At 47.2% G+C, this 72,089-nt stretch overlaps 1 protein-coding gene across 3 annotated transcripts; it reads right to left on the reverse strand.

The window, feature by feature from the left end:
- Positions 1–16,376: 16,376 nt before the first annotated feature.
- LOC148135981 (uncharacterized) lies at positions 16,377–40,760 on the reverse strand. 3 transcript variants are annotated; one of them, XM_087984141.1, is made up of 5 exons: positions 40,590–40,760; positions 40,399–40,464; positions 35,545–35,776; positions 27,673–27,845; positions 16,377–19,028 (listed from the first exon to the last, which is right to left on the reverse strand). In XM_087984141.1, exons 3-5 carry the CDS (start codon positions 35,762–35,764, stop codon positions 18,927–18,929), a joined length of 495 nt encoding a protein of 164 aa, XP_087840267.1. In that variant the 5' UTR covers positions 35,765–35,776; positions 40,399–40,464; positions 40,590–40,760; the 3' UTR covers positions 16,377–18,926. The 3 variants fall into 3 exon arrangements, with proteins under 3 accessions (XP_087840267.1, XP_087840266.1, XP_087840268.1); XM_087984140.1 differs by having other exon boundaries at positions 35,545–35,779; XM_087984142.1 differs by lacking the exons at positions 40,399–40,464; positions 40,590–40,760 and adding an exon at positions 39,155–39,269.
- Positions 40,761–72,089: the final 31,329 nt, after the last annotated feature.

The following is a 72,089-nucleotide window of genomic DNA, read 5'->3' on the forward strand; positions in this document are numbered from 1 at the left end:
CCCCAAATCCACCCTCCAGCCTGCTCCCCAATTATCTTTCAGCCACTTGCTTAACAAGAATCTCTCCAGCTCGGCCTTCAAAAATACCCAAGCATGCTGCTTCCTCCTCTTTTTTTCAGGGACAGAGTTCCACTGCCTCATGGCCCTGTGTTTGTGAGAAAAAAAGGACTTCTCTTCTCTGTCTTAAAATGGGAAAGTTATTTTAAGACACGGTGACGCTTGGTTAGTCATAGTCATAGTCATAGAGATGTACAGCACAGAAACAGACCCTTCAGTCCAACACGTCCATGCTGACCAGATATCCCAACCTAATAGTTCTAGATTGTCTCCCTCTGTATTCCATCAGGATCCCTTGGCAGAGAGTTTGAAAACCTGGGCTGACAGATTCAAGCTCAGTGGTGAAGATTCTAGAGGACATAAAGAAAGTCTTTTTTCCAGAGGGTGGTGAGTGTTTGGAATTTTCTGCCTGAACTGATGGTGGAGACAGAGACCTTAAACTCTGTTAGAAAGTATCTGAATCTACATCTAAGCTGCTGTAAGATGCCGGGCTTTGGGCTACATGCAGGACGATGAGATTAGAAACGGCTTCTGGCTGTCTTTGGATTGGCATGGACAAGGTGGACTGAATGGATCCCTTCTGTGCTGTGTCATTTCTACAGTTTCTAAATTGCTCCTTCATTTAATTCAGAAACAGGGTATTGAGTAATTTGTGGGATCCTTCTGTGTGCAAATAGGTTTGTCAGCACAAGGGGCAGTTCCAGCTCTTTGAAAATTCATCAGTCATGGAAGAACATGTGCTGGTTCCAGGGATGTGCTGAGCAGCTACATCAGTGCAAACCTTGTGCCAGGACATGAACACACAGGGAGTAAATGGTATGATGTAATGATCTCAAAGCAGAGGATAACGGGTTGGGATCACATCAAGGATTTACCTGATTCCATATCCAGTCCTGTTAATTAACGTGAGACCCCATGAGTGACATGACTCAAACTAACTGAATCTGACAGACATTCCCATCTCAACAACAATTCTTCTATTTATAGGATGCCTTTAACAGGGCAAAAGATGGTCAACAGAACTTTACACTGTGTCAAGGAGATATTAAGATAGTCCATAGACAGCATCTTCCAAACCCATGACCATCCCTTCTAAAAGGACAAGGACAACCCCACCCCCTGCAAGTTCCCCTCCAAGCCCCTCACCCTCCTGACTTGGAAATGTATCACCGTTCCTTCAGTGTGGCTGGACCAGAATCCTGGAATTCCCTCTCTAAGGGCATTGTGGGTCAACCTACAGCAAATGGACTACAGTGGTTCAAGAAGGCAGCTCACCCCCACCTTCTCAAGGGGCAGCTACGGACAGGCAATAAATGCTGATCCATCCATGGAAACCCACATCCCATGAATAAGTGAAAAATGGTGACTGTGAGTTTTGTCTGAGTCGTGGAATTTAAAGAGCGTGTTAAGAACATAAGAACTCAGAGCAGGAGTAGACCATCTGTCTCCTCAAGACTGCTCTGCTATTCAATAAAATCATGGCTGATCTTTATCATGGACCCAGCTCCAGTTACCCACCCCCTCACCATGACCCTTCATTCCTTTACTGTTCAAAAATCTCTCTTGGCCTTAAAAACGTTCAGTGAGGAAACCTCAGCTGCTTCCCTGGGCGGGAAAATTCCACAGATTCACAACCCTCTGGGTGAAGAGGTTCCTCCCCAGCTCAGTCTGAAACCCACTCCCCCTTATTTTGAGGCTATGCCCCTCGTTCTAGTTTCACTCACCAGTGGAAACACCCTCCCTGGTGCTATTTTATCTATGCCCTTCCTCATTTTAAGTGTTTTTATAAGATCCACCCCACCCACCCACCCTTCTAAAAGGAAGGACAGGAAGACTTGTATGTTCTACATAGCCATTCACAACCTCAGTCATAGAGTCACAGAGACGTACAGCAGAGAAACAGACTCTTCGGTCCAACTCGTCCATGCGGACCAGATATCCTAAATTAATCTAATCCCATTTGCTAGCACTCGGCCCATGTCCCTCCAAACCCTTCCTATTCATATACCCATCCAGATGCCTTTTAAATGTTGCAATTGTACCAGCCTCCACCACGTCCTCCAGCAGCTCATTCCATACGCACACCACCCTCTGTGTGGAAAAAGACTGAGGGTCCTTTTTATACCTTTCCCCTCTCACCCTAAAACTACATCCTCTAGATCTGGACTCCCCGACCACAGGGAAAAGACTTTGCCTATTTATCCTATCCATGCCCCTCATGATTTATAAACCTCTATAAGGTCACCCCTCAGCCTCTAAGGGGAAAACAGCCCCAGCCTGTTCAGCCTCTCCCTACAGGTCAAACCCTCCAACCCTGGCAGCGTCCTTGTAAATTTTTTCTGAACCCTTTCAAGTTTCACAACATCCTTCCGTTAGGAAGGAGACCAGAATTGCACACAGTATTCCCAAGTCATCTCAAAGACAGTGAGGAATTCAGTGAATTTAATCTTAGCAAGGGTTAGAGTCAGTCTTAAAGTTCCCTGGATGAGACAGGGAAAGTCATTCAGTCCATGTATTCCATTTGGAATGTGAACGAGGTAGCCTCAATGGCTTCACTGGGCAGGGAATTCCACAGATTCACTGATAGTTACCTCATGAAAACGCACGCACTCTCTCAGATTAACGTATTGTTACAGATTACAGAAATTCAAGAGGATATAATGAAAACCCACAAACAAGGCAGTCAGAAAGAGACCAGTAGTGTCTGCAGTCTTGCCCCAGATCTGTGGAACAGTCTGACTGGGAGGTGAGTCAACAGGAGAGCTGCTGGGTGAAGGGGACAGTACTGGAGAGGCTAAAGTGGGAACAGATTTCTGGGTGAACTAAAATTAATTTGCAAGTGATCCTGACTCCACCCATCGTCTGTGTTTCGCAGTGGGAACCTGATGCCCCTTGTAGTCAACTTGCAGCAACAAAGTCACCGCTAAAACCTGTAGGTTGTGGACAAATCATTGGAGGGTGCACCCAATCAACATTTAATACCTTCGGCAGAGAGAGGGGTAAATAATCACTTTAGATTAATTTATTCTTTCATTGCCTGTCCTTAACTCTCTGGAGATGGTGGTGGTGAACTGCTGCAGTTCTTGGAATAAATACCAGACTCATGCCATTTGCAAGTTCGTTGATGACACCACCAATAGTTGGTTGAATCTCAGATGGCGACGAAACAGACTACAGACAGGAGGTGGAAGACCTGGAAAAATGGTGCACTGAGAACAACCTAGCTCTCAATGCTGGCAAAACGAAGGAACTCATTATTGACTTTCAGCAGGATGTTACTCATGCCCCCCCCTACACATTAACAGCACTGGGGTGGAATGTGTGGAGAGTGTCAAGCTCCTGGGAGTGGTCACCCACAACAAGCTTTCTTGGACTCCTCATGTGGACGCACTGGTTACAAAGGCCCAACAATTTCCCAGGCAGCTGAGGAAATTTGGCATGATGGCCAATACCCTTGCCAACTTTTATAGGTGCGCCATCGACAGCATTCTGTCTGGATGTATCACTACCTGGTATGGCAACTGTACCATTCAAGAACGGAGACGGTTACAGAGAGTGGTGAAGTCGGCCCGGACAATCACAAAGGCCAACCTCCCATCTATAGAATCCAACTACCAGGCCCACTGTCAAGGAAAGGCCGCCAGCATTCTCAAAGATCCATCCCACCCTGGCAATGTTTTTCTACAACCTCTACCATCGGGGAGAAGGTACAGAAGCCTGAACACACGCACCAACTGGTTTCAAAACAGTTTCTACCCGACTGTTGTTAGAATACTGAATGGACTCACAAACTCTTAACATTCGCCTGTACCTGTGTTTTTGTTTTTGCTGCTGTTTACCTATTATTTACTATCGATGCTCCTTAACTCTGTGATCTGCCTGTATTGCTCACAAGACAAAGCTTTTCACTGTGTCTCAGTACACGTGACAATAAATTCAATTCAATGGGGACATCGCCAGTGCTCTTAGAGAGTTTTCTGGATGGTTGAGGTCACAGGTTTGGAAGGCGCTGTCTGAGGATCTTTGGTGAGTTTCTGCAGGACATCTTGTAGATAGGATAAAGAACAAAGAAAATTTACAACCCAGGAACAGACCGTTCGGCCCTCCAAGCCTGTGCTGATCCAAAAACATTAGATGGTACACACTGCTGCTACTGAGCATTGATGGAGGAGGGAGTGGGTGTTTGTGGATGTGGTGCCAATCAAGTGGGGGGGGGCTGCTTTGTCCTGGATGGTGTTGAGCTTCTTGAGTGTTGTTGGAGCTGCCCCCATCCAGGCAAGAGGGGAGTATTCCCTCACACTCCTGACTTGTGCCTTGTAGTTGTGGACAGGCTTTGGGGAGTCAGGAGGGGGGGTTACTCGCTGCAGGATTCCCAGCCTCTGACCTGACATTTTCTGACAATATTGTCACAAATGAATGATTGGGCTATAGAGTGTGAAATGACGATGGAACAGGGTTCCCAGTAGAGACTAAGAAAGGATTTATTCAATTGAGGAATCAGTGGTCCTGACCTCATGGTTCAAGGCTAAAGAGCATGAACTGGAAAGCGGGGTTTAGCTGGATAGACTCAATGGGCTGAATGGCCTCCTTCTGTGTTGTAAATTTCTATAAGATATGACAAGAGTGGAAGAAGATTCAGTAAGTCAGGCCAGGAGTAGTTTGAAAACTCCAGCACTTCCATTAATTATATGCTCAGTGTGGCACAACACAGAGACTGGGGAGTTCATTTAAGGTGTTCCTTGTGTGTTTAGAAGGACAGGGAGTGAACGAGAGATTGCAATCGGACACAGTCCGGAAGGCACCCACCGTGCTACTGAGGTTACTCTGGATGTTCCAGGTGACAGAAGATGCACTAAACCTTTTCTCCCAGCCTGCCTGTCTGCCTCTCGAATCAGAGCTGTGAGGGGGAGAGGTCTCAACACACAGCGAGAGAGGCTTTAAGTGTCAGGGAAGAGGTCACTGTGCTCTGTGACTGTTGTCGATATGTCCGCCTGACTGGTTCCAAAGCAGAGCTGCCTACAACTGGCTGCACCCGAGAGCTTCTTACCCACCCTCCTCCGGTTTGTAGCGTCCCCCTCCCTGTCAGGTCTGGCCGGGGCTCGGTATTTCACCCCCACCCCACAGGGCTCATTCCACACAGTGCATGCCCTGTCAGCAAGTGTCATCCAGTGATCTGAGCGGGAGACACGGCTGAAAAATCCAAAACCCAGCACTCAGGGCAAGTCTTTCACAGTTAGGGTAGGACCCTCATCTGGGACAGAAGACCTTGAGCAGAGGGAGGCCATTCAGGCCATCAGGTCTGCTAGAATCATAGAATCCCTACAGTGTGCAAGCAGGTCTTTCAGCCCATTAAGTCCATACCAACCTTCTGAAGGGCATCCCACCCAGACCCACTCCCCTACCCTATCCCTGAAACCCTGCATTCAATGTGGCTAATTCACCCAGCCTGCACATCCCTGAACACTATGGGCAATTTCCCACAGCCAATCCACCCTGAACAGCACATCTTCGGACTGTGGGAGGAAACTGGAGCAACCGGAGGAAATCCACGTAGACATGGGGAGAATGTGCAAACTCCACACAGACAGTCACCCAAGGGATGGAATCAGACCTGGCTCCCTGGCGCTGTGAGGTAGCAGTGCTAACCACTGAGCCACTCTGCCGTCATAATTACTGCACCATTCAGTGAGATCTGATCATCAGGAGTGGGGCTGATTCTCTCTAGCTCTCCTGCCAGTCCAGGGCCGCAGATGGTTAACTCTACACAGCCTGGGAATCAAACCCGAAAATTCCTTTCCTGTGTACAAGCCTTAGGGAGAGCACTGACAGTCAATGCAGATTGACACGGCAGCCCTCTTTGTCGCACGTTGGGCAGCCTCTCGGAGCTGCATTCAGCAGCAGCAGTCACGCACTGTTAACTCACCCACCTTAGGCAGAGAGTGCTGTTTGACTGTAGAAGCATCACAGCTAAATTGAACCATTCTTTCCTTCAGGGAGTTGAACATAGAATGGTTCTGGTCAGCTTGACCCAGAACCATTCCATTTCGAACAGCGTGACTAGGGAATCTTTCATTATTGCTGATACACTATGACCTAACAGCAAACACAAATTAACACCGGACTGTGATAAACATAAATAAATATTTACAATTACAATTGTAATCTGAATTATGTGTAACATTTCTGAGTCCTGTGCACACTCAAGCCCACATGTGTCAGCAGTGATCCTAGTTTCTCTATTCAAATCCCACTCAAGTTACGAGTTAGCTAGGAAAGACCGAAAGAGAGAGCTAAGAAGAGCCAGAAGGGGACATGAGAAGTTGTTGGCAGATAGGATCAAGGAAAACCCGAAAGCTTTCTCTAGGGGGTATATCAGGAATAGAGGAATGACGAGGGCCGATCAAGGACAGTAGTGGGAAGTTGTGCGTGGAGTCTAGGAGATATTGGAAGTGTTAAGTGAATATTTTTTGCCAGTATTCACACTGGAAAAAGACAATGTTATTGAGGCTACTCGACTAGACAGAATTGAGTTTCTCAAGGAGGAGGTTTTAGCAATTCTTGAAAATGTGAAAATAGATAAGCCCCCTGGGCCAGATGGGATTTATCCTCGGATTCTCTGGGAAGCCAGGGAGGAGATTGACAAGTCTTTGGCTTTGATCTTTACGTCATCATTGTCTACAGGAATAGGGCCAGAAGACTGAAGGATAGCAAATGTTGTTCCCTTGTTCAAGAAGGGGAGTAGAGACAACTCTGGTAATTATGAACCAGTGAGCCTTACTTCGTTTATGGGTAAAGTGTTGGAAAAGTTTATAAGAGAGAGGATTTATAATCATCTAGAGAGGAAGAAGTTGATTAGGGATAGTCAACACAGTTTTGTGAAGGTTAGATCATGCAACACAAACCTTTTTGAGTTCTTTGAGATTGTGACCAAACAGGTGGATGAGGGTAAAGTAGTTGATGTGGTGTATGTGGATTTCAGTATGACATTTGATAAGGTTCCCTATGGTAGGTTATTGCACAAAACATGGAGGCATGGGATTGAGGGTGATTAGCAGTTTGATCAGAAATTGGCTAGCTGAAAGAAGACAGAGGGTGGTGGTTGATGGGAAATATTTATCCTGGAGTTCAGTTACTAGTGCTGTACTGCAAGGATTTGTTTTGGGGCCACTGCTGTTTGTCATTTTTATAAATGACCTAAATGAAGGTGTAGAAGGATGGGTTAGTAAATTTGCAGATGACACTAAGGTTGAGTTATAGGTAGTGCAGAAGGATGTTGTAGGTTACAGAACTGGGCTGAGAGGTGGCAAATGGAGTTTAATGTGGACAATTGTGAGGTGATTCACTTTGGAAGGAGCAACATGAATAAAGAGTAGTGGGCTAATGGTAAGATTCTTGGTAGTGTAGATGAGCAGAGAGATCTTGGTGTCCATGTGCATAGACCCCTGAAAGTTGCCAACCAAGTTAATAGGGTTGTTAAGGAGGCATACAGTGTGTTAGCTTTATTTGGTAGAGGGATTGAGTTTTGGAGCCATGAGATCATGTTGCAGCTGTACAAAACTCTGGTGTGGCCGCACTTGGAGTATTGCGTACAGTACTGGAAGGATGTGGAAGTGTTGGAAAGGGTTCAGAAGAGATTTACAAGGAAGTTGCCTGGTATGGTGGAAGGTCTTATGAGGAAAGGCTGAGGGATTTTAGGCTGTTTTCGTTAGAGAGAAGGTTGAGAGGTAACTTAATTGAGACGTATAAGATAATCAGAGAGTTAGATAGGATGGACGGTGAGAGCCTTTTTCCTCAGATGGTGATGGCTAGCACGAGGGGAAATAGCTCTAAATTGAGGGGTGATAGATATAGGACAGATGTCAGAGGTAGTTTGTTACTCAGAGAGTAGTAGGGGTGTGGAATGCACTGCCCTGCAACAGTAGTAGACTCGCCAACTTTAGAGGCATTTAATTGGCCATTGGATAAACATATGAACGTACATGGAGTAGTGTAGGTTAGATGGGCTTCAGATTGGTTTCATAGGTCGGCGCAATATTGCGGGCCGAGGGGCCTGTACTGCGCTGTGCTATCATGCCCTATGCTCTATGTTCCACAGTCTTGAGTGGAATGTCCAGGCTCACACTCCCATTGTTGGGATAAATCAATGATCAGTCGGGGATCAAGGGTTGCGGGATCAAAACAGGAAAGTGGACGTGAGAAATATGGGGTCGGCGATGATCCTATTGAATGGCGGAGGAGACTCAAGCAGCCGAATGGCCTACTCCAGTTCCTAATTCTGGTGGTCATACCCTTTTAAGTACTGAGGGTAAGCTGCACTGGCAAAGATGTTGCCTTTTCTTTAACAAGGCATTAAGCCGTTTGGTCTTTCATGTAGATGCAAGATATTCTGTGTCATTAATTTTAAAAGATAAGGGCATTATCACAGGGTCCTGGACAATATTTATCTCTCAATCAATATCAGAAAGATGTTTCAATGTTATATCCCTTTGCTGTTTGTGGGAGCTCACTGTGCAGAAACTGGCTGCTGGTTTCCCTGTATATTACAACAGGGACTACACTTGGAAAGCACTTCAATAGCTGTAATCTGCTTTTGAACAACTCCAGTTGTGAAAGGCACTATAGCAATGCAAGTCCATCTCTGTCTCTCCTTTACGATCAGGCTTTCTATGATTTTGGCAATGGCAAAAGTTTTGTTGCATTTCCAGTGACTGGGCATTCCGAATATGTACAGTGTAGATGGCCTGGCCCTTTAAGATTGCAAAGTGTCTTTTTAAAGTAATATTCTTCAATTACAGGTTCATTGACAATTATAGGTTCGGAGAAGTTTTGTGATTGGTAGAATAATTTTAAAAATTTTGGCTTAAGTTTAAAAGAAACCAATTAGAGAGTCATAGAGTTATAAAGCATGGAAAGAGATCCTTCAGTCCAACCAGTTCATGCTGACCATGTTCCCAAACTGAATGAGTCCCATCTGCCTGCACTTGCCCCATATTCCTCCAATTCTTTCCTTTTCATGAACTTATCCAAATATCTTTTAAACATTGTCACTGTACTTGCATCTGCTCTTCAGCCTACCCTGAGGTTTGGGAGTGTTGTGGTCATACCCTAGAAGTAGCATTTGTAATTGTACCTGTGATGTCAAGCATTAGATGTGGTTCTACTATTGAATAGCATTTAGTAAATAATTCCAACTACACCAATAATTACAATGGATTATGAATGTAGGTTCACTTTCAGACACTTCGTCACCATACTAGGCAACATCTTCAGTGAGCCTCTGGTGATGTAGCCAGCTTTCTATTATATGTTTGGGTTTCCTTGGGTTGGTGATGTCATTTCCTGTGGTGATTCATTTCATATGGTGATGTCATTTCCTGTTCTTTTTCTCAGGAGGTGGTAAATGGGATTCAAGTGAACATGTTTGCTGATAGAGTTCTGGTTGGAATGCCATGCTTCTCGGAATTAGAATTCCTAGAAGCATTGCATTTAAACCAGAACTCTATTAATAAACACATTGACTTCGATCCCATTTACCACCCCCTGACAAAAAGAACAGGAAATGAGTCAACACAGGAAATGACATCACCAACCCAAAGAAACCCAGATATATAAATAGAAAGCGGGCTACACCACCAATGCTTCATCCAGAGGTTCACTGAACATGTTACCCTAGTATGGGTGACGAAACGTCTGAAACTGAACCTCCCAGCACAGCAAGCAAACCTACATCCAAAACTTCAACCTGAGCTACAAATCTTCTCAAAACTCGCTCTCACTAGAATCTGATTTAAGATTATCAGAGTTGTAGGGGGATTCATTTTGGTGTGCTAGAAACCATAGTTATCCACATGTTACACAACTGTAACTGAGTAAATGTTGTTGCAATCTCTATCACTTGTCCATCACTTGTTTAAAAGCGACCTTCTGATTTAAATTAGTCAGTTCATGAAAACCGTCAATGGTTCCTATTATGTTTCAATGCCAACCACAGACATAGAGTCATAGAGGTGTACAGCATGGTAACAGACCCTTCGGTCCAACCCGTCCATGCTGACCAGATATCCCAACCCAATCTAGTCCCACCTTCCAGCACCCAGTCCATATCCCTCCAAACCCTTCCTATTCATATCCCCATCCAAATGCCTCTTAAATGTTGCAATTGTACCAGCCTCCATCACTTCCTCTGGCAGCTCATTCCACACACGTACTACCCTCTGCGTGAAAACGTTGCCCCTTAGGACTCTTTTATATCTTTCTCAACCAACCAATCAGCAACAACAACAACAAAAAATGCTGGTAAAACTCAGCAGGTTTGTGCAGAGAAATCAGAGTTAATGACCCTTTCTCAGAACTCGTGGTAGCTAGGAAAATGTCAGATTATGTACAGGAGATCGGGTGGGGGGTAGGAGGATGGAGTGAACAATAGGTGCCCAAAGAGAGAGAAGAACAGTTGGACAGATGGAGTGGGTAATGATCTGGCTAGGAGGGCGAATAGCTAATAATGAGGACAGTTAGTGGCTAACTAGGGTAACATGTTCAGTGAACCTCTGGATGAAGCATTGGTGGTGTAGCCCGCTTTCTATTTATATATCTGGGTTTCTTTGGGTTGGTGATGTCATTTCCTGTGTTGACTCATTTCCTGTTCTTTTTGTGTGTAATAGGAGACTATATGATAACAAGAACATAAATTATTGGAAAAGCTCAGCAGGTCTAGCAGCATCACTGGAGAGAAATTAGAGTTAATGTTTTGAGCTCAGTGACCCTTCCTTGGGTTCTGAGGGTCACACAACCTGCAATGTTAACTCTGATTTCTCTTCAAAGATGCTGCCAGACCTGCTGAGCTTTTCTGGCAATTTCTGTTTTTGTTTCTGATTTACAGCATCCACAGTCCTTTCGGTTTTTATGTCAGAACAAGACCTGGCATGTGGGGCTTGGAGTAAGGACATGGGAGAGCCCAAGCCCTCAACTAATTGAACTCGATATTGAGTCTGGGATTAGCATCCTGTCCACAAGTTGTTTAAATTGTTGTTTCCCATCTAAGTTTGATTTCTTGCCTTGCCATCCTGATGATTGTGGAATGAAAAACTTCCAATTCATATCTCCTTTTAACACCACTCACACTGGGCACCACCAAACAACCAGATGGAGTTCAATAGGTTCTGAAGTGCACGAGTCCATTGTGAAGACAATCAAGGTATTAATTTATTTAAAACGATTTGAAAGAAAGTGTTTTGTGTTAACAGTGGTCACCAGGGAGTCTGATCAGCTGAGGGTCGGATGTGTCTGGAATCTCTCAGTGTACTTTCCAAGGTCAGAGCTCTGCCAACAGTGAAATTTTACGAGGGAAACAGGGAGACAGATTGGAAATGCATTGACACATGGGGAGATGTGTTTATACAATGGGCCCTGTTTTTTTAACAGCAAAATCACCAGCGTCACTAAAAATAAATGAGGAACAACTGGTCTGTCAGCATTTTCTGAATTGCGTTCCTCGCAGTAGTGAACGCTGCAGGTGTTCAGTTCATTAATACTTGTTTCCTTGCTGCCTGCGTCCCACACCTCTCTCCCCCCCCCCCCCTCCCCCCACCAGACTCCTCCAATCTGTTCAACTCTTTAAGCCTTCATTGTCCCCCAGAGACGCAACACCATGTCAATTTGCCGTGCCTTTGATGTTGGAGGAAGATCAATGAAAGCTGTCTGGGCTGGCAAGAGGCAGCCAGAGCATGGATTTGCGCAGTCTCACCGATTACTAGGTTAAAGAGCATAACCTTGCTGCTGACTCTCACTGAGTTAAAAATCACACAATGCCAGGTGATAGTCCAACAGGTTTAATTGGAAGCACTATAGCTTCCAATTGACAACTACCTGATGAAGGAGCGTCGCTCCGAAAGCTAGTGCTTCCAATTAAACCTGTTGGACTATAACCTGGCATTGTGTGATTTTTAACTTTGTACACCCCAGCCCAACACCGACATCTCCAAATCGTGACTCTCACTGAGATTATGTGCAGAGTTAGACGTGTGACCCTCTTCTGGTTGCCTCCCTATATCTGAGGCAGGAAGCTAACTTTGAGTCTTACCTGCTCCAGAGAAGTGGCATTATATCTCTGAACAGGTCACTTCGAAAAATACCTCTGCAAGGATGGACCGCAACAAGTCACTGATATACTGGGGATCAGTGGAAGAACTGATCTCCAGTAAATCAGTGGCTTGTTGGAGTAGCCCATCTTAGCTCATACATGCAGGAGTCCCCGAGAGTTCCCTGTCAGGATTCAACATAAATTTGAATTTAAATTCCACCAAAGTTTGCCAGACGGGGGGGGGGGAGAGAGAGCTGAAAATGTGTTGCTGGAAAAGCGCAGCAGGTCAGGCAGCATCCAGGGAGCAGGAGAATCGACGTTTCGGGCATAAGCCCTTCTTCAGGAATGCTGCCTGACCTGCTGCGCTTTTCCAGCAACACATTTTCAGCTCTGATCTCCAGCATCTGCAGACCTCACTTTCTCCTCCCGGGAGGAGAGAGAGGGAGAGGGATTTCAGGGAGGCTTTCCAGGGTTTGTGAGTTGGTGGAGAGAGACGTTGGTGAAGTGGTAATGTCACTGGCTTAGGAATTGAAACACTCCGACTAATTCTCTGGGAATATGGATTCAAATCCCATCACAAGAGCCAGTAAATTGTTAATTTCAAATACACCTGTAACTAAAAGCCAACCTCAGAGATGATGACCCCATGAAACTATCATCAATTGCTGTAAAAACCCATCTGGGTCACTAATGTCCTTTAGGGAAGGAAATCCACTATCTTTACCCCGTGTGGCCTACATGTGACTCCAGACCCACAGCAGTGTGGTTGATTCTTCGCTGCCCGGGGCAATTAGAAATGGACAGAAAATGTTGGGGGCTATCCGACAACGCCTGCATCCCTTGGATAAATGGCGAGTTGGTAAAATAAGAATACACTTACAAAATAACTGACCAAAAATCCAGAGGAGAGTGTGAAGTATAATTATTTCACACAGAAGGCTAGTATGCAACATATAAAGGATGACAGAGTTAGATTCCATAGGATATTGTGAAAAGTAATCTGATATGTTCTTGGAGGATTTGGGGCAAGAGTAAGGGTTTGGGATTAAATTGGGCAGCTTTGATGTCAGTAACTAAGGGGTGACAATTTCTGGATTGTCAGCACAGGAGCCAGGAGTGAGAGGAAGAGAAGCTACTTTATTTGAGAGTTGTTTAGGATTTGGAATGTGCTGCCTGGGAGAGAGGTGGAGGCAGATTCCATCGGAGATTTCAAAAGAGATCTGGATATATATTGGAAAGTGATGAGGTTAGAGGGCGACACAGCTGGGCTGGGAGAGTGGGACTAGATGGATAGCTCTGTCAGGAGACAGTACAGGTACGAATGACCTCTTTATGTGCTGTAAAATTCTATGATTCTCTTCTAAAGAACCAATGCAGGTATGTTGGGCTGAATGGCCTGTTTTGCTGTAAGATAGTATGATTTTGGAGACATGTCTTTTAATCTCTCCTGTCTGGCCTGAACGCCAGGTTTCAGATTTCTAAAGCAGTGATGTCTGACTTTGTGGCTCTATAAAATACCTCAGCAAGTCTCGATGACAAGATCTAGATATGGTGCATAGACTCGCTGTCTTCAGGAAGAGAGGAAATTGGCAGTTAATGGAGGCAAGGAGGGGAGTGTTGGGTGGGAGAGGAGGAGGATTTTTGCTTTGGGTTGGGTGAGATGCGTTTTTCAGTCCCGAGGATGTGTCTCAACTGGCAGCGTGGGCAGTAGGCACTCCCTGTTGGGTTGTGTCAGATTGGATCAGTTGATCTGAGACAGAGCATTCAAACTTCTCTTCTGGGCTGTTTAACTCAGGCTGAACGTCAGTCTGCCTCTTCAAGTCGGTGTTACAGATCCCAGCTGGTAAATTACTGGCGGTATCCTGAGCTGCCCTAGCCTAGTATGCTATCTGTGGGATCTTGCTATGTACCCCACAGCTGCAAATGTGTCATTGAGCCCAAGATCATACTTCCCTTTTGCATGGAAGGTGCATTTCCACGCAGCTGTCGAGCTAATAAACGAACGAAAGATAATACATGGCTTGGAAAGGGTGGTTACAAGATAATACATGGCTTGGAAAGGGTGGACGCTAGGAAATTGTTTCCGTTAGGCAAGGAGACTAGGACCTGTGGACACAGTCTTAGAATTAGAGGGGGTAAATTCAGAACAGAAATGCGGAGACATTTCTTCAGCCAGAGAGTGGTGGGCCTGTGGAATTCATTGCCGCAGAGTGCAGTGGAAGCCGGGACACTAAATGTCTTCAAGGCAGAAATTGATAAATTCTTGATGTCACAAGGAATTAAGGGCTACGGGGAGAATGCGGGTAAGTGGAGTTGAAATGCCCATCAGCCATGATTGAATGGCGGAGTGGACTCGATGGGCTGAATGGCCTTACTTCCGCTCCTATGTCTTATGGTCTTATGGAAAGGGCTTCATGAGAGTGTCAGTCAGACAACGTTAGATGCTGAGCCACAATGAGGCACAGGCACCTAAAAGCTGAGCCCAAGATTTCAGGTTTAAAGAGCATCTTAAAGGAGGCAATCAGAAGAGAGGTTTATGAAGGACATTCCAGGCTTGAGGCCTAGGTAGCTGAAAGCAAGGAGACCTCTGAGATAGACCGGGGTTATAGAATACTCACAGAACCCCTCCAGTGAGAAAGCAGGCCATTCAAGTCCACATCAACTCTCCAAAGAGCATCCCAACCCAGACTCATCCCTCTGTCCTATCCCTGTAACCCTGCAATTCCCATGGCCACTCCACCCTAACCTGTGCATCTTTGGACTGTGGGAGGAAACCCCCACAGACACAGGGAGAATGTGCAAACTCCACACAGACAGTCGCCCAAGGCGGGAATCAAACCTGAATCCCTGGCACTTGAAGCAGCAGTGCTAACCACTGAGCCACCGTGCTGCAGCTGAGGAGACTGAGAGGGGATATGATTTACATGTATAAAATTATGAGGAGCATAGGGAGTGGATATAAATTCAAAGTAAGATGCAGAACATTCAGAGGGAATGTGAGGAAAGTCTTTTTCACTCAGAGGGTGGAGGGAATCTGGAACTCAGTGTCTGTAAGGGCAGGAGGGGCAGGAACCCTCATCACATTTGGGAAGTATTTAGTCATCAACTCGCAATGCCAATTAACAATGATCATCATTAGATTATTAATTCCAGATTTTTGAAAAATTGAATTCAAATTCCACCACAGCAGATTTCAAACCTGCCATCCTTTTGAACATTACCAAGGTCTCTGATCCCAATGATGTTCTCACTCGGCCATTGCCTCTCCCAGTGAGTCCCCAGTGCACTCCCTCCATGGCAAGTATATCCTCTCTCAGGCAGGGAAACCAAACCTGCACTCAGTACTCCAGGTGTGGTCTCACCAGGGCCCTGGATTGTGCACTGAGTTATCCCTACATCCGCAAGCAGATTCTCTTGCAGTGAAGGCTCACGGACCATTTGCCTTCCTAACTGCATGCAGCACCTGCCTGTGTACTGGCCATAATCATATTGCTGTTAGTGGGATCTTGCTGTGTACACCTTCCTATGTTGCAATGACCACATTTCAACCACTTCATTGACTGCGAAGCTGATTGGATTGTCTTGGACATAGAGATTAATTGTCCTATCATTTGGCTGTGCCACTTTGTGCTCACAATATTCGAAAGACGCACCAACACCAGCATTCTCGACCAGGCCAACATCCCCAGCATCGCAGCACTAACCACCCTCGATTGGCTACACTGGGCTGGGCACATTGTCCATGTGACTGAGATAAGACTACTTGAGCAGGTGCTCTATTCCCAGCTCCAAAACAGCAGTTGATCCCCAGGTGGGACAGAGGAAGTGCTGCAGGGATACCCTCGAGGCCTCACTGGGGAAGTGCAGCATTCCTACTGACACCTGGCAGCCAGTTTCCCAAGACCGTCTAAAGTGAGGGAAGAGCATTTGGGAAGGTGTTGAGCATCTCCAGACTTACCTTCGGGAGAAATGGAAGCCAGGCAAAAGCAGTGAAAGGAGTTTGCTACCACGCCAATGTCCCACCCAGCCCTTTCCATGACCACCTCCTGCCCCAAGTGTAGCTGAGCCTGTGGCTGCACCATTGGTCTGTACAGCCACTTATGGACTCATCCTGAGTGTGGAAGAGACTCATTCTCATCTGTGAGGGACCGCCAATGATGATGATATTGATGATGAGAACTTAACAAACCATTTCAAAATGTGACTGAATCCCAATGGGACACAAGACAAGATGCTGTATTTCTTTGCTTGAACTTTTATTGGAAAATTATTTTACAAAAATTAATCTTCCAAAACGAACAGTCTTTAAAAAAAAAAGAAATCTATATTCTACAAAATGAAATGATCTATGTACAAAACATCACTGTACAAGGCTCTGGGACACAGCAGCCTTCCTTTCCCCCATTCAGCGGATTGTTGTCACTCGGGGTGGGTCCCATCAGCTTCTCAAAGTCACGGGACCCCTTGGCATGCTGGGAGCATGTGTTCATGACTGGGGCTGAAATTCATGTCAAGTGAAGTGGCAAAGCCCCTATTGAAACTCAGTGGGAATGGGAGTCGGGTGGTGGAGAGAAAGGGGGTGCAAAAGGCACCGGGTTCTCTACTGTCTGTTCTACATGCCCCCCCACCCAGGATGAAAGTTGCCTCCCCTCATCACCCCAGACCACGTGCCCTGATGTATCTGCATTGAGAGTGTTCAGAAGCCAGAAGAGCAGCACCCCCAGGGTTGTGACTTCACCCATCTCCCCACATGGCTCAGCATTCAGAAAATGCACCTTCTCGTTTTCAAGTTGCAAGGGAACAGAAAGATCCCAGGTTCGAAGCTCAGGGTCCAACTGCATCGCGTTGGCTCAGTCAGAGTAGTCTGGGGGTTTCTTTGGAGAGGTAGTGGGGGGGGGACTGTTGCAGGCAACTTCAGTGACCCCCCCACCTCCCAAGTCCAGGAATGGGGGAGGGTGATTACATTGGGCAAGAAACACAGTCCAGAGTCTCCACACTTGATCACCAGGCTCAGGCACCTTGTGGTCAAGTGACTCATTACCTGACTGCGCAGATTGGCCGCTCACTATCCTCCAGTGCAGTACTTCAGCAGCTGCACGATGCAGGGAGGTTGAGAAGTTGAGCAGACTGTTTGAAGTGTGGCAGGGTCAGGCTTGCAAAACGAACCTGAATTTCCCTGCGCCGCTTGCCCCTTTTGAAGGCAGTGAAGGGGCAAAGATTTAATGGAACACAAGTCTTTCTTGCCCCTTTCCCTGTCGCGTTCCCCCGCCCCCCCCTCCCCAAATCACTGCTACTGGCCCAGATTGAACACAGGTTTCCTCAAACTGTTCTGTTTGATTCACCTAAAGCCCCAGTTGGTCTTTCGAACTAAACAAGGACTCAAACTGAAAAAAAAAGTCCACACAGTAATAAATAGTTTAGAAGCCTGTTTGATGCAAAGTAATCACAAAACACTTGGCTTTCCTGTACACGGTGCACCAAAAGAGACAGGACAAAGCAAGGAATCGACTCCGCCAGAATTCATCCCTGAGGTGACTCTGAGCGACTGATATTCAGCTCATGGATCCAGCTGTTGCACAGCTATTGCTACATGTTTCACAAAACCTTTCCTTTTCCCTAAAAAGTGCTCGTTATCACTGCCCTGATATTAAGGAATCGATTTTACAAAGACACACTCCATGTGGTGGTGGGGGGAGGGGGGTGGAGTTGGATAAGGGGACATAGTCTGTGACATGTGCAGCTAAGATTATCTTGATAGCTACTAGGAGTGGACATCTGGAAATCCACTCTCGTGTCCATTTTAATGGGGCTCAAACCCCCCACCCCACCTCTACCCCCAAAATCAAGCGCCTTCAAGCGACAGGGCGCCTGACTCTTCACTCTGGCACATTGCTCTCAATTTGTATTTTTCCCCGAACTTCGGATTAAATGTTCAGAAACGGTCCTGGAGAGTGAGGCTTGGTAACAGAAATTGGCAGGACAAGTTGGTTGTTTTGGTGACAGAATGTATCTCTCTCAGAAGCTCACACAAGGGGAGACCCTCGATCCCAAGGGAGATACAATCCACCAATTAGAACGTGCCGAACAATGGTCCAACCAATCTCTGAAGGATTCGCCCGAGTTAACGTCCACCACAAGGAGAGCTACAGACAAGTCTGGGTCTATAAATGCAAACTGGAAAAGTGGTTAAATCCCCTCCATGAAACCGCATGGTACAGTACTTAAAGATCTAAGTGCAAAGCTGATGTCGTATTGTAATCTCAACAATGGAGGGAGAGTCTCATCTGGTTTTAACCCCCGAACTCCAGATGGAATGGGCAGTGCTAGGACCATCCTGTAACCTTTCAACCCAAGTCCTCCCCTATGTCTCTAACTGACACCCCACCCCTCACCTCAGGTTCATGGTCCAGGGGAACCCCACCCTCCTGAAACTAGGGGCAGTGGTGAAGGTATATCCTGATTTTGGTCCGAGGATCAGGAGGCTCTGCTCTGCAGGGTTTCCAGGGAGCTCAAGGATATTTTGGATCGGGAAAAGCACAGGAAGAGCTTTCTGTTGCAGACCAGCCGACCTCCCGACCAAAAGGGATTACAGTAACTGCTGATCACTCCAACAAGATTATCTACATCTCGGCCCTGAAAAGTCAAGTCAATCTTTTTATCTCGCTCTCTTCTTTCTTTCATCACATCCGTCCAGCGGAGTCAAAAAGTTTTCAGAGGGGGCCTTCCAAATTCTTTTTCCAGTGGTCCCCTCAGGGATTGGCCGAGTGGCCCTTCCCCAGCTCCTGAGAGTTCATCTCCACCGAGGCATGCGGAAGATGGCCATAGTGTGCATGAAGAAGTTGAGAAAGGTCCAGTACCAGACTGGCCAACGCCTTCGGTCCCACTCCTCAACCTGGAACATCAAAGACAGCAACGTCATTGGAAAGAATACTTACACCTTCACTTCCTTTGGCAAACCCATTCACTGAGACACAACAACCATGAATTTCCAATTGTTGACACAAAACTTAAGAAATATCGAAAATAGGAACAGGAGTAGGCCATTCGGCCCTTCAAGCCTGCTCTGCCATTCATTATTGTCATGGCTGATCATCTGACTCAGTCCCCTGTTCCGACTTTCTCCCCATACCCTGGGATCACCCCTCATTCTTCCAAACTGCAGTCAATATCATCCTAACTGATCCAGTCTCTCTTTATACCTCAATCCCACCATCCCAGTCTGGTAATCTCTCCACATTATTAAAATCTTACTGTCTTCAATACTTGCTTTTTGTTGCCAAAACCTTGTGTCACATTTCTTTCTCTCAGAATTTACCATCATTAATGGCTCCTCTCGATAATTTCCTGTTCAGTTTGCTATGTCAACAGTCACGGTGTACTTTCTGTCCCTAGGCACTAGGTGTCTCTGTGAAGCTCATACGCCTGATTTCAATTTCCTTTCTATTCTGTTTATACATCAAATGTTCAAGGCAAAGGTTACAAGTTATTACCAAAACATTCAAATGTTATTAAAATACTCCAGGGAACTTAGATGAACTTATATTCGGGACATGTTCAGACAAATATTACATTGCCAGCAGAGTAAACACTGTGAATATAAGATTTTTTTTTACTCCCTCACACACTGTAACTCAATGTCAAAACCAGCTGCCCATCCTGTGGGTGAGTTTTACTCACTGCGATGTTCAGAATGAACAGATTCACTGCGTGAACATTCTCTGGAGAAGATTCCTGGTCACTAGACTGGTTCACAGACAAGCAATATCTCTGTTTTAAAATTCTCAGTCTAGTTTTCAAATCTCTCTTATCCCTCCCTATCCAGCCTTAAAACCCTCCAGGTCTCATCCAGTTCCTACTTCTTGTCCTTTCCCTGATTTTAATTATTCCACCATTGGCACCCAATCTTGCAGCCACTTCCCTTCCTAACCCTCTCTGCCCTTCTCCCTCCTCCTTCAATGCTAATGTAAAACTCTGATCACGGCAAACTTGATCTGATAACTTGCCCGAGAACCACGTTACGAGGTTAAAGGTGCTATTCGAATGCAATGTGTTGTTGAATCGTTGCATTTCTGTGCAGTGTATACATGAGGCACTGTCCAGCTCGCTATTTGGAGAACAAAACATCAGGTCAGATTTTAGTGGGGACAGCTTGTTTCTCTATCACTCTGCTCCCAGCAGCACACATCAGCCTATCCCCTGCTTCACTCAGCAGTTCCCAGCAACACCATGGCCCAGTGGTTAGCACTGCTGCCTCACAGCACCAGGGACCCAGGTTCAATTCCAGGCTTGGGTGACTGTGTGAAATTTGCATGTTCTGCCATGTGCCTACATGGATTTCATCCCACAGTTCAAAGATGTGCAGGTGAGGTGGATTAGCCCATGGCAAATGCTGGGTCATGGGGTTAGGGTGGGGAAACTGGATCTGGGTGGGATGCAGACTTGAAGGGCCAAATAGCCTTTTTCCGCATTGTATCATAAGGAACAGGAGGTGGCCATCTGGCCCCTTGAGCCCGCTCCCCCCATGGCTGATCTTTATCATGGACCCAGCTCCACTTACCCGCCTGCTCACCATAAACCTTCATTCCTTTATTGTTCAAAAATCTCTCTTTGCCTTAAAAACATTCAACGAGGAAGCCTCAGCTATTTCCCTGGGCGGGGAATTCCACAGATTCACAACCCTCTGGGTGAAGAAGTTCCTCCTCAGCTTAGTCTGAAATCTGCTCCCCCTTATTTTGAGGCAATGCCCCCTAGTTTCACCCTCCAGTGGAAATAACCTCCCTGCTTCTCTCTTATCTATTCCCTTCATCATTTTATGTTTCTGTAAGATTCTCTCCCCCTCCCCCACCCATTCTTGTAAATCCCAATAAGAAAAGTCCCAACCTCTCCTCATAAACCACCCCCGTCAACTCTAGAAACAACCCGGTGAACCCCTCCAGTGCCTTTCTCAAGTAAGGAGACCGAAACTCTGGGGATTCTAAACTAAAACTTCCAAGAGAAAGCAATTCTTTTGAGTATTTGTTATGGTTTGACACAATGGGAGGGACTGTGCATTTAAAGATGTTTAAATTGCACAGAAGGCTGGCAGAGTGGGGGTAGAGAGGGAACTCAACTCCTGAACCGCAAACTACCAGCCGCCTGCTTCTTGTGATGACAATCAATTTGTTTATGAGCGAAAGGCTGGGCTGCATTGGATTGGGCCGGTGCCTAGAGGCAAGCAAGTGGAGAGGGAGTCACGAGACAATCAGGCAGCTGCCCAGTGAGTCAGAGACTAAAAATAAACCCATGTATATAGAGAGTTAACCAGGTCAAAAGCAGCATAGCTCGTAAAACTACCTAGCACAGAGAACGGCGAGGCACAGCGCTCACAACTCCAGCACAAACAGAAACGTACATTTCTGTAGCGCCTTTGGCAAGACATTGGCCCAAGGTGTTTTCACAGAAGTTTTAACCAAGCAGACACTAAGATATGGGGAGATACTGGCATTGAAAGCTCGCTCAAAGAGCTGGGTTTTCAGCTGCACCTTTACGGAGGAGAGAGAGGAAGATTTATTCTGACACTCCAGGCACAGCCTTGCCCCTGATGTAAAGGGTCGTGTAACACTATCTCACAGAGGGTTGGAGGGGTGGGGGGGAAGAAACCCCAAACCCCCTCAGCCTCCTGATCAATCCCTAAACCAGCATCGCATGAACAAATTACCCAAGCCTTTTCTGACATTTCAGCTTGTGGGATCTTGCTGTGTACAACTTGGCTGCCGCATTTCCTATGAGAGCAGTGCCGACCCTTCAGAGAAGTGCCTCACGAAGCTGAGAAGCTCTTTGAGGCAGCAAAAGGCGATACAGAAATGCAACTCCTTATTTCCTGGCATTCCGCAATTTTGCTCGGCACAGGGAGGTTATTTTACATTTAACTCACATCGGAGCTGATTTTAAAGCTTATTTATCAAGATACTACAGACTTATCAGATTTTGTTTGTGCAGGGCCTGAGGCACAGTCTGCGTGAACCCAGCTACACTTCAGATTTTCAATTTAGTTGTCGCTGTCAGAGATCGGTCCAAGGGAATTCTACGGGGAATGGGAATTCTTGTACAGATCTGTGTATCCAAGATGCATGAACAGTAGGAAGCACATCAAATTATTCCATTCCTATGCCGTTTCATTCCAGGGTCTCTCAAAATGGCTTAAAGCTCCCAACAATTGCAATTACTTGAGGATTTTTTAACCAATCCATTCCACGGTCTAATCCCACTCCACGTTTTCTGTTCTACCATTCAAGGATCAGGGAGGTGAGTCAAGAGTTAAGGATTTGGATGCATAATCCAGACTAGAATTGCAGTATGTGTTGTGGGAGGGTGGGGAATTGTCAACTGTGCTCAAAGGCTGGAACGAAGATGAAAAATAAGGAATGGACCGTTCAGGGAGGTTGGAGCTGTACAGGACCTTGGTGAGGCCACAGCTGGAGTATTGTGTGCAGTTCTGGTCTCCGCACCACAGGGTGGGTGCAGAGGAGATTCACCAGGATGCTGCCTGGGATGGAACATTAAGCAGGGAAGGGGGATTGAGGTGTGTAAAATGATTAGGGGCATGGACATGGTGGACAGGAAGCAGCTCAGTTGAAGGGTCAGTAACCATTTTAAAGTGGAAGGTAGGAGGTTTAGAGGGAATTTGAGGAAAGTGTTTTTTTAGCCAGACGGTGGCGGGGGTCTGGAATGCACTGCCTGGGAGGGGTGTTGAGGTGGGAAACCTCACAATGTTTAAAAAGCACTTGCAGTGTCATAGCATTCAAGGCTGTGGGCCAAATGGAACTGGTGTAGATTTCAGGTTAAATCGCAGGATTAGCCTTGATCATATTGAATGGAGAAGCAGACTTGATGGGCTGAACGGCCTTTTCTGTACCGTCTGATTCTTTTAGCCTATTGAGCTTGCTCCACCATTCGATACAATTGAGGCTGATCACATGGCTTCACTCCACGTTCCCCACCACTACCCATCTCCCTCAGTTCCTCAGAAGACCAAATATCTCTCTGAAGCCCAGTCATAAAATGTATTCAACACAACAAATACTGGAGATCACAGCGGGTCAGGCAGCACCCGTGGAGAGAGAGCAAACTAATGTTTCACATCTCGATAATTCTTCAAAGAAGAGTCACCTAGACTCTTAGTTTGCTCTCCCTCCGCGGATGCTGCCTGACCCACTGGGATCTCTAGCATTTGCTGCTCTCAGTACAGATTCCAACGTCTGCAGCAATTTGCTCCGACCTTAAATACATTCAACAATGAAGCACAAGCAGTCCTCCGGATAGAGAATTCCGACATTTCACAACCCGTTTTGAGTGAAGATATTTCTCCCTAATTTCAATCAAATGGCAGGGAAGGTGAATCTTTGAAAAGATCCCACGACACGTTATCTTGGAGGGACATAAAGTGGGGTGTTTTTCCCGATATCCTGACCCACATCCGTCAATTCAGCTGGAGTTGAGATTGGGTAAAGAGACAGAGATTGGAGACAGCTGGAGGAGGTTGGGTAACTCAAATTGGCCTCAGCACCCCGAGAGAAGTGAGGTGAGGGGGTGGTGATGGCAAGGAACGGACAATTTAAAGGGGAGGCAATGGCTTAGTGGTATTATCGCTGGACTGTTAATCCAGCGACCCAGGTAATATTCTGGGGACCCAGGTTCAAATCCCACCATGGCAGATGGTGGAATTTGAATTCAAGAAAAAAAATCTAGGACTCAATGGGTCAAATGGCCTATTTCCACAGTGCATGGATTCTGTGACGACCCATGAATTGACCATTGAAAAAAACACATCTGGCTCACTAATGTTGTTTAGGGAAGGAAACTGCCACCCTTACTGAATCTAGAGATGTACAGCATGGAAACAAACCCTTCGGTCCAACCCATCCATGCCGACCAAATATCCCAACCCAATCTAGTCCAGCACCCAGCCCATATCCCTCCAAACCCTTCCTATTCATATACCCAACCAAATGCCTTTTAAATGTTGCCCTCTGGGTAATTAGGGATGGGCAAAAAAGCTACCTAGCCAATGATGCCCTCATCCCATGGATGAATAAAGGAAATCCATGCAGTCTCCCAATGTGGAAGAAAGCAGTCATCGACCAAGGAACGCAGTCTTGGACTCGGCAGTGATGCTCCTCACACTTCAATAGCCAGGCACATCCCAGAGGTTCACACAGGCACAAGGGTGGACCGCTGTGGGTGAGGAACTGGAGAGAGAGGGGAACACTGAGTCCCGAATCGCTGGCTCTGTCAGTGCTCTGTGTGTGTCATTATAGAGAAAACATCAAGACACAACAATCTTCTTTAATCCGAAACCACATCCCAAAATAAACCGACTTGTTTTTATGGTGCATGTGGATTTTCAAAGAAAAAAAATGGAAGTTGCGTCAGAGGTGGAGTAAAGTTGTATTTGTTTTTATGTCCTAGTCATCTCAAGCACCCTGCAGGAGTGTTCAGTGGCCTGTAAGTTGGCATCTCTTTTGTAATTCAAATCAGTGCAAAACATTCAGGGTCCCCCCCCGATGCCTCTCAGTTACTGAAGGTGGTGATTGTTCTACTAAATAATCTATGACATTACTGATTATGAAACTGAAAGCTAGGCAGGAGGGGCTGGACCTGGGTTTATCAAAGTGTCCCCATCTCTGCCATTTTTCCTTTTATTGGTTAATGGGAAATGGATGTTTCTGGCTGGGTGATTATTTATTGCATATTCCTAATTACCTTGGGGGAAGTGCTGGTGAGCTTTCTTTCCTGAATCTCTTCAGGGTATAGGTGCACGCACAATGTCCTTAGGGAGGGAATTCCAGGATTCTGACCCAGCAACACTGAAGGAACGGCGATTTATTTCCAAGTCGGGACAGTGAGAGGCCTGGAGGGGAACTTGCAGGGGGTGGTGTTCCCATCTGCCTGCTGCTCTCATCCTTTGAGATGGAGTAATGGTGGTGGGTTTGGAAGGTGCTGTTGGATAACCTTTAGCAAGTTACACTGCCTGTACTGCAAAATGAGACTGACTGTCACAGCAAACAATGTCACGGCTACAGGTGAATTCAGGAACTACAGGTCATGGGCAAAACTCACCAAACCATCCAGAACTAATGTGGTCTGCAACACACACAGACACAGACACACACCGAGACACACACACAGACACGCAGACGCACACACACACAGAGACACGCAAACAGACACAGATGCACACACATAGACACAGACGCACATACACAGAGACACACACAGACTGACAAGTGCTAGGAGAGCAGACAGCAGATAGTCCCTCCATGGGGAATATTACACCTCCTGCCTCACACCAGCCTTAAATCACAGAAACTAGCTCATTGACTGGCCCTAGCTGAAATCAGGTCATTTGGCAAACTGAGGACTATTAAGACTTGCATTTCTGTAGCACCTTTCACAACGTCAGATGCCCCACAGCACATTACAGTCATTGAAATACTCTTTGAAGTGTAGTCATGTTGTAATGAAGGAAAAGGCAGCAATCATTTTCGTAGAATTTCACGGAATCAGCTCATCGAGTCCACACCAACCCTCCGAACAGCATCCCACCCCATCCCTGTAATCCTGCATTTCCCCATAGCTAACCCATCTCACCTGCACACCCCTACACACTATGGGGCAATTTCCCATGGCCAATCCACCCTAACCTGCACATCTCTGGACTGTGGGAGGAAACCGGAGCACCCGGAGGAAACCCACACAGACAGTCACCCGAGGCTGGAATCGAACCCGGGTCCCTCGTGATGTGAGGCAGCAAACTCCCAAATGGAAAAATGTACCAATGACCCAAATAATTTTATTTTTTGCTTTGATTGGCATTATTTGAGGAATTACCATAGCGAGCATTACTGTGGAGACACCTGGGTTTGCTGGGTGAATAGGAGTTGTTGTTTCCCCAGTGCTGCCTGTGGAGATAGGGCAGGGTGACAGTGCGGGCACATGCTGTCATACAGTATTTACTGTAAATTGGCCCATCCTCGTGTGAGGGTCTCAGGGCTGCACATAAACAACCTCTTAACACACTCACAGTGAACACTTAATGATGGAAGAGAAAATGAAGAGGAAATGAACCAGCAAAGCTGATAATTGGTGGAGCTGGCCCTTTAAGCAGGGGCTGCAACCCCATACATTTTGGAAGCTTTGACATTCTGCAAGTTATCAGTCACAACAAAGCAATCCAGAGAGGCAAATCCAACAGAAACCATAAACTCAACAATGAAACTCATAAAACCTCAACAATAATCCTGCCTCCAGTCTCCAATTGCATTTTTATTGTGCCAGGTATTTTCCCTTCCCTCTTTAAAACTCTGAAGCTTCCTGCCCCTCATGTAAGTCATCATCTAACTCCTGGGCGACAATCATTGAACAATACAAATGTGAGTGATCAATTCAAATTAACCCCAGCCTTGTGATTTTTTTTTTAAAACGCTGGTCTCAGTAATAAATCTGTCATGAGTCAGCATGAATCTGTGAAGAATTGATTCTTAAAAGCCAACTGATCTCAGCGTTGTCCCTTCAAGAAAGGCTACCTGCATCCCTTGGGCATTCCAGACCCATATGTGACTCCAGTCCCATACCAAAGGGCCTGGCCTTGTAAGGAAGGGAAGACTCACAATGGTCAGGCAATAAAAGCAAGTTTCAAAACTAGCAGCAAAAGCAGCCAATTTACAAAGGCCCTGTTGATCTGATTTGGTGATGTTGGCTGAAGGGTGAATGAACCCATACTCTGTATTTTAACCCCTGTTAACCTTGTCCCGGGTGTGTTTGATGGGGACAGTGTTGAAGGAATTTTGAGTTAGAGTTTAAAGCGTTGGGAGGGGTTTTCAACTATGTTCATCCCATGCTGTCCCTGTCCCAGGAGCGTTTAATGGGGACGAGGTTGAGGGAACCTGACTTTTTAGTTCAAGAGAGTTGAGAAGGTGAATGTTGGCCAAGTTATCAGGGAGAATTAGAGCTTAAGGCCTGTGTTTTCAATTTGAGTTTCTCTGAAGGATAGAATCAGGTCCACAGTGGGTAAAATCATCCCCCACTCTCCCAGGTACTGAGTTCCATAACCAGTAGCAAAATGCCTAGATTGGATTTGGAGAAGTGATGGCCTAGTGATATTATTGGTGGACTGTTGATCCAGAGACCCAGTTCTGGGGACCTGGGTTCAAATCCTGCCATAGGAGATGGTGAAATTTGAATTCATTTTTTAAAACAAATTTGGTATTAAAAGCCTAAAGGTGACCATGAAACCATTGTCAATTGTTGGAAAAACCCATCTGATTCACTAATGACCTTTAGGAAAGGAAACTGCAGTCCTTACCCAGTCTGACCTACATGTGACTCCAGACCCACAGCAATGTGGTCAACTGTTAACTGCCCTCAGGGCAATTAGGGATGGGAAATAAATGCCAGCAACGCTGTCACCCCATTGATGAAAACAAACCCTTGCTCTTTGGCACTGAGTCCAATTGAAGAGATGCGGTGGATCAGGAAAGAACGCAAGGCCGACTCACCCTCTCCATGTGGTAGGTGTGCAGTTGGTCTGCCATCTGCCGGAGTTGGATCCCAATCTGCCGGATGACGGCCTCATCGTCCCCATCCTCCTGCACAATGTTTCCACCTCGTGATGTGAGCGGTGAGGCGACTCCTTCCTCTGATCTGACGGTCTGTATCTGCCGGGAGCCACCTGGAGAGAGACGCACAAGAGGTTGAGGGCAGGCCCACCAACACTTCACACTGTCCTCAAGCCTACCCCTACAACCCTTGCACTGCTGCCAGATGGGACGGTGGAATTCACAACAACTTCCATTTCCATAGCACCTTTTAACACAGCAACCTGTAGGATACAGAGGCCACTCGGCCCATCGAGTCCCAGGAGGGCGAACAAAACAAAACTCAATGCTGAAGCACATGAGATAGATGGACCAATAGCTCAGTCGAAGAGGCAGGTTTCCAGGGAGTGAGATGAGTGCAGAGGAGGAAATGTTTCTGGGAGGGAGTCCTAGATCTCGAAGGCCAGGCAGCCGAAGTCATGGCCACCAATGGTGGAGTAATAAAAACCATGAAGCACTCGAGGCCAGGGTGAGACAGATGTGGCTATCTCAGAGGGTTTTGAGGCTAGAGGAGGTTAGAGAGAATGAAAGCCATGGAGTGACTTGAAGACCAAGCTAAAAGTTATAAATTCAAGGCTCAAGACTTTGTTCTGCCAGTTCCATGACTGCCACTCAATCAGGTTGTGCAACCAGACAATATGTTTCACAACCTGTTCATCCACATTGGAAATGAGCAAGCAGCTCTTAGCCTAGCACTACAACTCACAGTTATTAAAAATCATATCACAATGACTCATGGACAACTTTTCTTACGTTCGTAGCGAGCTTGCCTCTGAGTCAAAAGGTCACCGCTTAGAATCATATTCAACAAACTTAAAACACAAGCTGACTGTCCCAGTGCAGTACAGAAAAATAGGAAGCACCACACTGTCGGAGGGTCGGTGCTGAGGGAGTGCCGTACTGTCGGAGGGTCAGTGCTGAGGGAGTGCCGCACTGTCGGAGGGTCAGTGCTGAGGGAGTGGTCACTGTCAGAGGGTCAGTGCTGAGGGAGTGCCGTACTGTCGGAGGGTCAGTGCTGAGGGAGTGCCGCACTGTCGGAGGGTCAGTGCTGAGGGAGTGGGCACTGTCGGAGGGTCAGTGCTGAGGGAGCGCCACATTGTCGGAGGGTCAGTGCTGAGGGAGCGCCACACTATCGGAGGGTCAGTGCTGAGGGAGCGCCACACTGTCGGAGGGTCAGTGCTGAGGGAGTGCCTCACTGTCGGAGGGTCAGTGCTGAGGGAGTGCCGTACTGTCGGAGGGTCAGTGCTGAGGGAGTGCCGCACTGTCGGAGGGTCAGTGCTGAGGGAGTGCCACACTGTCGGAGGGTCAGTGCTGAGGGAGCACCGCACTGTCGGAGGGAGAGTGCTGAGGGAGAGGGCACTGTTGGAGGGTCAGTGCTGAGGGAGTGGGCACTGTCGGAGGGTCAGTGCTGAGGGAGTGGGCACTGTCGGAGGGTCAGTGCTGAGGGAGTGGGCACTGTCGGAGGGTCAGTGCTGAGGGAGCGCCACACTATCGGAGGGTCAGTGCTGAGGGAGCGCCACACTGTCGGAGGGTCAGTGCTGAGGGAGTGCCGCACTGTCGGAGGGTCAGCGCTGAGGGAGTGCCGCACTGTCGGAGGGTCAGCGCTGAGGGAGTGCCGCACTGTCGCAGGGTCAGTGCTGAGGGAGTGCCGCACTGTCGCAGGGTCAGTGCTGAGGGAATGCCGCAATGTCGGAGGGACAGTGCTGAGGGAGTGCCGCACTGTCGGAGGGTCAGTGCTGAGGGAGTGCCGCACTGTCGGAGAGTCAGTGCTGAGGGAGTGCCGCACTGTCGCAGGGTCAGTGCTGAGGGAGTGGGCACTGTCGGAGGGTCAGTGCTGAGGGAGCGCCACATTGCCGGAGGGTCAGTGCTGAGGGAGCGCCACACTATCGGAGGGTCAGTGCTGAGGGAGTGCCACACTGTCGGAGTGTCAGTGCTGAGGGAGTGTCACACTGTTGGAGGGTCAGTGCTGAGGGAGCGCCACACTGTCGGAGGGTCAGTGCTGAGGGAGTGCCGCACTGTCGCAGGGTCAGTGCTGAGGGAGTGCCGCACTGTCGGAGGGTCAGTGCTGAGGGAGTGCCGCACTGTCGGAGGGTCAGTGCTGAGGGAGTGCCGCACTGTCGGAGGGTCAGTGCTGAGGGAGTGCCGCACTGTCGCTGGGTCAGTGCTGAGGGAGTGCCGCACTGTCGGAGGGTCAGTGCTGAGGGAGTGCCGCACTGTCGCAGGGTCAGTGCTGAGGGAGTGCCGCACTGTCGCAGGGTCAGTGCTGAGGGTGTGCCGCACTGTCGGAGGGTCGGTGCTGAGGGAGTGCCACACTGTCGGAGGGTCAGTGCTGAGGGAGTGGGCACTGTCGGAGGGTCAGTGCTGAGGGAGTGCCGCACTGTCGGAGAGTCAGTGCTGAGGGAGTGCCGCACTGTCGGAGGGTCAGTGCTGAGGGAGTGCTGCACTGTCGGAGGGTCAGTGCTGAGGGAGTGCCGCACTGTCGCAGGGTCAGTGCTGAGGGAGTGCCGCACTGTCGGAGGGACAGTGCTGAGGGAGTGCCGCACTGTCGGAGGGTCAGTGCTGAGGGAGTGCCGCACTGTCGGAGAGTCAGTGCTGAGGGAGTGCCGCACTGTCGGAGGGTCAGTGCTGAGGGAGTGGGCACTGTCGGAGGGTCAGTGCTGAGGGAGCGCCACATTGCCGGAGGGTCAGTGCTGAGGGAGCGCCACACTATCGGAGGGTCAGTGCTGAGGGAGTGCCACACTGTCGGAGGGTCAGTGCTGAGGGAGTGCCACACTGTGGGAGGGTCAGTGCTGAGGGAGCGCCACACTGTCGGAGGGTCAGTGCTGAGGGAGTGCCGCACTGTCGCAGGGTCAGTGCTGAGGGAGTGCCGCACTGTCGGAGGGTCAGTGCTGAGGGAGTGCCGCACTGTCGCTGGGTCAGTGCTGAGGGAGTGCCGCACTGTCGGAGGGTCAGTGCTGAGGGAGTGCCGCACTGTCGCAGGGTCAGTGCTGAGGGTGTGCCGCACTGTCGGAGGGTCGGTGCTGAGGGAGTGCCGCACTGTCGGAGGGTCAGTGCTGAGGGAGTGGGCACTGTCGGAGGGTCAGTGCTGAGGGAGTGCCGCACTGTCGGAGAGTCAGTGCTGAGGGAGTGCCGCACTGTCGGAGGGTCAGTGCTGAGGGAGTGCTGCACTGTCGGAGGGTCAGTGCTGAGGGAGTGGGCACTGTCGCAGGGTCAGTGCTGAGGGAGTGCCGCACTGTCGGAGGGTCAGTGCTGAGGGAGTGCCGCACTGTCGGTGGGTCAGTGCTGAGGGAGTGCCGCACTGTCGGAGGGTCAGTGCTGAGGGAGTGTCGCACTGTCGGAGGGTCAGTGCTGAGGGAGTGCCGCACTGTCGGAGGGTCAGTGCTGAGGGAGTGCCGCACTGTCAGTGGGTCAGTGCTGAGGGAGTGGGCACTGTCGGAGGGCCAGTGCTGAGGGAGTGGGCACTGTCGGAGGGTCAGTGCTGAGGGAGTGCCGCACTGTCAGTGGGTCAGTGCTGAGGGAGTGGGCACTGTCGGAGGGCCAGTGCTGAGGGAGTGGGCACTGTCGGAGGGTCAGTGCTGAGGGAGTGCCGCACTGTCGAGGTGCTGCCTTTCAGATGAAACTGAAAACCCACTTGTTCTCTTGGTGGATATAAAAGGATACCAGCTGTGGTGGGGATGTTCTCCCTGGGCTCCTGGACATTATTCAGACCCAAAAAACAAAACCCTATTGAGATGATTTGTTAATATCAGGCGCAATGGGAATGTGAAAGATCTTTTAGTGACAGAAACTAAAATGTTCACATATTGACTCTCTGGGAAAGGCACTTATTCTCTCCATCCCCATGTGTGAAGGTATCTGTGGACAGTCATGTTTCTGTGCATCACATTATGTGTCCTTTCCACAGGGGTTAGGACCGATCACACGCAGCCGTGACCTATTTACCGACACATTTCATAACCTGTTACTCGGTTAGTCATAGACTTCCCCACCATCTGTGGCAATTGTTCTCAGAGTTCCTGTTGACTGAAGTCGAGACAGATCAAACTGGCTTCGTGTTGCTGAGTGTATCCTGTCCTGGAACACTCTGGATAGGTGCCAGTTACAGAACTTCACAGTAGCCAAACCTCTGATTATCAACCTGTCCTTTCTAAAATTAGGCACATCTTGGTGCCCGATAAACTTTGGTCCCAATGTGGCCCATTCAATTTCTTTTGTCACCAATGTGCATCTTACAAAGAGGCCTGATTCAATGATTGCAAGCACAGGTAATAGAATCGCTGTTTGTTCTTCAGTCCCTTACAATTGGCTGTGAGGAGGGTTGGGGGTTGGGGGGGTGTGGGATGTGTTGATGCAGTGTGCAAGATGCTCACAGTTTAATTGCACTTTGAAAGGAGTAGCAGCAAAAAGTCTGAACAGCCTCGAAGCTGGGGAACTAAACATTGGAAAGTGGGAATTGCATTTCCCTAGCACCTATCAACTCCAGAACACACCCTGCCCCCAACCCCCCCAAAAAAAAGCTGTCTGCCTGGGACCATGAAGCACTTTCAGAGTGCAGCTGACAGACGAAATGCTGCAGGCAATCAGCGCACAGCAAGATCCCACAATGCAGCAGCAGAGTTTGGGGGGTGGGGTGAGGTCTGATGCTGGGGGCACCCAATGCATTTGGACATCGAGAGATGGCAGTATCAGAGTCAGCCCGCACTGCAGCTTGCTCCAGGGCCCATGATTTTTGACATGTCCCTGGGGGATGTCGATGGCGAGATGCCCAGAGACAGAGCAACCTGACCCTGCAGCAGCTGCTGACTTCAGGATCTTCTGCTGTTTATGTGGAATCTGTACTTTTAGACAATGCTGTACCATGGAAAATGCCAAAAGCATCCTGTCCCTGTGGCTGTACAGACACGTTCTCCCTCAGGACTTACAAATGTCTTCTCTCTGTCCCGAGATGCCAGGACTGAGACGTTACAACTGCTGGAGAAAGCTCAGCAAGATTGGACTGCATTCTTTGGAAAAGACATGACTGAGAGGGTGACCTGACAGATGTTATGAAAGGGAATCGTCAGGGTAGATGGAGAAGGTGTTTCCATTGTGTGTGAGAGCATCATCCGTACAAGACAGTCACAGGAAAAACCAGTTACCTTTGTCCAGAGTGTGTGGAACGTATTCCAACAGTTACAGGCTAATGAGACAAATAGCAAAGAAACATTACAGAGGAAATTCATGGAGAGAGATTGGATAGACTGGGGTTGGTTTCCTTGGAGCAGAAGAGACTGAGAGCGAGCTGATTGAGAGGTATAAAATGATGAGGGGTGTAGATTTTTCCCCTTGATGGAGAAATCAATGATCAGGCAGGGGGGGCATGTAGATTTAAGGGGCAGGATGTTTAAGGGGATATGAGGAAAAGCTTTTCCCCAAGAGGAATCCAGAACTCACTGCCTGTAAGGGTGGGAGAGGCAGATTTAAGAAATATGTGGATGTGGATTTGTGATGTCAAGGCAGAAGGCTATGGTCTAGAAAGGGGGATTAAAATAGGTAGGTGAATATGTGTGACTGGCAGAGACCGATGGGCCGAAGGACCTTTCTGTGTACTGTATGATATAATGAAACTGGATAAACACATAACAAAGGAAGGAATAGAAAGATAGAGAGAGAGAGACAGAGAGAGAGAGAGGGGGGGAGAGTAGGAGGCTCAGGTGAAACACAAACACCAGCACTGAGTAACTGGGCTGACTGGTCTATTTCTGTCCTGTGAATATACCATCGTGTACGTACGAAGATGTTTTGGAGGGAGTGTCACAGGATGGGGCGAGGGGTATCATATCCCACCAGCTCCTCAGGAAACCACCAGACCCCTTAGTACATGGTAATTCCAGTCTTTATAACGCACCCTCCCAGCTCCAGCTCCACTGGTGCACTGTGGGGGCGGAAGGTGAACCCTGAGACTTTCACAAAGTTTCACTCTCCCAGCGGCGCCCCTTTAAAAACGTTCTTCACCAACTGAATATTTTAAACTTTGAGGAGAATGTGTCACTCCTCACTGTGCCTTATACAGCTGCTGATACACCCTCCCAGGGCTAGACCCTTTCCCAAAACACACTCTGTACACACCACCAAAACCCTTTCCCCCTGACCCCATAACCTCCCCATCTGCCCCCTCTAACCATATCCTACCCATTATCCCAATACCCTCTCCAATCTCCCAATATCCTGATCCTCCTCCAATCCCCTCCTCATCTCCAATATCCTCCCACTGCCCCCATAACCTCTCCCTCTACCCACACCCTCCCCATTCCCCAATACCCTACCCTTCCCTCTCAAAACCTCACCTTCCTCCCTAATATTCTCACTCCATAACCCCCTCTCTCTACTCATAACCCCATATCCTCCCCATCCTCTAATATCCTTGCCCTCCCTCCCATACCCTCACCCTCCCCCAATTCCTCATTCAGTACCCATTCCCTCACCCTCAGCCCAATACGCTATCTCTCTCCCCTCCAATATCCTCACTCTCTTGCTAAACCTTCACTATTGCCCCCAAATAGCCCCCCCCCCAATATCCTCTCTTCTCCCAATACCTTCACTCTCGCCCAAGCAGCATCTCTCCCCTCCCTCAAATATCCTCCCCTCCCGCCCTCCCATATCTTCCCTCTCCACTCAATACCCTCATATTCCTGTTTCCCTCTCCTCACGGACTGTACGACCTGCTGAGTTTCTCCAGCATTTCCTTGTTCTCAAGTTCAGATTTCCAGTTTCACTAAGGACTCAGGTGCCACAGACAAATATTGTAGTTGAAAATATCACACAAGCTGCCAGCCTGCTCACCCTAAAAGCCTCTAGAAATAAAGTTATATTTTCAGAGCGGTTTGTGGCACTAATTAATATTCAGAGAGGAGAGAGAGAGAATGGGGCATGTCTGAACTTGCCTGACATGGTACAAGACGATAGGAGCTCACAGATCAACCCAGAGCTACCTATCGATTTCTGTTGAACTCACTCTGAATGTCCCCTCTCCTCCTGAACAGACTCGACTCGGGCTGGGCAAGCAGACTTTTAGGAGTGGCCAGCATGATCGCGAATACAGGTGGGTTATTTAGCTATGGGAAATATCACAGGGAAAAGGGCTGAGAGGGACAGCTATATCCGCTCAGGTGATGCTCCAGATGAGAGTGCACCCCCCCCCCACATTAGGTAGAGAACCAGGCTGGTTACAGGTTCAATCTCCACGCCCCCACCCCCCAGCACCGTCCACCAGCCCTCCCCACCTGCTCTGAGCAGTCCATCTGGAAAAGGAAGGGTGCTTTAATCACCGTCTGGTGATTCCTACTGAAACCTCTGTTGAGGACGTTGGTCTGGGGTCAGTTCTGGCAAACCTGCCATGCCTTTTGCAGCTGAATAGCTGCCCGCCACACTGATGAGATTTCTGTGAAATCGGTACTGTTAATTCCTCCCCGCATCTCCAAACAAAACAAGGGAGGTCATGTTGGCAGACAGGTCAAAGGCACCTCGCTCCCTCCACCCCCACCCCCACCCCCACCTACCATAACCAGGTATGAGACAAGACTTTGGTGGCTATTTGACTATGGGAAGAATCACAACCTTCCATGGTCAGACAGCAGGGCTCACACAGGAAGGGGGGCCACTGTGCAACCGAATCGCTGGAGTCAGAGATGCCCCACAGAGTGGACTCTCAGTGCCAGCCAGCAGCTTGTGGGACAGGGAGAGAGAGAGAGGAAACAGAGTGTCCAAAAGATACTGTGCAAACTGGAGTCTTACCGGGAAATGGGGTGTTGGTGGAGGCATTCATCCCACAGGTCAGCTGGCCCCTGCAGCCTGAAGTAGTCACTGAGGAGTTATTGTATTCTGCCTGGCACCTGACAGAATGGGCACAAAAGTTGGTGGCAGTGCAGTTGGTGAGGCTTGACTGAACTTCCCTCGGGATGTGTTCCTGCGTGTGTGCATCAGATGAGTTTCCGTCATCGAACGGTTTGGCCATGCTGCTAACAACCTGCTGGAAAACAAACAGCACAGATTAACGCCAGCGAGGCCTGCATTTATATACTGCCTTTCACAACCTCAGGTGGTCATCCATTTAACATCAATTATGTACTTACTTTAAAGATGTTGAAATTTTGGATGGTACAAGAACCCACAAGTTGTTCATAGAATCACGAAGCAGGCCATTCAGCCCACATTGACCCTCTATACAGCATTCCATTCAAACCCATACCTCCTCCTTATCCCTGTAACCCTGCATTTCCCATGCCTAACCCACCTAGCCAGCACACTATAGGACAATTTCTCATGGCCAACCCACCCTAACCTGAACATCTTTGGACTGTGGGAGGAAACCGCAAACCCGCACAGACACGGGGAGAATGTACAAACTGTACACAGACAGTCACCCGAGGCTGGAATCGAACCTGGGTCCCCGGCAGTGTGAGGCAGCAGTGCTGACCACTGAATCACCGTGCCACCCCTAGGCCACAGACTGTCCACACACCACTTACTGCTGCCAATGAAAGGGAACTCACTTTCTCGACTGAAAAGGACAGTGTTTTTACTGTGAACTGTTCCCCAAAAGGAACTCCTTTGCTTAACATCAGTGTACAAAGTGTTCTTAATCTCTGTCAAGCGCTGCGCAGAGATGACAAACAAAGTTGCAGCCTTTGTTGCATATTATGAACAAAACGCAGGCAACCCCCTGACGCCACAGTTTCTGTCTGGCCACTGTAGCAAACGTGGGATACCCTTAAAAGGGGAACCTAGCTCATCCTCACTATTTTCTACCACCCTCTCACGGGTTGCCCCCTTGGTGGGCATGGGTCAGCAGTGCTAACCCGCTTAGCATTACTTGTGGGTGGGCTTCAACTGTGTGTAGAGAGCTGGCTATTCAACTACAGAAAGCGTCACTTCACTTGACATGTGCTGCCTGGGGCAAATTCAGGCCCCTACACAGAACCTGTGGCTGATTCCATCTGCAACCCCCCCCCCACCAAAGGCAGTAGAGTCTGGAATCAGGAAGTGGGTTGTCACAGAGTCTGCCGCTGCAGGGAGGGAGCGTGAGCAGAGGCTGGGTGGCAGAATGAAGGAAATGGCCAAAATAAAACCCAATGGTGACATGGGAAGGAAGGCAGCACACACTGAGCCGTCTGTGCTGCCTGACAGGACGGTCAACAGGGAACAAAATAAACAAGCAAGAAGTTACAAACGATGTTGGGAGAGGTAGAGGGCGATGGGGATTAATTGCAGCTCTTTCAAACAGCCAGCATTCACAGAGATGGACCAAATGGCCTTCTGTTTTGTATCAATCTATGCCACATTGAATTTGTGGCAATCCTGGTCACCAAATTAAATTTACAAAAGGTAGAGCGAGCAAATTCATTTTATGTTGCATTTCGGGCTGCTGGGGGTGTACTACCATTGGCACCAAACTGCAACAACATCCCCACCCCCACCCCACCCACCCCCCAACCCCGTTTACAATTCCAAATTCTAATCTCAGTCATGGCAAAACCAAACTTTCTCTTTGACAGTTTAAATAAGGATTAGAGCTGGGATTAAGCAAGTGATTTGGATAAACAAACTGAACCACAGTGGTACCCACACCTTGGTGTTTCAGGTAACAATTCTCTCATGGAGGGGTTGCTTCGGAAAAGGTTCCTGCTGGCTCAGGCAGTGTTTAGGGTGGGTTCAAACCTCATCCCGCACTGATGTCCAGTACACAGCTGGCGGGAGGAAAATTACCCTCTAATCGCAAGGAGGTGAGCAGGATACCGCCCGCAGTCGAATAGCCGGCTGAGACTAGCTTGGCCCTGGTCAGTTCAGAAGTGGAATGGGATGTGGTGGCATTAAGGAATGAAACTAGGGGGCATGCATTTAAGGTGAGAGGGGGCAAGTTCAAAGGAGATGTGAGGGACACAGAGAGTGGTAGGAGTCTGGAACCCACTGTCAGGGATGATAGGGGCATTTAAGGGACTTTAGGATAAGCACATGAATATGCAAGAATGAAGGGATATGGACCAAGGGCAGGCAGAAGGGGTTAGTCTAATTTGGTGTCATGCTCAGCACAACGTCATGGGCCAAAGGGTCCATTTCTGTGCTGTACTGTTCAATGTTTCATAGTAATAGAAACAGGAGTAGGCCATTTGGCCCATCAAGCCTGCACTGCCATTCATTAAGATCATGGCTGATCTATCCATTGTCTCAGCTCCTCCTACCTGCATTTATCCCCATAATCCTTAATTCCCCTACCATGCAAAAACCCTTCCAATTGTGTCTTGAATATATTTAATGAAGCTGCCTCTACTCGAACATTAAGAACCAGGAGCAGGAGTAGGCCATCTGTCCCCTCCAGCCCGCTCCACTGTTCAATAAGATCAATTGCTGATCTTTTCAAGGCCTCAGCTCCACTTACCTACCCTCTCACTGTATCCAATAATCCCTTTATTGTTCAAAAAATCTCTACCTTAGCTTTAAAAACGTTTACTGAAGCAGCATCAACTGCTTCCCTGGGCGGGGAATTCCACAGATTCACAACCCTCTGGGTGAAGAAGTTCCTTCTCAATTCAGTCTTAAATCTGCTCACCCTAATCTCAAGATTATGCCCTCTTGTCCTAGTTTCACCTGCCAGTGGAAACCTCCTTTCTACTTTATCTTATCTATTCCCTTCATAATTTTATATGTTTCTACAAGATCTCCCTCATTCTTCTGAATTCCAGTGAATGTAATCCCAATCTACTCAGTCTCTCCTCATAAGCCAACCCCCTCAACTCCAGGATCAACCTGGTGAACCTCTTCTGCACCCCCTCCAGGGCCAGTATATCCTTTTTTAAGTAAGGAGGCCAAAATGGCACACAGTACTCCAGGTGTGGCCTCACCAGCACCCTGTACATCTACAACATAACCTCCCTGTTTTTAAACTCCATCCCTTTAGCAATGAAGGATAATGCTCCATTTGCCTTCCTAATTACCTGTTGTACCTGCAGATCAACCTTCTGTGATTCATGCACAAGGACACCCAGGTCCCTCTGCATAGCAGCATGCTGCAACTTTTTACCATTCAAGTAATAATCTTTTTTACTGTTACTCCTACCAAAATGGATTACTTCACATTTATTAACATTGTATTCCATCTGCCAGACCTTTGCCCACTCACTTAAAGTATCTATGTCCTCCACACACTGTGCTCGGCCACTCAGTTTCATCTGCAAACTTTGGCACACTACACATGGTCCCCAACTCCAAATCATCTATATAAATAGTGAATAATTGTGGTCCCAACATCGATCCCTGAGGCACACCGCTAGTTACTGATTGCCAACCAGAATAGCACTCATTTATCCCCAGTCTTTCAATCAATCCTCTGTCCATGCTAACACTTTACCTGTAACACCACACATCTTTATCTTATGCAGCAGCCTCTTGTGGGCACCCAGTGGTTCCTTACAGCTTGCAGAATTTCTAGCAGCGATGTGGAGGAGCTGGTGTTGGACTGGGGTGGAAAAAGTTAAAAATCACACAACACCAGGATATAGTCCAAGAGGTTTATTTGGAAGCACTAACTTTCGGAGTGCTGTTGGACTATAACCTGGGTGTTGTGTGATTTTAAAAACTTTCTAGCAGGGTTGTATCAGCTGCTGAGTTTGGGGGGGGGGGGGGGCAGGCCCAACAGGAGGCAAGGTGGGAGGGAGTAAGCGGCGCACATGAACCTTTCAGGGGATGGGGTGTTTGGTGCTGTGCGAGGAGGAGGCAAGGCGTGCTGCAGATCCCGCAGCAGCCCACAGTGGGCGCCCTCCCCTCCCCTCTCTCTCTCTGTGCCACTCTCTGGGTTGTTTGCAAACAAAAGCTCACATGTGAAGCGAAGCACTTAAAGCGGCACTGTCTCCTTCAAAACAAAACAAAATTGCAGCACACGGTTCGTTAAAAATGCCAGCCAGGCGTCAGAAGATGCGCTGTTTCCACCCAGAATTCTGACCGGTTCGTTTCTTAAATGGCAAAGGGAAAAATAAAGCATGGACCGAAAATAAAATCAAGAGCGGGGCAATTAATTCCAAGCCAACTTTTTAAATGTAATCTCAGTGGAAAGGCTGAATCTCGATACTTTCTTTATCTAACGGTCATTGAGGGGGAGAAAAAAAAACATGAAAAGGCACAGGAGGGGGGAGAGAGAAATAAAGGCATTATTACCGCTTTAACAGTCAGATTCTCACGCCAAGAGATGACATGACACGCTTAAAATGAACATCATCAAAAATAATAACATTTGGGAAGGAAAATCATTTGGTGTAAAGCTTATCGCAACTATATAACTGAGATTAGAAGTCAGGACTCGTAAATAAAACATATTACAGTAAGCAAACAGGGACAATGCTCAGCACTTTATACAAATTTCTGGCGATCTCAATATTCCCCATTAATTTTCCACATTCTGGCCTCAGACAATCGCACGGACCTTAACTGCACTTTTTCCAAGGAATTATCAATCGGGAATAAATCGTTACGTGTGGAAGCCTCTCCAACCTTTTGAGAGTAACATTGGGACTAACAGTCTCCCAGACGGCGAAGCACTAAATATCCCAGATCGGTTACAAAACCAAATCATACATTTCACATCACGCTGAAACTCACCTGCGATCGGCTCCACTTTTAAAACACCATTGCCCAGACAAACAGCCTGTCTCTCCAGCTGTCACTCTTCACAGGAGATTGTGAGGAAGAGGGGGAAAATAAGTGAGCGTTAGATTTAAAATCTCAATCGCGTCAAAAGAACATTCACTTTCAGTGCAATTTCAGGGACACGCTGATTCATTGAAACCTACCAGGAGGCAAACCCCTGAGCACAAAATCAAATCCAAAATCCCTTTCCCTTTCAGGACTTTTTTTTTCAGGGGATTGTGGATTTTAGATGTAAATTGTTGCTGTTTCTCTCTGTCTCTCTCTGAGAGCTGCTCGGATGCAGTGAGTCATTCAGAGTCCATGAAAAAACCTAACTGAATTCGCTCTCAGCCTGCCCTGTGTCACACACTACCCCTGACGTAACGCCTTGTCTAACAAGTTAGGGCTTGTTGCAGAGAGGGAGATTCCCCTCTTAAAGGGCCAGAGTCCCTGTTTGGCACTGCACTCCCCTCTCCCCACCCCCCACCAACACCTCCCTCTCGGTCAACTCTGTGGAAGCCACATTATCATCACCACCCTATCTCCCCCCTCCCTTTCATTTTTGTGAGGGATCTCTCGTCCCACTGTGGTAGTGTCCCTACCTCTGAGCCAGGAGGGCCTGGGTTCAAGTCCCACCTGGTCCAGCTTTGACAAAGGGTCAGTTAGACTCGAAACATCAACTCTTTTCTCTCCTTACAGATGCTGCCAGCCTTGCTGAGATTTTCCAGCATTTTCTCTTTTTTGATTTCAGGTTCCAGCATCCGCAGTAATTTGCTTTTATTTGGTCCAGAGGTGTGGTGGCTTAGTGGTTAGCACTGCTGCCTCCCAGTGCCAGGGACCCAAGTTTGATTCCAGCCCCAGGCGACTGTCTGTGTGGAGTTTGCACATTCTCCCTGTGTCCTCCCACAGCCCAAGGATGTGCTGGTCAGGGTGGATTAGTTAAACTGTCCATAGTGTGCAGGCTAGGTCATGGAGAAACACAATGTTATCGGTGTGGGTCTGGGTGGGATGCAGTTTGGGTATGGATTCAATGGGTCAAATGGCCTGCTTCCACACTGTAGGTGTGTCCTAATGTCTCTGAACATGGTGATTTGGGAAGTATGGAAAGTAATCTTCCAATGATTTCTGTAGCTCAGAGGGGGTGTCTGTGCATTTTGTTGTTCCACAAATAGCCAGCTCACTGACACCCTTAAAGGTTTACTCAAACAACGCAGTGACCATTCAATCAGCTAAACCGCCACCAGGCCCTCTCCTAGCACTGGGAGGAAAGGGGGAGCAAGCCCACACAGATAGACTTGTTTATCTCCTCCCGTAGAGTGTGATTGCTCGGCCCGACACGAGTGTGTGGACTGACTTGATCACCACCTTCGGAGGTGAATCACAGGCAGGTACCTCCAGCCCAGTCATACTGCACATCCTGTTTACAATTCCGTCAATGAGCTTTCAAACTGACCCTTCCCTGTCGGATTCCCTCCTAAAGGTGCTGGCACCTTACTGTGAGTGAGGGTCATCTCGGGTAGGAGTTTCGATTGATTCACATACAGACTGCCCCCTGGTTATTGAAGGGTCCACTGTCTCATTTCTGCCCCCTCCCACTTGTCAACGCGGACATCGATTGTTGAAAAGCCATTTGCCTACTGAAGGCATTATCACTAAACACAATCTTTGGCACACACTCCCCTGGCACACACACTCCCCTGGCACACACTCACCTGGCACACACACTCCCCTGGCACACACTCCCCTGGCACACACTCACCTGGCACACATTCACCTGGCACACACACTCCCCTGGCACACACTCACCTGGCACACACACTCCCCTGGCTTACACACTCCCCTAGCACATACTCAGCTGGCACACACACTTCCCTGACACACAGACGCACCTGGCTTATACACTCCCCTGGCACACACACTGCTTTGACACACACACTCCCCTGGCACACACACTCACCTGGTGCACACACAATCCCCTGACACACACACTCACCTGGTGCACACACAATCCCCTGACACACACACTCACCTGGTGCACACACAATCCCCTGACACACACACTCACCTGGTGCACACACAATCCCCTGACACACACACACACACTGCTTTGACACACACACTCCCCTGACACACACACTCACCTGGTGCACACACAATCCCCTGACACACATACTCACCTGGCATACACACCAGCACTTGGCACACATACAACACACGCACTTGATAAACCCAGACATTTGACATACACACACACGCCTTGAGGCATGCTCTCACATAGACACATGCACACACACACACATACAAACACACGCCTGCACGCATACACGTGCCCGCACACACACATACTCACACCTGCATGCATACACTGTATACACACACACACGTACAAATACTTGCACATTTACACAGTCTCCTGTAGGAGTCATCAGGCAGCCTTTAGCAGCATTAACCCTGGTACTTTCCTTCCTCCCTCACTAAGCCTCCTTCCTCAGTGAGAGTGCTGTACCCAAGATCAGCAGAAACCAGGGGGTCAGTAACAGAGTTTCTGCTGTGTGTCCTGGAGTGGGTTTACTGCTGGAATTCTCTGAGACAATGTGATGGGGTTTAATCACTATCCACCCTTCCCCCAGGTTTATCTAGAGTCCACAGCTGCATATCCCCAAGAATATCTTTCTTTAATCATCCATAAAAGGCTCCTGTGTGGGTTTGATCATTCATGGGAACCAGCCCTAACCTTTTTATCCCAGATATACATAAAAAAAAGACTAAGTATTTGTAAATAGGAATTTTTAATTTACAAATCAGGAACAGGCTGTACAGGTCTTTTTCTCTGCAGGTTTTCTCCCTACATCTTGTGATGGTTCTGAATTTCCCTGATTCTTTATCACAGTAAAACCATTTACTCAAACGATCACACTGACAACCTTCTGATATACTTGAACTAAAGCTGACACTAAGCCACATAAGGAGATGTTAAGACAGGTGACTAAACTGCTCACTCATAGCAACAGAGGTTTAGTGCAGGAATCCCAGACTCTGCTTTTATAACACTGAGTGCTTCTGAGAATTAAGTGACACTTTTTTCACTCTCAGTATGATTTCACTGCAAAAGCATTTTGGGTTTTACTGTAAGCTAAAGAAGTTCAGAATTTATTTTACAAAATACAGCTAGCACACTGTACTCACCCACGGAGAGGCTGCAGGTAACTTGCTGACAAGGTTCCTAGAGATCAGCCTTTGCAGGAAGTGAGTGGATTGAGTGAGATAACAAGCTGATCGACACAATTTTGACACCACCCTCTCTCAGAAGTAAAAATCTTGAGTCATTTCCTCTAGGTTCCAGGCCATTTCTCCAAGCCTCGTCTAGTCCGATGGCAGCTGTTGTACTCAGATTCCCAGACCACTCCCCACGGGTTCCAATCCCATTAAAGCTCCAGTTGTGCCCACCTCCTTTCAGAATGTTGCTGCCAATACCCGCCCACCCCAATCCTCTGCAGCCCCAAAACACCACACTCCAGCAACCTGACCTCCTGAGCGTTTCTTATTTTAATCACGCCACTCTGTGCCTTCAGCTGTTTTGACCCTACACTCTCGAATTCCTCTCTAAACCCCTCTGCTCCTTTGAGATACCCCTTAGCACTGAGCACTAGACCGAGTCAAAGTCATCTGTCCGAAATCACCCAAAGCCACATTTTGTCCCACTGGATCTAGCTGTGCCACCACCCTCCCTGCCCAAACTGGTGAGCATTGCCATATTGTTCCCTTAGACATTGCTGCTGGCACAGTCGACTAAGGTGGGCTTCACTGTTTACACCCAATCTGTAGGGATTTACCAGCGAGAATCACAGAGGGAGAAACTGGAACTCAGCTTCTCCGCCAACCCCCTCCGCCAAACAGCTTACCCCTACCCTCCTCCACACACACCCTCCCCACAGCCTCTCTGCTCACACACCATTCCCAATCACTCCCCCCATGTCCCACCCCCTACAACGCCTCCCCCTTACCCATCCCCCAAACAAGAAAGACCCTGAGCTTCCAGCCGCCCACCACTTTAACACACACCCCTGTTCCCTGGCCAACATCTCTGTCTCAGGCTTGTTGCAGTGCTCCAGTGAAGCTCAGCACAAGCTGGAAGAACAGCACCTCATTTTCCACTTGGGGACCCTGCAGCCTCAGGATTCAAAGGCTAAACACCTCCTTCTATGTCCTTTAGTCATCCCCACACCCCAGGCCCTGTCATCGCATAGGCTGATTTCAAAACAGGCAACCCATCCCCATGATCCCCATTATCAGATGTTTCTTCTTCCCGGCCTTACCATTTTCTATCCCTTTATCTGCCTAACCGTCTTTCTCTCTCTCTGCGCTCTGTGTCCACTTACCCTCTCACTCCTTCCCCACTCCTGCCTTCAGCACATGTACCACCTTTTCCTAGCCAATACTAGCACTGGAGAAGAGTCACAGGACCCGAAATGTTAACTCTGCCTTCTCTCCACAGATGCTGCCAGCTCTGCTGAATTTCTTTGGCAATTTCTGTTTCTGTTTTCGACTTCCATTATCCACAGTTCTTTCGTATATTATCAACTGCTCCTAAGCGATTAGACCTCTCCTCCCACATCAGTCCCACCATCCCAGGAATCAGGTAGGTAAAATCAAGGACTGCAGATGCTGAAAACCAGAGTCTAGATTGGAGTGGTGCTGGAAAAGCACAGCAGGCCAGGCAGTATCCGAGGAGCAGGAAAATTGACATTTCGGGCAAAAGCCCTTCATCAGCAATAGAGGGCTTTTGCCCGAAACGTCGATTCTCTTGCTCCTCGGATGCTGCCTGGCCTGCTGTGCTCTCACATCCCAGGAATCAGTCTGGGAAACCTTTGTTGCACTCCCTGTACAGGAACAACGTCCTTCCTCAGATAAAGTTAAAAATCACACAACACCAGGTTATAATCCAACAGGTTTATTGGGAAGGACAGGCTTTCAGCCCACTGCTCCTTCATCAGGTGGTTAGAAAGGGCTCCGAAAGCTAGTGCTTCCAAATAAACCTGTTGGACTATAACCTGGTGTTGTGTGATTTTTAACTTTGCCCACCCCTATCAACACTGGCACCTCCAAATCATTCCTCAGATAAAGAGACCAAAATTGCACACAATACTCCAGGAGGGGCCCAGTACAATTACAGCAAGATATCCCCACTCCTGCACTTAAATCCTTACACAATGACGACCAGTGTACCAGTTGTCATCTTTAGCCTGCTTTTAGGGTGCTCAGTATAATCCCAACTGGCGATCTAATGCAAAGCAACTGCTTTCAGTTATGTGCATTGTTCAGTGTATTTTTAGTAAGCAGACAGTGTCGCAATTTGACTGAGTGGTTAGCACTGCTGCCTCTCAGCGCCAGGGACCCAGGTTCGATTCCAACCTCGGGCGACTGTCTGTGTTGAGTTTGCACATCCCCCCCCCCCGTGTCTGGATAGGTTTCCTCCGGGTGCTCCGGTTTCCTCCCACAATCCACAGATGTGTGGGTTAGGTGAATTGGCCATGCTAAATTGCCCATAGTGTTCAGAGATGTGTAGGTTGTGTGTGCATTAGTCAGGGGTAAATGTAGGGTAATGTGTCTAGGTGGGTTGCTCTTCGGAGGGTCAGTGTGAATTTGTTGGGCCGAAGGGCCTATTTCCACACTGTAGGAATTCTATTAGGATAGTGACACAGAACATGTTGCTATCTAGTCTTGCTGTGTCTCTCTTGTTGTTGGAGTTTTGTGAATGGACTGAACTTTGTTGCTGTGAGTTCACTCTCCCCAGCCTCAGGCTCTGGTTCTGAGTAATGGAAGATCACAGCGTAACATCTCCCTCAGGATTTCAGCGGGTCCTGAGAATCTGCAGACAGGTCTTCCAGCCCCACCTTGACAGGGATCAAAAATAAATGTTCAACCCTTCTCAGCTGCCCCCACTAGGGTGGCTCAGTGGTTAGCACTGCTGCCTCATAACGCCAAGGACTTGTGTTCAATTCCAGCCTCGGACGACTGTCTATGTGGAGTTTGCACATTCTCCCCGTGTCTGTGTGGGTTTCCTTCCGAGTGCACCAGTTACCCTCCCACAGTCTAAAGATGTGCAGGTTAGGGTGGATTGGCCTGGCTAAATTACCCCATTAGTGTCCAGGGGTGTGCAGGTTGAGGTGGGTTCGCCATGGGAAACGTAGGGTGATAGGGTAGGGGAGTGGGTCTAGGTGGGGGATGCTCTTCTGAGGGTCAGTGTGGACCCGATGGGCCGATTGGACTGCTGCCACAGGGATTCTATGATTCAGTGCTGCTTCCTGATCTAGGTACACAGCTGCCCCATTCACACTGCAATACCTCCTCCACCCTGACTGAAGGTCAGAATCTGTATTTAATTATAGAATCAAAAAGATCTACAGCATAAAATAAAGGCTCTGCAGCCCATCAAAGTCAAAACGATACACCAAAATATTCTAGTCCTATTTTCCAGCATATGATCCATAGACTTGGCATCTCAAGTGCGCATCTAAATAATTATGAAGGTTCTGCCTTTATTTCTACATTTACATGTCACCCTCGACAGCCCCAGAAGGTCCCAAATCACTCCACCGCCAATCAACTACCCTTAAACACAGTCACAACAATGGGAAATGCAACAATCAATGTGGGCACAGCAAGATCCCGTGAAGACCAATGTGGTAATGCAGCACTCTGAAAGTTTATGATTTCAAATAAACCTGTTGGACTATAACCTGGTGTCATGTGACTTCTGACTTTGCAGTGATGTTAGTTGAGGGATAAATATTGTCCAGGACACCCTCACTCCTGGTGCCACAGGAGGTTTTACATCCACCTGAATGGGACTCAGTTTAATATAACATCAAAAAGACAGCACTGCAGCACTCCCTCAGCGTTGCACTGGACGATACTGGACAGGATTTTGTGCTCAGGATCCTGGAGTGATACTTGAACCATGCCTTTCTGATTCAGATTGTCCCGGGCTATTCTTGTGGAGTACAGGATGCAGACGCCGCCTGGTTTAATCTCTCGTAGGTAGTACAAACAATGGGATATGGTTAACCACATGGGGCTTACAGTAAAATGTGACACCTTCGTCAACTTGTAAAGTGATTACACTTTTCACACACAGATTAGAAAGTGAATAATCAGGTGAGAAAGGCAAATTGATATCACAAATCTGATCATCTACATAAAACGTTTAACACTGTTAACTCCATGTGACCAAAGTTCTTCAGCTTTTCTACCTCCACAGGGATGGTGTGGTGGTAATGTCATCGGCCTAGTAATCTAGAGGCCCAGGCTAAATGCTGTGGAGCCTTGGATTTGAATCCCAGTGTGGGAAGATGGGGCAATTTAGATCGATGTAATACTGGAATTAATGGAGAGCATGTTAAAAACTCAATTCACCCACTGATAAAGGAAATCTGCTTTCTTTACCTGATCTCGTGACTCTGGACCCTCAGCAATGGACTTTAAAACTGCCTTCTGAAATGGCCAAGAAAGCTCCTTAATTCATGTGGCATTAGGGATGAGCAACATCCTGTGAACACATTAAAAAAACCAAGACTCAGCAATCTCAACCTCCTGTCTTGAGACTGGAGTTTATAACAGTCCCATATTTAGACAGAAAAAAAATTGTGTTCATCTTCATCCTGAACACATTCCAAAATATTTTCGAAACCAACGGCTTTGGGGAAAAGAAAGACTTGTGTTTCTGCAGCGCCTGAGGATGTTACAAAGCACTTTGATGAAGTAATTGTTGCTGTGATGTAGGAAACACGGCAGCTAATTCACACACAGCAAGCTCCCACTAACAGCAGTGTGATGTTGGCTGATGGATACATATTCACCTGGACATTGATAACAGTTTGTTGACCCAGATTTTGCTGATGGGGCAAATGGAGCCTCCTTTTAATGTTTCAAAGACAGCCCTTCCAATTGCCACAGTTTTGGAACTTTCATGTCAGTGCTGAATTTGTGCTGAATTAGCCATATAAATACTGTGGCTACAAGAACAGGTCAGAGGCTGGGAATCCTGCAGCGAGTAACTCCCCTCCTGACTCCCCAAAGCCATCTGCAAGGCACAAGTCAGGATTGTGAGGGGATACTCCCCACTTGCCCTGGATGGGGGCAGCTCCAACAACACTCAAGAAGTTCACATCATCCAGGACAAAGCAGCCCCCACTTGATTGGTACCACATCCACAAACATCCACTCCCCCCACCACCGACGCTCAGTAGCAGCAGTGTACCAAAAGTTAAGATCTTTTTGCCAGCATAGAGGAGTTTGAAACTGGAGGGCATAGGTTTAGGGTGAGAGGGGAAAGATATAAAAGGGACCTAAGGGGCAACCTTTTTCACACAGAGGGTGGTGTGTGTGTGGAATGAGCTGCCAGAGGAAGTGGTGGAGGCTGGTACAATTACAACATGCAAAAGGTATTCGGATGGCTATATGAATAGGAAGGGTTTGGAGGGATATGGGCCAGGTGCTGGCAGGTGGAACTAGATTTATTGAGGATGATTGGCATGGATTAATTGAATCGAATGTTCTGTTTCCATGCTGTACAGCTGTGTGACTCTATCTACAAGATACACTGCAGAAATTCACCAAAGATCCTCAGACAGCACCTTCCAAACCCACAACCACTTCCATCTAGAAGGACAAGGGCAGCAAATACATGGGAACACCACCCCCTGCAAGTTCCCCTCCAAGCCCCTCACCATCCTGACAAATTATTTTCTTCGGTGTTGCTGGGTCAGAATCCTGGAATTCCATCCCTGACAGTATTGTGGGTGTTCTTACACCATATGGACTGCGATGGTTCAGGAAAACAGCTCACCATCACCTTCTCCAGGGCAACTAGGGATAGGTAATGACAATGCAGCCATTGACACCCTCATCCCATGAGTTTGAAACACACATACCTGCAGTGGAGCTCCCTGAGCCACACAAATTATGATTAATGTTTTATGAGCATTGGCTCAGTATTGCCTGATTACCGGTGGGATAGGCACCTCATGTGGAACTGAAAATGTGTTGCTGGAAAAGCGCAGCAGGTCAGGCAGCATCCAAGGCGCAGGAGAATCGACGTTTCAGGCATGAGCCCTTCTTCAGGAAGGGCTTCTTCACCTCATGTGGAAGTCAATAGACTGTAATCTGTGTTAGAGTGTGATGCTTCCTATAGTCAAATAGTTTACCAATCTCCAAGACTCACCACTTGCAGACAAGAGGCTTATTGTTTCAGAAGCTGCTTGTGTCCCGACTGAGTCTCCCAGCTCAAGGACTCCAAGCAAGATGCACAGCTCATAGGGAGAGCATGCTGGGGAATCAGAAAGATGCACTTTTACTTAATTGGCAAATATTTCTGAGAGACTCCACATGAGAATATTTGTTGATAGAGCGAGAACAGTCCAGCACCTCAGTGCAATAAACAATCACAACCCATGTGTGCCCCACCTTGTTGAATAGACCTCAGGAGTCTGTCCCTTCTGAATGATGCTCTGTGTTCAAAGATTACCTGGTCCCAAACTTCATCCCTTTGGATCTTCAAGTGAACAAAAATGCTTTAGGGGAGAAAAGAAGATAGTAGTTCTCTGGGATTAGGTTTAAATAGATCCTGGCTGGCATGGATATGGTGGGCAAAAGGGCCTGTTAGAGTCATAGAGATGTACAGCACGGAAACAGACCCTTCACTCCAACTCGCCCATGCTGATCAGATATCCTAAATAATCTAGACCCATTTGCCAGCACCCGGCCCATATCCCTCCAAACCCTTCCTATTCATATACCCATCCAGATGCCTTTAAAATGTTGCATTTGTACCAGCCTCCACCACTTCCTCTGGCAGCTCATTCCACACCCTCTGCGTGAAAAAGGTTGCCCCTTAGGTCTCTTTTATATCTTCCCCCCCTCACCTTAAACCTATGCCCTCTAGTTCTGGACTCCCCCAACCCAAGGAAAAGACCTTGTCTATTTATCCTATCCATGCCCCTCATGATTTTGTAAACCTCTATAAGGTCACCCCTCAGCCTCCGACGCTCCAGGGAAAACAGCCCCAGCCTGTTCCTGTACTTGTGTTATAGGACGACCACAATCTTACTGAGTGGAACATGCAGTATGGGGACAAGTTTAATTTTATTACAAAATCTTTAATATTCAAATCAATTTATACATAAAGTACATTTTTTGGGGGAAAAGGCAATAGGCTTTTGGGATTCACATCCCTTCGCAAGAGCTGGTGAAAAATCTGGATGAAAATTAAGTAAATGGTTAGATATTCAGGCAGATATTTCTGTCCCTTGAGAAACATTGCTCCCAGATTTGCAAATGCACATCTGTTTGTCAGATGTCCTTGCTAGGGTTTGGCTGAAAAATGGTATTGCAAAGATTCAGGCAAAATCAGCGATGCATTGAGATGATTCACACATGAGAAGAATTTGCTAAAAGTCCCTAAAAGTGGGAGGTTTCTGCTCAAAATCTGGTATTTTAGTCCACGGATGTTTCAGTTCAGGTCAAGCAGGGTCACGGACCCAATTCAGGTCAAAACCTTCCTTGTGAATGGATCGGTTTAAGATACACTACATTCTTTTGCACTTCATCAGTTTACCACAGTTTGATTGGATGGAGCTGAGGCACATTACATCACTTCTGGCCAACGAGAGGGCAGCACAGTGCAGATGACATAATTTCATCTCCTGTGCACCAACTCACCCGTTTAAACAGACGAACAAAGATATGAATTGTCTCTCTAATCTCAACCCGTTCCTCAACTCGCCGAGCCACCTTTTCTTTTTGCCTGTTAGGTACTTTCCTCCCCCCCCCCTTCCACTGAACCAGCCACCCTCCACACTTCCGCCCTCCACCCCACCAACTCATCACTCAAACTGGCCAAAGGTCATCCAGACAAAAACCGGTTCTCTCTTCTTTGAGCTTTGACAGAGGGTCAGTTAGCCTCAAAACGTCAGCTCTTTTCTCTCCTTACAGATGCTGCCAGACCTGCTGAGATTTTCCAGCATTTTCTCTTTTGGTTTCTCTCTTCTTAGATGCTGCCAGACCTGCCCAGCAATCCCAACTCTTCCTGTTTGGAGTTCCGTCCCTATGCTTCTGCTGTCTTTGCTATTGATCCCACTACTTGGAACAGCTTCCACATTGTTTTTAAATTTCAAAATATACTTTATTCATAAAAATATCTTTATATACATAGTAGTCACAAACGCAGTTCAGTTCTGCACAGTATCACATCAAAAAAACAAACAAACATTGCAGTTTAACCCGACTCAAACAAATCAAAGGCATCTCTTACTTGAGTCAGACTGTATTGACATGCTCTGGGACACAAGGAGGGTCCAATAGCTGAACGGACTGTATTTAACTTCAGCAGGAAGACCTCAGACAGTGGTCTTTCCCCAGTGCACCTTGGTGACAGCTGCCCCAGGCTTTACTGCATCTGTCAGCGCAGAGTCCTGGACCTTTTTGGAATGTGCCAGTTTGTAACACCCATTCGGGGTCAATTCCTTGCTCTGGAAGACCAGGCAAGTTTCAGGCAGAGCAAAGAGTGTCTTTCACTGAGTTGATGGTCCTGCAGGCACAGCCAATGTTTGTCCCGGGGAATAGACTGTGGAGCTGATTCACTACCTATCCTATCGCCGCCTGTCTGCACTTCTGGGGTTACTATCTATGATATGGGCAGCATGGTGGCTCAGCGGTTGGCACTGCTGCCTCACAGCGCCAGAGACCTGGGTTCAATTCCTGCCTCAGGCTTGCATTTATCTAGCACCCTTCACGACCTCAGGATGTCTCAAACTCTTTATTGTCAATTAAGTGCTTCTTGAAATGTAATAACTGCTGTGTGAGAGAGCTTTCGACGTGTGGAGTTTGCACATTCTCCCCGTGTCTGCGTGGGTTTCCTTCTACATTCCAAAAATGTGCAGGTTAGGTGAGTTGGCCATGCTAAATTGCCCGTAGTATTAGGTGTAAATGTAGGGAAATGGGTCTGTGTAGGTTGCTCTTTGGAGGGTCAGTGTGGACGTTTCCACACTGGAAGTAATCTAATCTAATCCTCTCATCTCAGGGATAGTTGAGCATTACACACCATTTAAGGTGCGTTTGTTTGGATAATTATTTGAAGCATCATTGAATACAAGGTGGCAAGCCAGGTGCTGGAAAATGGGATGAGAGTGGATAGGTACTTGACAAATGGCATGGACATGATGGGCTGAAGGGCCTCTTTCCATGCTCTGAAAGCCTATGACTGCTCTATGCTTTCTGACAGTCAACGCTACATGAACTAAACTTTCTCTAAAGTGTTTTTTGGTTAAACCACCATCTTCAACACTTGTTCTGGAGCTCCATGACCCCCTCCCCTCTCATCCCTTCCACCTTCCAATTTCCAGTCCATTGCTCCCATCCTTAGCCCCTGTCTTGGGCAGAACCAAAACATGTGAAGCCCAGGAATCCTGTGTGATACTGAGCGGAGATAAAGTGTGGAAGAAAGAGAGAAAAAGATCATAGGAGATGTAGGAATAGAAGCAGGCCATTCAGCCCATCAAGCCTGCTCCACCATTCGATGAGATAGTGGCTGATCTGATTATCCTCAACTCCACTTTCCTACCTTTCCCCTGTAACATAAGAACAGATACAAAGACAACTTGCATTTATTTAGCACCCTTCATGACCTCAGGATGTCTCTAACTCTTTATTGTCAGTTAAGTGCTTCTTGAAATGTAGTAACTGCTGTGTGTAAATTGTTTCTTTTCACTACAAGGATGGCTACATTTGAAAAATACATCATTGTCTGTAAGATTCTTTGAGAAATCACTGACACTTTGTAAAAACAATTTCTTTACTGAGTTCACAACTGGTGAAAAAAGCTGTGTTGTTATAAATTGGTCCTTAGTCAATAGAACCAGGAAAACAAACCTTTGCGTGTGTCTGTCTGTCTGTCAGTGTGCGTGTGTGTGTGTTTTTCCTTTTTTTAAATAGTGTATCTGTTTACATAATAAGCTGGTTAGACTCTGTGTGTATTTGTATTATCACTGGGATATGTTTCCATTTGTCTGACACAGTTTCTGGTCAGGCAAAACTCTCACACATCACTGACATCACCTCTCCAGGCAAGAGCATTTCAGTCCGTGCAATGGGGTCCTGTTGTGTGTACAAACTTAATTTTGTTTGTCAAGGTGAGGGGATTGGGAAATGGAACAGTGCTTTCACCTTGAGATCCAGTGCAGAGCGCTCAGGGAACTGTATCAATAGCAGCTGTTTGACTTGGCCTCCAATGTTGTCTCCCTCATGTCAAAAGGCATAGACACCTGAAATACCAGAGGCACCTTGCATGTGATTAGCTACATACCCCCAAGCCTGAGGTTGTGAATTCAAGCCCCCTCAGTGGGGTAAGGGTTAGGGTGTGGACAACTTTGGCAAGGCCAACAATTGTAGCCCATCCCTAATTGCCCTTGCACTGAGTGGCTTGCCCAGCAACTCAGAGGGCAGTTAAGAGTCATGGAGCTGTACATAATGGAAACAGACCACTCAGCCCAACTCATCCATGCCAACCAGATATCCTAATCTAATCTAGTCCCATTGGCTAGTGTTTAGACCAAATCCATAAATGTTGTAACTGTACCAGCCTCCACCACTTAGAATAATAAAGATGTACAGCACGGAAACAGACCCTTCGGTCCAACTCATCCATGCTGACCAGATATCCCAACCCAATCTAGTCCCACCTGCCAGCACCCGGCCCATATCCCTCCAAACCCTTCCTTTTCATATACCCATTCAAATGCCTTTTAAATGTTGCAATTGTACCAGCCTCCACCACTTCCTCTGGCAGCTCATTTCATACACGTACCACCCTCTGTGTGAAACATTTGCCCCTTAGGTCTCTTTTATATCTTTCCCCTCTCATCCTAAACGTATGCCCTCTAGTTCTGGACTCCCTCACCCCAAGGAAAAGACCTTGTCTGTTTATCTTATCCATGCCCCTATGATTTTATAAACCTCTATAAGGTCACCCCAGAGCCTTCAATGCTCCAGGGAAAACAGCCCCAGCCTGTTCAGCCTCTCCCTATAGCTCAAATCCTCCAATCCTGATAGCATCCTTGTAAATCTTTTCTGAACCCTTTCAAGTTTCACAACATCTTACCGATAGGAAGGAGACCAGAATTGCATGCAATATTCCAACAGTGGCCTAACCAATATCCTGTACAGTCGCAACATGACCTTCCGACTCCTGTACTCAATACTCTGACCAATAAAGGAAAGCATACCAAACACCTTCTTCACTATCCTATCTACCTGCGACCCTACTTTCAAGGAGCTATGAACCTGCTCTCCCAAGTCTCTTTGTTCAACAACACTCCCTAGGATCTTACCATTAAGTGTATAAGTCCTGCTAAGATTTGCTTTCCCAAAATGCAGCACCTCGCATTTATCTAAATTAAACTCTCTCTGGCAGCTCATTCCATACACGCACCACTCTCTGCATTGAAAAGTTCCCCCTCAGGTCTCTTTTAAATCTTTCCCCTCTCACCATAAACCTATGCTCCTCTAGTTTTGGGCTCCCCAACCCTGGGAAAAAGACTTTGAACTATTCACTGTATCCATGCCCTTCATGATTTTATAAACATCTGTTCGGGCACTCCAGGGAAAATAGCCCCGGCCTATTCACAAACCACGTTGCTGTAACTCTGAAGTCACATGTAGGCATGGACCAGGTAAGGACGGCAAATTTCCTTCCTCGAACCACATTAGAGAACCCAAAGACTTTTACTCAGTGCTTTAGTTCCACAGGGCACTGGTGAGGGATTCCATTTGGAGTGCTGTGTCCAGTGAATTCAAGTAAAACTCTGTTATCTCACTTTTTAGATTAGAGTCAATCTAAACATCATGGCATAGACAGAGAACACAGGGGGCCAACACCTTCAACATATTGTCTAGCTATAACCATTGTTAACAGCTAACCCGAGAATGCAACTTTTTAAAAAAAGGTTTTGTGATTTACACATGAAAGAAGTGAAACTATCATGGTATTCAAACAGATGAAAGACTTAACAGACAATCAATTTTTCAATGTATAATTTCAGTTACATCACACTGTAAAGTTTTGCTATAAATTCTGTGTGTTAGGATTGAGCCCTCCACTATCACCTGATGAAGGAGCGACGCTCCGAAAGCTAGTGTGCTTCCAATTAAACCTGTTGGACCATAACCTGGTGTTGTGTGATTTTTAACTGTGTCCAGTATGTAAGTGTGTTGGAGGCAGTTCTGAGAAGGGTCGTTGGACCAATACCTGGCACGACAGTCCTGTCTAAGGAAGAAAGGTTGGATAGTCTGAGTTTGTATTTGCTGGAGTTTGAAGGAGAAAGAGGTCACTTGATTGAAACATACACGTTCTGAGTGGGTCTGAGACTCAGAGGAAGGGTCACTGGACCCGAAATGTTAACTCTGCTTTCTCTCCACAGGTGCTGCCAGACCTGCTGAGCTTTTCCAAAAATTTCTGTTTTTGTTTCTGATTTCCAGCAGCCACAGTTCTTTAAATTTTTATTTAAGATTCAACAGGGTGGATATGGAGAGAACTTTTCCTGTTGTGGAAGAATCTAGAACAAGGTGTCGCTGTTTAAAAATCAGGCATCCTCCATTTAAAAGAGGGACGATGGGAATTTATTTTTTCTCTCAGGGTCTTGAGTCTTTGGAACTGTGTTTTCCTGGAGAGGTAGTGGGAGCGGAATACATTAATTTTTTATAAGACAAAATGAGTTAAGTATCAAATGGATGAAAAATTAACAGAGAGAGAGAGAGATTGCAAAGTGGAGGTTAAAATCAAATCAGTCACGATCATATTGCTCATGGGACAGGCTTAAGGGACTGCATGGTCTACCTTTGCTGTGTAGCTTTACAACAATCGTCATTGACCCTCTTACTTTGAATCTCGGATTTATGAATTTGTTTTAAATTTGATTTGAAATCATGTTGAAGAATGTTAGCCTCATTTTGTGAACTGTTAATCCAGAGAGATTACCACCACAACACCATCACTCCCATCACAATTCTTTACCAATGACAATAAAAGTGATTAGATGAATCTTTTTTATATATAACTGGAGAATTGTGATAGCGCCTGGAGTTTTTCCTGGCCCTTGAGTAGACTGCTCAGTGTTGGTCTCAATTCCTGTAAACTCCGGGGCAGTCCTGGTTAGGTGGAAGTTCTCTAATATTTTACAAGCACCTGATCTTGTTGTTTGTGGGATTTATTTTCCACTGTTTGCTGCTCTTTAACAGAAAATCAAATGGAATTGGTAAGATGTGGGACTTTGTTGTTGCCAAATTCAAACCGAAGTAAGCAGCTGATCGAAAGTCCATAGCCCCTTCTGGTTTCTTCAAACATTTATGCAAATATTTAACTGCTCTCTCACGCAGGAGGAGTGAGTACCTCAGAAGGGACTGAAACATGAGTATAACCCTGCCTTAAGTTACTAGGATACGAGGTTTCATTTTCACTGTTTGTGTCATCTGAAATTTTATTAAAGGGGAGATGTCGTGTTAAACTGTCATGAGCTAAATGGCCAAAGCCATTTATAATGAAGAGATTCTTCGTCTTTAACTACAGAGAAAACATTTGTAACTTTTAATTTGAGTTTTTAGGAGCTCATATTTACATTAGATGATCTCACCCACAAGTGGATAAATTTACATTTATCTTACCCAACCGACTTGTCATCTTAAAGCTCTCTCTCTGTCAGTATCTCCGAGCCCCAGTCTATGTGTCGTTTCCTGTTTAGTTATGAACCTCTCATTCTTTTACACAGTCACTGTTTCTTTTATAATAGCACTGAATTTTTTTATAATATGGAGATCAGAACTGTGCAGGTCAAGTGAATTGGCTGTGCTAAATTACCCATAGTGTTAGGTGCATTAGTCAGAGGGAAATGGGCCTGGGTGGGTTACTCTTCAGAGGGTCGGTGTGGACTGGTCAGGCCAAAGGGCCTGTTTCCGCACTGCAGGGAATCTAATCTCAAATCTCAAAAACTGCAGACAGTGCCTCTAGGAAGAGGCTGACTAAGGTTCAATATCTTCTCTCCTTTTAAATTCGATCCCTTTGGAATTGAGATTGCTTTGTGTTTAGTGGAAGCCATGGTGGATGTGCAGGTGTGGGACTGGGGTGGACAAGCTCAGAAGTCACACAATACCGGGTTATAATCCAACAGGTTTATTTAAAATCACAAGCTTTCAGAGCGTCGGTCCTGTGACTCCACCTGACGAAGGCACAGTGCTCCGAAAGCTTGTGATTTCAAATAAACCTGCTGGACTATAACCTGGTGTCATGTGACATCTGACTTTGTGTTTAATGACCTACTTAACCTGTTTTACTAGTTTTAATCATTTGTGCATCTGAGCCCTCAGTTTACTCTGTTTCTCTGCTCCATTTAGTGTGTCTGAGATTATCTCAGTCGCTGTGACCTTACTGTGAAGCCTTTTCCAAGGATGACCACTTTGAAAAGGTTCTCCTCCCTCCCTCCACAAGGATCTCAGTGAGTCTCTCTCTTACCGTGCCCCGCCAGGTCATCACCTCTGTCCTGAAGCTCTTCAGCCAGGTTCTGGAGCAGACCTGTTACTACAGTCACATCTCCTTCCTCAGCACCTGCCTACGCAACTGATTTATCCCCCATGGACTCCAGACTACATTCAGACTGTCTCAGTTTGGACCTGACAGGGACAACCATGACCTCCATTTAGTATGTGCCCTGCTTGTTCCTCCCACCAGAATGTAAAATCTCCATTTCATAGAATCATAGAATCCCGGCAGTGTGGAAGCAGGCCATTCGGCCCAATGGTTTCACACCCACTCTCCAAAGTGCATACCACCCAAACCAGCCCTCTTCCTCTAACTCTGCATTTTCCATGGCTAACCTAACCAGCCTACACATCCCTGGACGCTGTTGGCAATTTCCATGGCCAAACCACCCTAACCTGCACTTCTTTGGACTGTGGTAGGGAACTGGAGCACCCGGAGGAAACCCATGCAGACACGGGGAGAACGTGCAAACTCCACACAGACAGTCCCAACTAAAGTAATACAGTCATAGAGATCTTACAGCATAGAAACAACGTGTCCATGCCAGGTACTTTTCACAATTTAAACTAGTCCCATTTGTCTATATTTGGTCCATATCCTTTCATACCTAATTATTGTACAATTAGCCAATATGGGGGTCAGTTAGCTCAGTTGGTTGGATGCTTGGTTTGTGGTACAGAGTGACACTATCGGTGTGGGTTCAATTCCTGCACTGACTGAGGCACCATGAAGGAATCCCCTTCTCCTCCTGGGTGGCACAGTGGCTCAGTGTTTCATACTGCTGCCTCACAGCACCAGGGACCCGGGTTCAATTCCGGTCTCGGGTGACTGTCTGTGTGAGTTTGCACATTCTTCCCGTGTCTGCGTGGGTTTCCCCTGGCTGCTCCGGTTTCCTCCCACAATCTACAGTTGTGCAGGTCAGGGTGAATTGGCCATGCTAAATTGCCCATAGTGATCAGGGATGTGTAGGTTGGGTGCATTAGTCAGGCATAAATGTAGAGTAATACAGTAGGGGAATGGTTCTGGGTGGGTTACTCTTCAGAGGGTCGGTGTGGACTTGTTGGGCCGAAGGGCTTGTTTCCACACTGTAGGGATTCTATGATTCAATCTCTCCCCTTGCCTGAGGGGTGATGACTCTCAGGTTAAACCTGTTGTCTCACTCTCTCTAATGTGAGAGCAGTCCTACAGTCTGGTAGGGCTATAGTGACTTTGCAATAAATCGTGTATTTTACCATTGCTCAGTGTGAAACGGGCTTTGATCAGCAATGTAGAACCGTCTCATGGAGAATTACTTGTGTTTTCTACAGTGAATCTAAATGGGGAAGAAAGTCAGGCAGTTCACAACAAGCCTGAATGATCACACTCGGCTGAAATTGCCAGCACTCCAGGATTGGCCTGGAGTCTCTCAGAATTGTAGATTATTATTCAGGACACTGCGGGAGTCTACCCTGGGGATAATTCACAGGGATATTATTAAGCTGGAGAGGGTTCAGATGAGATGTACCAGGATGTTGCCGGATATGTACGGTTTGAGTTATAAAGTTTGGCTGGATAGGCTGGGACGTTTTTCCTCTAGTGTGTAGGAGGTTGAGAAGTGATCTTATTGAAGTTTATAAAATAATGAGGGGGATCGATTGAGTTAATGGTACGTGTCTTTTCCCTAGGATGGGGGGATTTCAAGACTAGGGGATACATTTTTAAGGTGAGAGGAGAGAGATTTAAAAAAGACATGAGGGACAAATCTTTTACACAGATGGTGGTTTGTATGTGAAATGAACTGCCTGATGAAGTGGTGCGTGTGAGTACAGTTACAACGTTTAAAAGAAATTTGGATAAGTACATGAACAGGTAAAGTTTATGGGCCAGGAGCAGGCAGGTGGGGCTAGTTTAGTTTGGGATTATGGTCAGCATGGACTGGTTGGGCCAAAGAGTCTATTGCCATGCTGTAAGACTCTACATTAGTAGGATCAACATTTTCCAGACACTCTTATTGAAGTTTCTCTTTACCAGACGTAAAAAGATTGCAAATGGGGGCAAGGAAAGGCCATTTGGCTCTCAGTCAAACATCATCCGAATGGACAATGCTTTCCAATTGGCCTAGCAAAGGAGGTACATCACAGGATTTGGGGTGTTGGCCGAATGACCACAGGAGCATTGGCAGGTTTGGTGTGGGAGAGGGAGGGGTCGTCATGTGACAAAATCTCCAGGAATACGTCAAATCCCACATGGCCATCCCAAACTGGTCAGAGATTTCTTTATGTCTAAATGTTTGTGGTAGCTAATGGTACTGGCCATCTAACTTGTATCCTGTACAACATCAAAACTCAACAGAGGAAGGCAAACAAATATAAGAATTAGGAGCAGAAGGTGGCCATTTGACCCCTCCACCCTGTTCTATCATTTGGCGCTACAACACACTAGATCTAGCTGTGGTCTCAGCTCCACAATCCGTGTCCAAAACACATTGACTCCTTCGTCAATCAAACATCTGTCTAAATCGATCTTGACTCAATGCTCCAGCCTCTACTGCTCTCTGGGGAAGAGAATTCCAAAGATTCCCAATCCTCTAAAAGAGAAACAATTCCTCCTCATCTGCACTTTAAATGGGAGATGGCTAATGTAATTACACCTAGATACCCCTATGAGTGGGAACATCTCTCAATAGCCACCCTGTAAAGCCCCCCCAGTAAACAGATTGGTCAACTATACAGTGACACAAAGACACTGCAAGAGACAAATATGCATTTGTCTAGAGTCTGTCACATCCTTAGTGTGGATTTAAGTGCCTCACGTTCAACAACATTAGTGAGACCACTTTTCAAGTATCGCATGCAATTCTGGTCTCCATGCTATGGGAAGGATGTTGTGAAACTTAGAAGGGTCCAAAAAAGATTTACAAGGATGTTGCCAGAGTTGGAGGGTTTAAGTGAGAGGGAGAGTGTGAATAGGCTGAAGCTGTTTTCCCTGGAGCGTCAGAGGCTGAGGAGTGACCTTATAGAGGTTTATAAAATCATGAGGGGCATGGATAGGATATATAGACAATGTCTTTTCCCTGGGGTGGGGGAGTCCAGAACTAGAGGGCATAGGTTTAGGGTGAGAGGGGAAAGATATAAAAGGGACCTAAGGGGCAACCTTTTCACACAGAGGGTGGTACGTGTACGGAATGAGCTGCCAGAGGAAGTGGTACAAGTAAAGCATTTAAAAGGAATCTGGATTTGGATATGAATAGGAAGGGTTTGAAGGGATATGGGCTAATTGCTGGCAAATGAGACTAGACTAGGTTAGGATATCTGGTCGGCATGGACAAGTTGGCAAAAGTGAGAACTGCAGATGCTGGAGATCAGAGTCAGGATCAGTGTGGTGCTGGAAAAGCACAGCAAGTCAGGCAGCATCCGAGGAGCAGGAAAATCAACGTTTCGGGCAAAAGCCCTTCATCAGGAATCAAGTTGGGCCAAAGGGTGTGTTTCCGTCCTGTGAGACTCTGTGATGCTAAAGCGCTGCTGCTCACTGTGTGGGCAAACACAGCAGCTACTCTGTGCACATCAAGCTCCCACAGGCGTGATGACAACCATTTAGCAACGATGGTTAAGAGGGGAATGTTGGCTGGGGGACTACCCCTCGCCCTTCCAGGGAGTTGTGGGAGAACTGCTGCAGGGTCTTTGACATCCAACTGAAAGGTCAGAAAGCAGCCTTATTCAACAGCAATATCTAAAACATGATGCCTCTGACAGCACACCTCAGCGTGATGACTTGATTTCCTTAGCTGGAGGCCTGTGTTATGACAAGGAATCACAATTTCCCACCATTCCGCCTGTGTTGGCAGGTTAAGTCACTAATGAGATAAACAGAGATCAACTTGGCAACACGTGCTGCAGGCTTGTGGTTTTTTGTAACAGAGTGAAGGTGGAGTCACTACAATCTCTGGCATCACTTCTCTGAGCGAGAGAGAGAAAAAGGTTGACTCATTGTTTGAAAGAACGTCAATGACATCACTCATTTGTTAATCTGTATGTGTGAAGCGAAAACAATAACAGCCCCTGACAAACAACACTGAGATCATGGTTTAATTTAAACTGTTACTGAGTGCAGTTAATGTGAGGTCATTCATTCCCCAGGTGATTGGCTGAGGATTGAACCTCTGCTGTATCTATGGCTTAACTAGAGTCAATGAATTTCAGATTCTGAGAGAGAGAGAGAGAGAGAGAGAGCGAGAGAGATAGACAGAGAAGGAAGAGAGATAGAATGAGTGAGAGGCTACCCAACAAAGACACATAGAGAAAAAAATGACCAAGTATCTCTGACAGTGATGCACAAGGAGATAGACAGAGAGAATGAATATAGAGAGACAGGAAGACCAGAGGGAAGCAGAGACAATCAGAAGACAGGCAGAGAGGGGGAGAGAAAGAGAGAGATAGCACAACAAGGAGAGAGAAAGTGACATCAGATACAGGCAAAGTTAACCAGAACGACAGAGAGAGAGGAGTGAGATAAAAAAGGATAGAGAGAGGGAGAGAAGATACATAAAGATAGATAAACAGATGAGTGAGAGGAAAAGAACAGACAGATAAAGATAGAAACAGAAGTGAAAGAAAAAGAAGCGAAAGAGAAAAACAAACAGAGAGATAGTGAGGGAGACTGAATAAAAGAATTACTGAGAGGCAAATACAGAGAGAAAGAGGGAGAGCTTTTGGCATAAATTGTAACATAAAAAATAAAGCGGTCAGCCCAAAGTGTTTTTGTGTACAATGCCTTCATCAGATCCTTGCTGTTCCAACAGTTTTCCCTGTTCCCTCCTGAAAACCCACTCCTGAAACACATCATCCCGAGTCTCCATTGCCATGTGGGAGCTGTGGCTGGGAGAGACAGGGGCGGGGAAGGGGAATGAGTCTGCCATTGATTGTAAATGAGTCTTCAAGATCCAGTGTATGGACCTTCCCCCCGCACAGGGGTCTAGCGTGGAGGCAGGGGGCGGTTGGTGGGGATTGGGTGGAGTTTAGCTTCTTGCACGGTGATCAGGAGCAGCATGTCTGGACTGTCTAGTCTCTAGGTCGTCCTTAACTCAGCGAGGGACTGTGCTCCAGCACAGAGTACATTTTCCAATGATGTGGAGGTGCCAGTGTTGGATTAGGGTGGACAAAGTTAAAAATCCCACAACACAAAGTTAAAAATCCCACCACAACAGCAGCACTCCAAAAGCTAGAACTTTTCAAATAAACCTGTTAGACTATAACTTGGTGTTGTGTGATTTTTAGCTATATTTTCCCCAGTAAGGTTTTGTGAAACTTGAAAGGGTTCAGAAAAGATTTACAAAGAACTTGCCAGGGTTTGAGGATTTGAGCTATAGGAGACGCTGAACAGGCTGGGGAAGGTGATAGGTCGGAGAGGAGGGTGAAGCAGATAAGTGGGAAGGAAGATGGACAGGTAGGACCGTTCAAGAGGGCAGTGCCGAGTTGGAGGGTCGGATCTGGGGTAAGGTGGAGGGAAGGGAAGTGGGGAAACTGGTAAAATCCACATTGATACTGTGTGGTTGGATGAGGCTTGTGAGCCAAGGGGACCGAGTCCAACTACACGGTGTCAATGTATTGATACCATTACCATTACCACCCGATGCTTGGAGGAAGAACGCCTCATATTCCGCCTTGGGACCCGGCAACCACACGGGATGAATGCGAATTTCAACAGTTTCTTCATTTTGTGGGCGGCACGGTGGCTCAGTGGTTAGCACTGCTGCCTCACAGCGCCAGAGACCCGGGTTCAATTCCCGTCTCAGGCGACTCTCTGTGTGGAGTTTGTATGTTCTCCCCGTGTCAGCGTGGGTTTCCTCCGGGTGCTCCGGTTTCCTCCCACAGTCCAAAAATGTGCAGGTCAGGTGAATTGGCCATGCTAAATTGCCCATAGTGTTAGGTAAGGGGTAAATGTAGGGGTATGGGTGGGTTGCGCTTCGACGGGCGGTGTGGATTTGTTGGGCCGAAGGGCCTATTTCCACTCTGTAATTAATCTAATCTAATCTAAATTATCCCAGTCCCAACCTTCCAACTCAGCACCGCCCTCTTGAATGGTCCTACCTGTCCATCTTCCTTCCCACCTATCCACTCCACCCTCCTCTCAGACCTATCACCTTCTCCCTCCCACCTTCATCGACCTATCACATTCCCAGCTACCTTACCCCCAGCCCCACCCCCATCCCTTCCCATTTATCTTTCAGTCCCCTGGCCCAGAAGCCTCATTCCTGATGAAGGGCTGATGCCCGAAATGTCGATTCTCCTGCTCCTCGGATGCTGCCTGACCGGCTGTGCTTTTCCAGCACCACTCTCGACTCTGATCTCCAGCATCTGCAGTCCTCACATTCCCTAGAGGAAGTGGTGGAGGCTGTACAATTACAACATTGAAAAGACATCTAGATGGGTACGTGAATAGGAAGGGTTTAGAGGAATATGGGGCAAGTGCTGGCAAATGGGACTAGATTAATCTAGGATATCTGGTTGGCATGGACAAGTTGGACTGAAGGGTTCTGTTTCTGTGCTGTACATCTCTATGACTCAATGATGAGTGCTAGCTCACAGCTGCAGTTCTGTCTTCATTTGGGCTTTGACCAGTTTCTCTTTAGATAGAAGCTGTCAGTGTGCCCATCTGCTCCCATGAGGGGCATTTACATAACACTGAAGACTGATTAAAACCAGTGAATTGTGCAGTAATTTCTAAAAAAAAACTGATTAACATCTTGCGGCATAACAAGAACTGATATAATTTAATGTATTCATTGATTAAATGCAACTCAATGCATTTCCCCAACGTACTGTATACCGCACTCATGCCTCATCCTCTCAGCCCAGTCTTTGTCTCAGTTTCAGAAACCAGGAGACCATAGCCCAGGCAGTCTGTTTGAATGCAGGATCGAGGGAGTACTGCTTTGCTGTCTTTCAGGGGGGAATGTTGAACAAAGGGGAGGTGATGGCCTGATAGTTTTACGGCTAGATTATTAATCTTGAGACTGAGGTAGTGTTAGACCATAACATCACAAGTAATAGGAACAGAATTAGGCCATTCAGCCCATTAAATCTGCTCTACCGTTTGATCGTGGTTGAAATGTTTGTCAACCCCATTCTCCTGCCTTCTCCTGTAACCTTCAATCCCCTTATTAATCAGGAACCTATCTGTCTCCATCTTAAATGCACTCAATGACTTGGTCTCCACAGCCCTCTGTGGCAATGAGTTCCACAGAGTCCACACCCTCTGGCTGAAGAGATTCTTCCTCATCTTCATTCTAAAGGGCCATTCCTTCACTCTGAGGCTATGCCCTCGGGTCCTAGTCTCTCCCACTATTGGAAATATCTTCTCCAGGTCCACTCTATCTAGGCCTCTCAGTATTCTGTAAGTTTCAGTCAGGTCTCCCCCCCCCCCCCCCATCCTTCTAAACCATTGAATACTGACCCTGTGTCCTCAACCACTCCTCATATGACAAGTGATTCATCCCCGGGATCATTCTTGTAAACCACCCCTCTAACCCTTTCTTCAGCACATCCTTCCTTAGATACGGGGCCCAAAACTGCTCATAATATTCCAAATGCGGTCTGACTCAGAGCCTGATACAGCCTCAGCAGTGCATCTCTGCTCTTGTACTATAGTCCTCTCAAAATGAATGCTAAATAAATGTTCTGGGGTCCTGGGTTCAAAGAATCTGGAATTAAGAGTCTAATGATGACCATGAAACTGTTGTCAACTGTCAGGGACAAACCCATCTGGGTCACCAATGTCCTTGAGAAGGCAATCAGCCATCCTTACCTGGTCTGGCCTACAAGTGACTCCAGTCCCACAGCGATGGAATTGACTCTTAGTTAAGGACGTGCAATAAGTGCTGACCCAGCCAGGGACTCCCACATCCCTTCAGCGAATTAAAAGATTTTTTTTAGATTAGATTATTTACAGTGTGGAAACAGGCCCTTTGGCCCAACAAGTCCACACCGACCCGCCGAAGCGCAACCCACACAGACCCATACCCCCACATTTTAGCCCTTGACCTAACAGTACGGGCAATTGAGCATGGCCAATTCACCTAACCTGCACATTTTTGGACTGTGGGAGGAAACCGGAGCACCTGGAGGAAACCCAGACAGACACGGGGAGAACTGCAAACTCCACACAGACAGTCGCCTGAGGCGGGAATTGAACCCAGGTGTCTGGCGCTGTGAGGCAGCAGTGCTAACCACTGAGCCACCGTGCCGCACAACAAGTCCTAGTTGCCACTTCAGGATATAAAGGGCTCGTTGTCACTATCTGACAGATAGGGGTGGAGTTTCCAGTGACCAGGTCAATGTTTACCCCCCAAAACTGTCCAGTCATTGACCACAGTGTGGCTTATGGGATCTTGCTCTGTGCATTTGCAAACCTGCATTTGCAACATGGACTCTATTTCTAAACTAATTGGTTGAGAAAGCCCAGTGAACAGCTCCACACAAATGCAAGCCTCTTATTCAATGTCTTGCCATTCTCACTCCCCAGCTCCCACCACCACCACCCCTGGGGGGGAAGCAGCTGCCCACCCTTTGCCGTCGGCCCACAACCGCGTGGTGGAAATCAGGAAGAGCAACTGTGTGGGAACAGTGGGTGGTAGCTTTTTAAAGAGGAGTCCCTTGGGGAGGTGTGATGCGGAGACGCCGACCTTTCATCTCTTGAATCTGTTGTGAAATCCACCCACACCCCCCCGACTGAGGAGCTGAAACGTACAGAGTGAATACTGCCCAGAAGGATGCCATTTGGCCCACTGAGTCAATGCCAGCCCTGAGCAAGACATGTCTGTGAGCTGCCCGGTCCATTTTCTTTATTCACTCAGAGGATGTGGGTGTCTCTGGCTAGGCCAGCATTGATTACCCATCTCTAATTGCTCAGAGGGGCAGTTAAGAGTCAACCACGTTGCTGTTGGTCTGGAGTCACATGTAGGCTAGACCCAGTAAGGATGACAGTTTCCTTCTCTAAGGGAGATGTGTGAACCAGATGGGGTTTTTCCAACAATCGATACTGGATTCCAGATTCTAATTTGAATTCAAGTTGAACCATCTGCTGTGGTGGGATTTGAACCGGGTCCCCAGAGCGTTAGCGGAGTTTGCTTGATTAATAGTCTAGTGGTGATACCAGTAATCCATTGCCTGTCTCTAACGAGCATTCCCGTACTGATAGGTTTAGGGAGGGAGTTGCAAAGTTTAAGGGCACAGATAAATGAGGGCTAGACTGTCCTCACTGGTACAAGTAAAATCGGTGATCAGATCTTATTTTTAAAGCGTCCATTTCTCCAGTGCACAGGGAGCTGAGAAGTGCCTATCAGCCAGTGACGTGTAGTCAGTGTTATAATGTACGAATCACAGCCACCAATCCGTGCACAGCAAGATCCCACCAATATCGGCCATATCAACTGTTTCTGTGAGCTTGATGGAGGGGAGGATCTTTCTGAAATAAGGAGATGGGCCGATGGGACTTTGGTTTAACATCAGATCTGAAAGATGCCACCTCACTCAGCCATTTCAACAAGAGGAGACCACTTTGAAAAAGTTTCTAACTTTACTGAACTGTGAGCCATCTCCAGTTTCCCAGAGAACCCTAACCCTCATTGTCTACGTCCACACCTCTGTGCGGCGAGAGAGGCCATTCTGTTGTGACAGAATCAGCCTTGAAACTTATCCCCTCCTGAGATTGTAATGCAAACCTAATAACAGAGCACTGACAGGAAGCTAATGGGTTGTTGATGGGTACTGACTGACAACTCTCTAATTGTCAGGTTAAACAACATATTTGGTGGTTTGGCTGACATACAGTGACATCTGTAATATAACCCGTCATCTGTGGGCCATCTTCACTCCCCCCTCTGAGTCCAAAAGTTGGAAATTCAAGACCCACTACAGCATCATCACTAAAGACCCCTCCTACCCCGGTTATGATCTCTTCCAACATTAGATTAGATTTCCTACAGTGTGGAAACAGGCCCTTTAGCCCAACAAGTCCATACTGACCCTCCTAAGAGAAACCCACCCAGACCCATTTCCCTCTTACTAATGCACCTAACACAATGGGCAATTTAGCATAGTCAATTCACCTGACCTGCACATCTTTGGACTGTGGGAGGAAACCGGAGCATGCGGAGGAAACCCACGCAGATACGGGGAGAATGTGCAAACTCCACACAGACAGTTGCCTGAGGCAGGAATTGAACCTGGGTCCCTGGTGCTGTGAGGCAGCAGTGCTAACCACTACACCACTGAATATCTTGTGTTGGGCAGAAGATACAGAAGCTTTAACACAAGTAGAACAGCTTCTTCCCTACTGTTATTACACTGCTGAGCGGACCTCTGAAATTTCACATCGAATGTTGATCTTGGTTTGTATACGTCCTGTGCAGCTGTAACCCTGTGTGCCTTGCTCCATCGAAACACCCAATGATCTGCATCTCCTTCTTTGCTATGGTCTGTCTCTTCTGCTCACAAAACAAAACTTTTCACTGTACTCAGGTGAATGTGACAAGAATAAATCAAACCAAAACAGATCCTACTATCATGGGACAACTGCTTTGTTCGAGGAGTCACCTCATAGATTAAACCAATTTGCCCTTTGAGTTGATTGTAAAGGATCCCTGAGCACTCTTTGGGAAGCAGTATGGTACCTGCCACTGTCTTGGTCAATATTCATCCCTCAAACAATATCTGAAATAGCTGCTTCACTCATTAGCAGGTTGCTGAGTGAACTTGCTGTGTGCAAATCGGAAGCTCCTTTTCAATCATTGTAACAGTTATTTTAATGACCCAGGCACATGCACGAATCTACAACTGCACATGGCTGCAATTCCAAAGCCAATGTGTCACTACGAAGCCTTCCGAGGTGGTTATATACAAATGAACTGCACATGTGCAGAAAGGAAACGCAGTATTGAAATGTTCAACCAGACAGGGGGAGTGAGGAGGGCCAAGGGGAATGAGGGTATTGCGGGGGGGGGGGGGGCTTAGTGAGTGAGGGGAGTGGCTGAACCCCCCCACTATCAACATCCTGGGAATTACCATTGACTAGAAACTCAACTGGACTCACCACATAAACACAGTGGCTACAAGAGCTGGGAATCCTGCAGCGAACCCAGGTCCCTGGCGCTGTGAGGCAGCAGTGCTAACCACTGAGCCACTGTGCCACCCCAATGTACGTGTTCATTTATCAAACTGGCCCCTATGTACTCTCCTCCACCACTCCTCATCAGCACAGGAGAGACATGGGTAATATTGCTCCCAACAGACAGTCCCTGCATCTGGGGATATGGGTTCAAATCCCACCACAGTAGCTGGTGAGGTTTGAATTCAATCAATAAGAGCCTGGCATTGAAAACCAGTCTCAGTGACCGTGAGCATATTGTTGTAAAAATCTATCTTGATTCACCAATGTCCCTGTCAGGAAGGAAACCTGTTGTCCTTTATTCAGAACAGAGATTGGTAGAGAAACTCAGCAGGCCTGTGGACGGAGAGAAACAGAGTCTGGTCTGCCTCTTCTTTAGCATACTGCTGTATTTCCTAGGTCTCGCCTACATGTGACTCCAGACCCACACTGATGGGGTTGACTCTTAACTGCCCTCCGAAATGATTGGGCAATCCATTCCGTTCAAGGGCAATGAGAGATGGGCTGCAAATACTGGCCTTGTCAGTGACACTCATATCCCAGGAAAAAATGTCCTTTTATTTCTTTTTCCCTTGTGTCCTTCAACATACAGACATAGAGTCACAGAGATATACAGAAGAGAAACAGACCCTTCTGTTCGACACATCCATGCTGACCAGATAACCTAAATAAATCTAGTCCCATTTGCCAGCACTTGATCCATATCCCTCCAAACCCTTCCTATTCATATACCCATCCAAATGCCTTTTAAATGTTGCAATTGTACCAGCCTCCACCACATCCTCTGGCAGCTCATTCCATACACGTACCACCCTCTGTGTGAAAACGTTGCCCCTTAGGTCTCTTTTATATCTTTCCCCCCTCACTCTAAATCTATGCCCTCTAGTACTGGACTCTCCCACCCCAGGGAAAAGACTTTGTCTATTTACCCTATCCATGCCCCTCATGATTTTATAAGCCTCTATAAGGTCACCACTCAACCTCCGACGCTCCAGAGAAAACAAACCCCAGCCTGTTCAGCCTCTCGCTATAGCTCAAATCCTCCAACCCTGGCAACATCCTTGTAAATCTTTTCTGAACCCGTTCAAATTTAACGACATCCTTCATATAGCAAGGAAAGCAGAATTGAACACAGTATTCCAAAAGTGGCCTTACCAATGTCCTGTACAGCCGCAGCATGACCTCCCAACTCCTGTACTCAATACTCTGACCAATAAAGGCAAATGTGCATCTTCCACTTGATCCCATTAACAATAATCAGCTCAACGTTGTAGGAGTAAGTTCCACTCCCCACTCTCTGGGTAAAGATGTCTCACCTCAATTCCCAATTGGATTTATTTGTGACTGTCTTAGATTTAACCCCACACCACTCCCCAACCCCCAACCTCCAAGTTCTCATCCTCACCTCCCGCCAACCTGTGCAAACATTGCTATTTCCTGAGTTCTGTCTGCGTCAGGTGTTATTTTGATATTGGAAAGATATCTGAACAAGAAAAGACACTGGTGAGAGAGGAGGCACAGGGTTATGTTGTGCTGTTGTGGGCGTGTTATTGATCTGCTAGAATCCCACTTTGTTTTTTCGCACTCAGACACCTGGACCATGTAAGTCTATAATGGGAACAAGTGACTACAGCGTGGGCTTGACGGTGGATATTTTTGAGCTGCTCTTTGGGTAAAAGCCGTTAAACCATTTCCTCAGAGTCAGGCCAAGCAACGTGGCTGACCTGTGACCCCTGTGGTCACCAAATGATTTGAGTTAAACTGATGACTCGTAGGTAGGAAGTGATATCACACTGTGGTCTGAGTTTGTGTGATAGGGAGTTTCATGATTTCACAAGAAAGGTGAAAGGATTTTTCACAACAAAAATACAATTGCCTTAAAAAAGTTGCTTTTTTTTTATTGAGAATAGTGTGTGACAGCTGTTTACCATCCACAGCATAAATAAATGAAATATAATTCACAACAAACTAATCAATAGCCACTTTTCAGTAAATGACTTGTTTCCAAAGTGCATTAGAACTTGTGAAATTGGCGATAATGCTGTGCACATTCCAAAATCCCAGTCATAGGATACTCACAAACAATGCCCACAGTCCTTTCTCTTGTTGACCACAGGTCTTTTTTTATATACATTCACGGAATGAGGGTGTGACTGGCTTGGCCAGCACTTACTGTCCATCTCTAATTGTCCAGAGGGCAGTTCAGAGTCAACCATATTGCTGTGGGAATAATTGTGGGAAACTGCTCTGTTTTTCAACCGTTCTGCCCTAAAATCATTTCTGAGTAAGCATTCCCAGCTGCTGGGAGAAAGCCTCATCAAAACGATGCCACCACCTGCAGTGTGGCACTCCCTCACTCGCACATCACTGTGGGATGATAGATTTCCACAGGGCTGGCAGTGGGGTAGTGAATCTCGATGCCACAGCCTTCAGATTGGAGAGTGTGACTTACTGATCTAACAGTTTGAAACGTAGGACTTGCACTGAAATGTCTGACAGCAACCTAACAGAGAATACGGGCCAATACTCCATTATGGGCACTCAAGGAGTACCACTGACTGCAGTGGTTCAAGAAGGTAGCTCACCACTGCCTTCTCCCGGGGCAATTAGGGATGGGCAATAAAGGCTGGTCCAGCTGGCATTGACCACATCCTGTGAACAAATGTCAGCAGAAAAGAAAAATCACAAAACACAACAGTATATGGTCGCTTTGTTTGGTTGTGGGATCTTACTATGCTGCCATTGTTTCCACCTTCTCCGGGGGCAATTAGGAATAAGCAATGAATGCTGAACCAACCAGTGACATCCACAGCCTGTTCAACAACGACAAAAAAAATCACAAAACGCTTCACTTTACTTGCTTGTGGGATCTTGCTGTGCGGCCATTGTTTGCTGCATTTCCAGAGTGCCTGCGCTTCACTGGGGGCTGTAATGAAGT

Source organism: Chiloscyllium plagiosum, unplaced genomic scaffold (assembly GCF_037043375.1).
Source record: "Chiloscyllium plagiosum isolate Xiang-an unplaced genomic scaffold, Cpla_swu_hap1 HiC_scaffold_47, whole genome shotgun sequence".
Lineage (NCBI taxonomy): Eukaryota > Metazoa > Chordata > Chondrichthyes > Orectolobiformes > Hemiscylliidae > Chiloscyllium > Chiloscyllium plagiosum.

Bases quoted from the DNA above. Each gene is read 5' to 3' on its own strand.
- LOC148135981 (XM_087984141.1), bottom strand. From the start codon at position 35,764: ATGGCCAAACCGTTCGATGACGGAAACTCATCTGATGCACACACGCAG. The intron at 27,846-35,544 runs GTAAGACTCCAG...GTCTCTCTCCAG, and splicing joins CACCAACACCCCATTTCCCG to GTGGCTCCCGGCAGATACAG. The intron at 19,029-27,672 runs GTGAGTCGGCCT...TTGATGTTCCAG, and splicing joins ACACCTACCACATGGAGAGG to GTTGAGGAGTGGGACCGAAG.